Source organism: Crinia signifera, chromosome 8 (assembly GCF_055691185.1).
Source record: "Crinia signifera chromosome 8, ASM5569118v1, whole genome shotgun sequence".
NCBI classification, from domain to species: domain Eukaryota; kingdom Metazoa; phylum Chordata; class Amphibia; order Anura; family Myobatrachidae; genus Crinia; species Crinia signifera.
Window position 1 is genome coordinate 144,442,535 of NC_139224.1, and position 60,948 is coordinate 144,503,482.

At 44.5% G+C, this 60,948-nt stretch overlaps 1 protein-coding gene across 2 annotated transcripts; it reads left to right on the forward strand.

The window, feature by feature from the left end:
* The first annotated feature begins 9,767 nt into the window (after nt 1-9,767).
* Nucleotides 9,768-52,092, forward strand: SSBP3 (single stranded DNA binding protein 3). Of its 2 annotated transcripts, none has more exons than XM_083157328.1 (18): nt 9,768-10,187; nt 14,370-14,442; nt 14,569-14,630; nt 15,491-15,575; nt 40,399-40,488; nt 41,031-41,108; nt 41,523-41,582; nt 41,866-41,929; nt 42,018-42,094; nt 44,121-44,200; nt 44,299-44,347; nt 45,039-45,074; nt 45,843-45,897; nt 47,395-47,465; nt 48,226-48,304; nt 48,433-48,461; nt 49,059-49,160; nt 50,680-52,092. In XM_083157328.1, exons 1-18 carry the CDS (start codon nt 10,132-10,134, stop codon nt 50,707-50,709), a joined length of 1,176 nt encoding a protein of 391 aa, XP_083013454.1. In that variant the 5' UTR covers nt 9,768-10,131; the 3' UTR covers nt 50,710-52,092. The 2 variants fall into 2 exon arrangements, with proteins under 2 accessions (XP_083013454.1, XP_083013453.1); XM_083157327.1 differs by having other exon boundaries at nt 9,775-10,187; nt 41,028-41,108.
* Nucleotides 52,093-60,948: the final 8,856 nt, after the last annotated feature.

The window sequence follows — 60,948 nt, forward strand, 5'->3', positions numbered from 1 at the left end:
ATGCCCAGAACAGGACTGGAGCATGGAGAGAGACCAGTGAATAGCAGTTAAACTGGTGGTGGTGGCTTGAAACTGGTGTGGATATCTAGTGGCACATTTGAGAACAGCTTAAGGCACACTAGATGTAAAACACTGCTCTATATGAATATATAGAGGCGATAATATATTTTATATTTAGATTCAAAATAATAATCCATTACAGCTCGGATTTCTGCCATGATGGATGAAATCATTAAGGAACCAGTGGTGTTAGCAAGAACAAAAGGGTATATTGAAGTTCTCACTTAGGACTGTGTGGGCTTTTGCATTTGATGTTATGTATTGAAAGAGCGTCAAGACATTCCTCTTTGTTGGTATTTTGTGCGTATAAAGAGATCTGTATGAAAGTTGCTACTACAATGAGTGTGCCCTCGGAGTCTGTGATGACATTAGTAGGTGTAAAGGTGCCGATACACTAGTAAGATTTATCTTCAGATCTGGCTGGTTGGAACAAAAACATGGTTATGGATGAATGACAGTTTGTCAGTTTTCCAGCATTTCCAAGCAAATGGTCAACTGTCATTTGCTCTCATCCATAACCATGTTTTTGTTCCAACCAGACAGAGCTGCAGATACATCTGCGTGTGTATGGCCACCATAAGAGTGTGAATGGAACTCTAGGGGAGATGTATCAAGCGGTGAAGAGTTGAGAAGTAGACCAATTAGCTATTACCTATCATGTTATAGAACACAGATTTTCAAAGTCGGTTCTCAGGACCCCACACAGTGCATGTTTTGCAGGTCTCCTCATAGAATCAAGTGAAATAATTAGCTTCACCTGTGGATCTTTTAATATGTGTCAGTCAGTAATGAGTACACCTGTCGGGTGTCCTGGAAAACATGAACTGTGTGGAGTCCTAAGGACGGAGTTTGAGGTCCACTGTTATAGAATGTACTTGATAAATGCTACCTCAAAGCCGATTGGATGCCATGACACACTTTGGGCCACTTCTCCACTCTTTTCACTGCTTGATACATCAACTGCTCGCTTATGTTATAATATGCCAACTCCTGAAACTTAGAGGTGTTGTCATATTCTTTATTTGAAATCAGTTTGAGGCAATTATTTACGCTTGAGCTGTTTTTGCTTCTTGTGTGTTTTTATGTTTGTGTTTGTTGGGAGTCTATTCGTGGAGTGGCTGAGACAGGGATGGAGCAAGGAAAGTGTGGGTCCGATAGGCAAAGAACCTTGGACCCCCCAGTTAACAGGGGCCCATTTATACCCCTTTCACAGCTAATTACCGGGTACAAGCCGGTTTCTTGTCGGTTTGACCCGATAATTAGTGTGATGTGAAAGGGGTTACCGGTTACAGCTAACCGGTAGCAACACGGCAATCCAAATCAGGTAAAAAGCAGAGTTCTTGCCATGTTGCTGTGCTGTGTGAACGGATTAAACGGGTCGAGCGACCCATTTCCCGTTCACACTATGGAGGAGGCAGCACTTGGAGCAGCTGTAGTGTTTACGTGTTGCTCAGAATTCAAAGAAGGTAATAGCACTAACTCCCTGTCAAAATAGGGCCTCAATATTCCAGGATACACCCAAGCATGAACATATACTCAGTCACAGGTAGCAGAGAGCAGTACGGTCTGTCCCGATTCTGGCAGGACAGTCAAGAGGGATGTGCTGCTTCATTCTCACTCTAGCCAAGCTAGACAAGAGGTTAATGTAGTGATAGCTGGGGCTGTCAGAGAATGGAGGGATGTTTTTGAGGTGTCTGGGAATGGAGTGCTGCAGAGATGGTTGGTGGTGTCAGGTATGGGGTGTTGGAGAGATGTATGGTGATTTCAAGAGAATGGACCTATCACTTTTACAATCAGTAGGATCCTTCCATGCTTTAGAGATCATGATGAGTTGGTGTTCTACCATTTCCAACAGCAAGATGTTGGTTCATTAAACAGGGAAGCAAGATTTATTTATTTAGCTATCTGGACCAGGAGCTTTGTTTTTGAGAAGTTGAGAAATGACTGCTTTAACTTCTTCAAAGGATCAAGGGACATTTAAAGCAGACATTTGACCATATCAAGGGGAGGTCAATTAAGAGTATCAAGGAAAGCCATTATGGATTCCAGTGATGATTGCGGTGTAGGCTGGTCATATCCCAGTTTTTATATTGAGCATAAAACTTTGAAAAGGTATTGTCTTATCCAGCAGGTTGTATCAATTCCTACCATGGGAATCCATCAAGTATTAGAGCCTATTATAAGCCAGATAACCATGAATGCGCAGGGTAGTGAATGAACCAGAATAAGGTCCCAAGTGCAAAGTCATATGGAAACCCTCCCAAGGAGCTTCCGGGGGAGTTCAAGGGAAATCTGGTCTGACTCGTGCCTCCGACAAGTCGGACTTGTGTATGGGGGCCTTTACAGATTAACTGTATATAACATATTTGAACAAATGTTAGAGGTGTTCCCCCATCCTGAACCTTCTGTGAGGGGATTCTAACAACTGCCTGTCCTTAGTCTCCGGGATTTGATCAATAACCTGTGTTCCTTTACTGCTAGCAGGAGAATAATCAAATCGACACACACACACAGTGGAGTGTCAAAGAGATGTTCTGAAGTTTATTAGTCTGTGCTTACATTTATTCGTTTTCTTATCTATTACAGAATGGGTTTCACACATATAATTGCATTCCATAACTATACACAAAATCACTACTAATTGGCACACCCCAGCTTGTTCACATCACTACTGAGATTTGGTTCCCCCACATCTCTTGGGCATACAGCCAGAAACACAGATAAACTTTGTGCCCCTTATAAAAGATTTACGAGTCTCCTTCAAGGTAACAAAACTTTTATCCTAAACTAATTAATTATAATGAGAACACATTTCATTACATATGAGGCATACAAAATGGCGTATATGAAGCTACATAGAATAAACAGCAATCTGCCTCTCACAGTCCCTTCTATTGGTTCTATTTAGGGACAATATACGTCATTTGCCCTGAGCCTCTCCGCCAATCAGACCAGGCGATGCCCTGATTAAGTACGTTCTGTCCCCATGGGTCTATCCTGACCAGATGGAGGGCAACATGCCGTCCCGCACAGACAGAGAGTTCAGGTCGCTGTCATATGGACCACTAAACAGGTTCTTGATCTCTTTCCAGGTAGATTGCTTTCACAGCTTTATCCATGGCTTCAGCATCATCATACTGACAACGGATCAAACAAATGTTGTGATGATCATTGTCTTTGTCAGCTTTCTTTTTCTGTGTTCTCTTATTGGGCCTTATTCTGATCGGTGCGGCCGGATCCGAATATGCGGCCAGGACCGTGCGTGCGAAACCCCGCCTTCCGTACGGATCGCCAACTCCGTCCGTACGTGGTAAGAAGCTGGACGAACGGACCGCACGTGTATTTTTCATGGAATACGCCTCCTCCATCTCAGGAACCTCCCCCATCATTCGATGGTCGCAGATAATCGAATGCAGGACCGAATGGTCCACTAGCTCCCGCAACCTCAGACCACACGGACATTTTTCCGTGCAAAAGCAGGGATCTGGGCGGGCAGCTGACATCCGGCGATGTCATATGTCCGCCCCTACACGTGCGTCATGGCCGCATTACCATGCGTACGCCCAGCGTTTGCATGGGAACGCCCATGAAACGCGGGGCGTATGCATATGGTAATGAGCCCAAATAGCCTTTCACGCCCCTCTCCACCCCCTGTTCGGAGTGTTCACATTTCATGCGGGATTTGGCCGTACGCCCCGCTCGCACATGCGCAGAGATGCCTCTGCACATGCGCAGACACAAAACATCGGCGGCCCGAACGCACGCGGATATTACCGCACCAACCAGAATAAGGGCCATTGTGTTTTTTATTTTCTTGGCAGTACATGCAAAGCAATACAAACAAAGCTTGATTAATACATAGAAAAGCAGAATTACGCATTTAATTTTTGCTAACCATGAAAGTATTCCCATAAACCATCCTCCTATACCCTTATACCAATTGGATGGGTTTAACCAACTGAACAGCAATCTGCCTCTCACACATTAGAAAGTTAGTGCATTGGGAACCGGATATGAGATCATCTATTCTATTAGGGAAGGTGGCCACATGTATGGGTTTACCAAAATATTATTGTACAAGACAACACGAGTATATAAAATATAATTGTTGAAGATTATCAAAACATTCTAATATTTTTAGACTAATAATCAATCATTATATGCATGTGGTTTTGTATGTAATGTAGGGTTTGACAGAATTTGGTATACAGTTGGTGTATCAGCATTGCTGTTTAGGTATAGTACATTTACATATAATGTACCAGAGCCTGGGTAGTCTTTGACGAAGTGCCAGTATTTGTAGGAAACGCGTTAGTTGTTGGATGCCTATGTGGTAACCCTTTCAGCACCAACATCTCTGTGATAGATGTTCAAAATATTCATTAAAAATGCCAGCGTCGCTGACATTTGTTATATCAACTCAAATAAAATGTGTTGTGTAAAAAAGATGATATTTCCTATATAAGGTAAACATTACAGGTCATTATGATGAATAAAAATGTCATTTTTTACACCTATTTTGACATATTCACTTGGCACCCAAAGGGTTAAATATATTTTTTTTTAACCTATATACTGTATTTTCATACATACTGTATTTAGGGGGTGATTCAACACCGGTTGTTAGCAGCGGTTGCTTGCCCGCTACGAGTCATCCTGAATTGGCCCCTTAGTGTGCTGTTAAATATTAAGTAGAATCATTATATTGTTCATTGCTTAGCTCTGTTCATTTAAGGTACCATAATGTCAACAAATGACGAGACAGGAAAAAAAGTTGGGACTGTACAAATAAGCTTACAGTCTATGAGATGTGGTCATCATTTCATTTCTGAGAGCTTCACCTTGCAGCCCCATGGCATCCAAGGTGAAGTCCGTCTGCGGCCCTTGAGCACATGGGAATTCACTGCCAATTGAATACCTCTGGTATTGGCAACAAACCGTGGACTAATTGAATAGGCGCATGATGTTAGAAGTGTGTATTCAAACCCTTCCTATAGCATCCTCTTTTATGTACTTCATCGGGTAAATGTAACAACTGTAGTCCATTAGGTTGACAATGTCTAATTCAACACTAAAGCTTCAACAAGCACAAGGTTGACAATGAAAAAAGGTTGACACAGAAATATTGACACATAAAACGTTTGATGAGTTTTTCACTTTTTTTGGGTGTAAATTAGTGTCCCGCTTTGCTTGCCATGTTTTCAGCCAGGTGCTTATCTCCATGTGGCACACTTTTTTAGGTCCCACTCGGGTGACAAAGTTTTAAAAAATAAAAAAATCCCAAAAGAGACATGTCGACATTTCTTTTGGTCGTATGTCGAACAAATGGTGTCCACCTATTGGCTGTTGACTTTTCTATCTGCCAACCTGCATTGAAGGAGTAAAGCTAAAGCAGGGCACCCACTAGCCGATGTGTGCACATGGAGATATTGGCTGCGGTGGGGTACAATATACATTTGCCGATGCCGGCAGGGAAGGGGCGACGGCCGTGATGCAGCTGCAGCATGGGCTTTATTAATGAGATCCTCCCTCCTCTGAACATTTCAGATGAGGGAGGGGGAGCGATAACGGTGTGTGGGAGCGCGCATCATTAACGATGTTGAGTGTACACACTAGATGAGAAAAGGCCCTTCTGAGCAAGATCTTTTGCTTTCTCCTCTTGTGGCTTTAAAGCCCCCATACACTACTGTGATTTGACACCCCATCCGCCCCGAGGCGCGGTCCTGTGCACTTCGGGTTGGATCCTAGAGATTGAACCTCCTGCACATAGGATCTATCGGATCGGACCACATCCCGGGTGGTTTTGTTCTGGGTTCCATCCTGTGTGCAGCTAGTGGAGTGGGCGGCACCGAATTTTGCAGCATAGTGTGTGGATCAAAACAAGGTCCTAGGTCAGGGTTGCCTATTGGGCACTTCGGGGGGTGGCGTCATCAAGCCCTGCCCCCAGTACTGCAAATCCTACAATTTGCAGGTCTTTGAGGAGGGGCGGGGCTCAATTTAGCAGTTTGCATATTTAGCCCGCTCCCTCCCCTGAAAAGCCACGAATTGCAGAAAATGGGAAGGACCCAATTTTTGGGAGCCTCCTGGCCATTCTGGGAGGGTATCCAAACCTGTCCTAATGTACTGTATGGGGCCTTTACACCTGTGTGCTTGAGGACGCTAGTTTTCTGAAAAGGTCATAGATTCTAAAGTGTAAATATGTTGCTGTTGGGTAATTACTGGCAAACAGGTCATGTACACAGTAGTTTAGACAGCATCTACTAGATTTACCATCTTTCATGCTAGTCAACTCGCTTCTTCAATATTGTAAATACTCATCATTCTTGTATAGTTTGTAGAAAATAGGGATAGAGAGGATGTCAGGGATAGATAATGCATAGCTGCCTCCCCTCCTGCATTCTGCAGGAGACTCCCTGAAAAAAAAGTACTCTCCCTCTCTCCCTCATTAGTCTAGCAATCTCCCTCATTTCACCTAGCCCACATTACACTATTAAATTTTGGGAGAAAAAAGGAATAAGAGATAGATACATTTACATTGAATCATCAGCACCATTTCCCAGCACTTTACCAAGTATAGTATCTCTTACTAACTGCTTTGGGGCTCATCTACATTTGGATATAAGTAATTTTTTAAATATTCCTCTCAGATGTAGCAGTATACACCCTAATGGGCCCTACACACATAGCGATGTGTGCAGGGCGACCTAGCTATGCTAGGTCGGGCTGTGCTGTGCTGCTATCGCATAGCACACAGAGCTGACGGCCCACACACAGAGCGAGCTGTCAGCTCTGTGTGCTAAGCGAGCAGACAGCGCCAGTGTTCTCCAGTGGGAGAACCCTGCCGATGCCGAGATTGATGGACACTGTCCATCAATCTCGGGCAGAGATAAAGACGCGCGAGGACGCGCACTGCTGCCGATATAGCCCCCACACATACACCGATGTGAGGGCATTTGCTAAGCGACTTTGCCAAACTAAGCAAAATCGCTTAGAAAATGCCTTAGGGCGAGATTCTGTATCACAGAAATGCGGTAAAAACCCCGTTATCTGAGTTTTTACCGCATTTCTGTATTCTCTAACCTCCCTCCGCAGTGTCACTGCTGCGGAGGGAATCGCCAGCAAAAGCTGGCGGTTCCCTGCAGAAGCCTATGGGCTTCTTACCGCAGCGGTGTGTGAGGGATCCGTCACGGATCCCTCCCAGCATGCCCTGCGGCCGGCGCGTCAGTCTGCGCATGCGCAGACGGACTCCCGGGTCATAGACCCGGAAGTCCAGCAACGGCGCCTCATCGCAAGGGACAGCTCTTATCGCGAGGGGACGGTATTCTGTGTCCCCTCGCGGGGCTCGCTACGCTCGCCACGCTTCGGGCTCGGTGGCTCGCTACGCTCGCCACGCTTTATATCCAACTCCATGCCCACTTGGATAGTAGGGGTATGAAAAGGACCCCTTTTTCCCATTGAATTCCATGTTAAAATGGACTCAGTCCATTTTAACATTGATTCCTATGGAAAAATCGGGTCATCGCATCGCATCGCATCCGATGGTCGCATGCGATGCGATGTACCCGATTTAGAAATCGGCAGCCCAGATACTACATAAGTACCGAATCCCGCCCTTAATATCGGCATGTGTGTAGGCCGTATTACTCCTAGGTGCCACTTTCACAATCTCTTTTCACAATCTCTCGATATATGGAACTAGACACGCCCTTTGGGAGGAGCATGACATTGGGGCGCTGTGCAAAATTCTACTACCAACTACAGGCAAGTATGGATAACGTCAATGAAATTATAAATAAGAACATTTTCAAAAACAAATATTTGAAACCAGGGATTGTTCCATGGAATGAAGGGCAGTGCACAGCTATTCTCTGGTCCTGGGTTCGATTCCCACCACGGCCCTAACTGTGCAGAGTTTGTATATTCTCCCCATACTTGCGTGGGTTTCCTGGTAGGTTAATTGGCTCCAAACAAAATTAACCCTAGAATGTCTGTGTGTGCGTGTACATGTGATAGGGAATATAGATTGTAAGCTCCACTGGGCCACTGGGGCAGGGACTGATGTGAATGTTCAAATAATCTCTGTAAAGCGCTGCGGAATATGTATGCGCTATATAAGAAATTGTTAATAAATTATATTCTCTATATCTCTCTCTCTGCTCTTACGTCTTCCCTTTCTTTATCCTCACATTGGTTGGTGGCACCGCTGGGACTTGTAGTAGTAACACTGCAACTAGCCTAGAGAGCCACAGGTTGCAATGCCTAGCTATGGTTCTGTGCACATAGTAATGCAGTGTTTAAAGCAGTCTAATTAAAAGTCAGTCTCACTGACAGAATGATGTCTCTCACTACTATGAGTCTCTTTCCAGCAGGCAAGCCCTCCCCCCCCACCATCCTCCCTGGACAGTGCTGTAGCATTGTGGGGGGTAGAGTCTGTTCTTGGAACAGCAGCAGCACTCACAGTCGGGCCGGGCAGACAGTTTCAAGTCTCCCCTTGAGAAGCAACCAATCGGAGAACCCTGAGCCTCAGCCAATTTAAAGAGACAGGAAGCTGTAGCTTGCTTCACTTAAAGAGGCAGTACCACCATTAGCAGGAGAAAGGGGGATCGGTGCCTCAGAGGGAGGGAAATGATCACATAATACTGGATCTCATTTTAGTAACCCCAAGAGGCAAATCTGTGCTATAGTCAATAATCATGAACAAATAATATCTGGGCTTCTGTGTGAATCCCAGATTAGAGGGTGAGTGATCTTAGTATATACAGAGCGCTGCCAGACAGAAGTAACTATTGTGATCAGTCATGTAGCAGGCAGGCAGGCTCTTCTATAGCAGCCCTGCAGTATTAGATCAGTGCTTAACCCTCCCTGCATCTTCCTTGTGGCTGCAGCATATAGGGGCTTAACAATAGTGTGTATGTGTGAATAAATAAATATATATATATATATATATATATTATACACACACAGACAAGAAACCAAATCAGTGCTGTGTATACACAATCTGCAGTAACACTTGGAAACTCACACACTGGTTTGTGCGTGACTACTTTTATGTCACTATATATTATTTTATAGTATCCCAGCTGTATCCATCCCAATATACACAGTGCTGACAACACAGTATACACTACACAGAAAAATGTGTATTACACAATGCAGCACACAATGGGTGACAGTTATACATAGCAAAGATGTGTAATACATGACACACACATGGGTGACACACAGTATACAGCAGCACACCATAGGTGACACACAGTATACACAGCAGCACACCATGCGTGACACATAGTATACACAGCAGCAAACCATGGGTGACACACAGTATACACAGTGATATGTGAAGTGGCTTATAGCAGTGCACCATAAGTGACACACAGTATACACAGCAGATCGGTGACACACAGTATACACAGAAGATATGTGTAATAGTATACAGCAGGAAATCATGGGTGACAGTATGCTCAGCAGATATGGGAAGAGGTATACAGTAGCACACCATGGGTGACACACAGTATACACAGCCGATGACCGACACACCGTATACACAGCAGATATGTGTAGTGGTATACAGCGGTACACTATGGGTGACACACAGTATACACAGTGATATATGCACTATGAAGTAGTATACAGCAGCACACCATGGGTGACACACAACAGCACACAATGGGTGACACACACAGAATATCCCCAGCAGCAGCCGCAGCAGCAGCACAGTGACTGTGACTCCCCCTCCCATTGGCCGGCCGGGTGGGTGAGGGGCAGCGGAAGGTCCGGACTCCTCCTCCTCCAGGACACGTTCCCAGCACATACACACACAGCAGCCCGGGCACTGGGGGACATGGCTCAGGCCCCGGACACACGTTAGACACAGCAGCAGCATCAGCGGGAGATGGGGCCGGCAGCAGAGCGCGCAGTGTGAGGAGGACCCGGCAGCAGCACTGACCGCTCCCCGCACACACTGCACACGCCGACCGGGGACACACGCGCCGCCAGCCCTCCGCAGCACGGACCTAGCGCTCCGCTTCCCCGGACCGGGAGTCGCTGGCCCCTGCAGGCCGCCCGCTCGTCATGTTCGCGAAGGGGAAAGGCTCAGCGGTGCCGTCAGACGGGCAGGCCCGGGAGAAGTAAGCGGGGCCTGGGCTGGGGATGTGGGGGAGAGGTTATCCCTGTCTTCCGCTCTCCTTCGGCTGTCCCTTTGTGGTGTCTCCCTATCCCCCCCCCCCCCCCCCCCAGACACACACTCTTATCCCTGGTGTCACCCAACACCCCCCCCCCCCCCCTTTCCCCTCACTGATCTCTGGTGTATCCCTATCCCCCTCTTACTGATATCTGGTGTCTCCCTATCCCCCTCTTACTGATATCTGGTGTCTCCCTATCCCCCCTTAGTGATCTCTGGTGTCTCCCTATTCCCCCCCCCCCCCCTTAGTGATCTCTGGTGTCTCCCTATTCCCCCCCCCCCCCTTAGTGATCTCTGGTGTCTCCCTATTCCCCCCCCCCCCCCCCCCCCCCCTTAGTGATCTCTGGTGTCTCCCTATTCCCCCCCCCCCTTAGTGATCTCTGGTGTCTCCCTATCCCCCCCCCAGACACACACTCTTATCCCTGGTGTCACCCAACACCCCCCCCCCTTTCCCCTCACTGATCTCTGGTGTATCCCTATCCCCCTCTTACTGATATCTGGTGTCTCCCTATCCCCCTTTTACTGATATCTGGTGTCTCCCTATCCCCCCCTTAGTGATCTCTGGTGTCTCCCTATCCCCCCCCCCCCTAGTGATCTCTGGTGTCTCCCTATCCCCCCCCCCCCCCTAGTGATCTCTAGTGTCTCCCTATCCCCCCCCCCTAGTGATCTCTAGTGTCTCCCTATCCCCCCCCCCTAGTGATCTCTAGTGTCTCCCTATCCCCCCCCCCCCCCTAGTGATCTCTAGTGTCTCCCTATCCCCCCCCCCCCTAGTGATCTCTGGTGTCTCCCTATCCCCCCCCCCCCCTAGTGATCTCTGGTGTCTCCCTATCCCCCCCCCCCCCTAGTGATCTCTGGTGTCTCCCTATCCCCCCCCCCCTGTTAGTGATCTCTGGTGTCTCCCTATTCCCCCCCCCTGTTAGTGATCTCTGGTGTCTCCCTATTCCCCCCCCCCCCCCCCCGTTAGTGATCTCTGGTGTCTCTCTATCCCCCCCCCCCCCGTTAGTGATCTCTGGTGTCTCTCTATCCCCCCCCCCCGTTAGTGATCTCTGGTGTCTCCCTATCCCCCCCCCCCTGTTAGTGATCTCTGGTGTCTCCCTATCCCCCCCCCTGTTAGTGATCTCTGGTGTCTCTCTATCCCCCCCCCCCCTTAGTGATCTCTGGTGTCTCCCTATCTCTCCCCCCCCCCCCCCCCCCTTAGTGATCTCTGGCGTCTCCCTATCTCCCCCCCTCCCCCTTAGTGATCTCTGGTGGCTCCCTATTTCACCCCCCCCCCCCCTTAGTGATCTCTGGTGGCTCCCTATTTCACACCCCCCCCCCCCTTTGTGATCTTTGGTGGCTCCCTATTTCACCCCCCCCCCCCCCTTTGTGATCTCTGGTGGCTCCCTATTTCCCCCCCCCCCCCCTTTGTGATCTCTGGTGTCTCCCTATTCCCCCCCTCCCCCCTTAGTGATCTCTGGTGTCTCCCTATTCCCCCCTCCCCCCTTAGTGATCTCTGGTGTCTCCCTATTCCCCCCCTCCCCCCTTAGTGATCTCTGGTGTCTCCCTATCTCTCCCCCCTCCCCCCTTAGTGATCTCTGGTGTCTCCCTATCTCTCCCCCCTCCCCCCTTAGTGATCTCTGGTGTCTCCCTATCTCTCCCCCCTCCCCCCTTAGTGATCTCTGGTGTCTCCCTATCTCTCTCCCCCCCCCCCCCTTAGTGATCTCTGGTGTCTCTCTATCCCCCCCCCCCCCTTAGTGATCTCTGGCGTCTCCCTATCTCCCCCCCCCCTTAGTGATATCTGGTGTCTCCCTATTTCCCCCCCCCATAGTGATCTCTGGTGGCTCCCTATTTCACCCCCCTGCTCAAACATGCCTGTTTTGTAATTTCCCTCCCCTCTGGTGTCTGAGAAAATAGAAAGTGTCTCCCTATCCCTGCCCACACATTGCGGGGAGTTCAAGAGTTTTCCCCATGGCCGTCAAAGGTGGAGCAATTCAATTGTTGCTTCGTTGGGCATGCTGACCTGCAGGGGCACTCATTTTAGTTTTGGAGCCCCCTGTGTTGATGAGTTCAGTGTGTTTACACTTTGACCGGGTTTAACCATTTTATTCTGCTACATCTGTACTGTCTGGTTGTGACAAGCGGTACTAATTATTTTTTTTTTTTAAAACAACTAATTGCGTAGCACTCAGACCTTTAGATTTTGGGCGATAAACAATTGAATTGCTCCCATGCAGTTTACCATTTTCACCTGCATTGATAAACAGTATTGTATTAAGGTGCCCATACACTTATGCGATTTTGGCCGATTTCATCCGATTCTGATGCATTTGGATAATCTGCTATAAAGTGGCAAATCACATGCATTCTGGTGTGGATCGGAGCTTGTGATCGTACGGCCTCTACTATAGGTTTATTGCATATGAAGCCACTTTCACTGTGATGTGCTGTTTCCAAGATGTGGAGCATGTGGAGTGGTCTATCTGTCCAGTGTAACTTATTGGGTGTTATTCAATTGTTTTTCACCAGCATTTCAGCTCGTTATACCTGGGGTGGTGAGCTGAATTGCACAAATGCGTGGCTTAACCTGACCATGAGTGCCATATAAAAAAAAAAAAAATAGATCTTCTAGCACCTGTTATCTTTGAAAACCCATGCAGTTCCTGTTCCCTCCCTGGGATGTCGCTGTCTGGTTTACATATCAGTGCTGATATACAGACCACACTGTGCTAGAAGCACTGCAGCAGACAGCAACACACCAGGCAGGGAAGAGGAACTGTATGGGTTTTCAAAGATAGTGGGTGCTAGAATGAACATTATATTACATATTGCCTCACGTTCTCCTGTCACTTTAGTCGGGAGATCAGGCGTGATATAACAATTGAATACTACCGCCATGTACTGTAGTCACACTTATGCGGTCCTCCCCATCCAAACTAGAAGCTCCTTGGTTTCCCACCTATTACATGCCGTGCAATCTGGCAAAAAGAAATGTGTGCAAAGTGACATATTCGGGCACCACATGGCACGTATTGCCACCAGAACATGGCACTCCTTATCGCAATCAACACAGTTGACTGCCTCCTGATCTTCCATGACTTTGGACAGAAGATTGGATCATAGTCTTGTATACCCACATTTTTACTTTACAAGGGCACAGAGAGCCCACCCTAACCCATTACACTTGCCCACACTGTTGGCCATTGGTACCATTACTCTAGTGATTTCTTCAGAAACCAGATCAGTTCTGTATTTGTAAAGCTATTGACTTATGTATAGACTTGCCTAACTGTCCATTTAAAGTGGGATGCTTGAATTACACAGGTTCTGTGGCAGGCTGACTTTTTAGTCTGCATTTTAACTTGTTTTATTCAGGTACAGAACCTGCATAATTCTCGTTTGTCAATGTTTAAAGGGCTAGTATGGTAAGCCTGATTATAGGGGCAGTATGGATGGTGTAATGGTTAGCATTACTGCCTCACAGCACTGAGGTCCACGGTTCAATTTCACCATGGCCCTAACTGTGCAGAGTTTGTATATTCTCCCCTTACTTGCACGGGTTTCCTTCTTCGGGTACTCCGGTTTCCTCCCACAATCCAAAAATATACTGGTAGGCTAATTGGCTTCCAACAAATTAACCCTAGAATGTCTGTGTGTGTGCGTGTACATGTGTTAGGGAATGTAGATTGTGAGCTGCACTATGGCAGGGACTGATGTCAAAGTTCAAATATTCTCTTTAAAGCGCTGCGGAATATGTGTGCGATATATAAGAAACTGGTAATAAATAAATCCTGCATCTGGGCCAATATCAGACTTTCTGGCAAGAGATTGCATGTACTTCCACCATCAGTTTTTTCTAGTTTACCTTTTACTGTATTTAAAGGTCTTGTTCCTCTAGTCTGATCTGTGTCTTTAGTCCTGCCCTCTTTTCTGGTTTCCTTTCTGTTTATTTCAGATGACCTTCCCCCTTTTACATTTACCTCTGCCTTCCCTTCTTCAGCAAATCTGTCCTCATGACATGGCCCATTCTATGCTACCCTCTCTGTTTACATAGTGCTTTTTGTCCCACTCTGTTTCCACTATCCTAACTTAACCTGATTTTCTTGAAACAGTCTTCTGTTTTTCATGTTCTAACTCTTGGTACCTTTTGTAGGCTTGCGCTGTACGTATATGAATATCTGCTTCATGTCGGAGCCCAGAAATCTGCACAGACGTTCCTGTCTGAGGTGAGAACTAGATGTCTTTAGTACATATGCGGAGTGTTCTTAACACAATAGTTATGCTTGGGAAGGTCTTCCTTTTTGTCTTTTTCCTGGTTCTAGAGTGTTCTAATTTTCCGCTTTCTATTACAGATCAGGTGGGAGAAGAACATTACGTTGGGTGAACCTCCAGGTTTTTTACACTCGTGGTGGTGGTGAGTAGACATTCATCTGTAGCCTTCGATTTGTTAGTTATACATTTTGATTTATACATTTACACATTACAGTTCTTAAGCAAAATTTTTATATAGCTATTGCCTGGGGGGAAGAAATTCTTGGTGACGAGAGCCGGAGATTAGCCAAGGATTAACCCAGTAGGGGGGTTCAGGCGGTCGCCTCCTAGATTCCTGGGGAGACGAGGATTTGTCTCTCCTTAACACACAACAGGGTGTCCATATCTCTGTAATCTTTGTATCCTACCACACCAATTGAACTTTGCTCTACGTTTGGATCTAGACTAGGGGCTTCCGAAACCATTATTACTTTTTACTTCTCCAAAGCTTTGATGCAAAATGTAGTCATTCATACAGGCTGAATCATTATCAATGAGAATGTGGTATATTCTTAACCAATGCCGCAGTCCCATTTTTTTTATTTTTTTTTAATATAACTTGTTTAGGTTTGGCAAGTTGTTGGTATTTACTATTTGTTTTTGAATTGCTGCTCGGGGCCGTGGACTACTATGGCAACCACAGTTGCATAGCACATGATGCAATAATCAAAGATTCTTTGGAAAGTCCCTCTGACCCGTACTGTAGCATCTTCCCCCTCCCTCCAGTTGACATGGTATGAGCCTAGAAGCCATATTTTGTAACCTCCAGAGATATATTGAATATGAAAAAAAGGGTGCAGGTGTCAAGGCCATCACAATTGTGCAACTTGGAGGGATTGTTAAATCTATTACATGTGATAGCTGTATTATAGTATAATTAAAAACTTAATGTGGATTTTAGCAGATGAGATATAAAGGGTAGATACTGTAAGGACTGACTCTATCTCTCTCCCTTGTACACAGTGTGTTTTGGGACCTGTACTGCGCAGCACCAGAACGTAGAGACACCTGTGAACATTCAAGTGAAGCAAAAGCATTTCACGACTATGTGAGTAGCCAACGTATTTAGTGGTCTGTCCTTAAAGGACAGCAATAAAGTAATGCCGTGTGTATGGTGAAATGTTGCAGGGCTACTGTATATAATTGAGCAACTACAGTACCAAGACTTTAATGTTATCGTTGCGGGACCAAGCTGCGTATTGAGACCCAATTTCTGCAGGTTTCGTTGTGAATTTAATGTGATGAGTTAAATAGTGTCTCTGAAGAGTGTCTTTTAGTTTTCATTTATATTATGGAAATAGTTTGATTTAAAGAGGTGGATTTGTTACTCTTTTCAATTAGCTGTGCAGTAATTAATTGACAAAACGTGATGTGATATGACTTTTGTTATGTAACTATCTCTTCCACGCTGTCAGAGGCCTATTGCTTGTCTCCTTTCTAAATATCTCTGTAGAGAAGATGTTGGCTGTAAATGGGGGAGGAGTTAACCCCAGCATCATCGTTGGGTCACATGATTTGCATATTGGGTTTATGCGGAGTCTGTTTTGCGTCCATGTTTTCGCATTGGGATGGTGGGAGTTGCAATTGGGACAATCATCCCATTTAACACAGGTCTATTTTCCCAGCAGTGTAGTGTAGCCCTTGCCATGACAGTAGTGATGAAGCCATCGGCTGCTTTGGTTTCTTGCGGCTCTTGTGACCGATGGCTCCATCACTCCTACTTTGGCGCCGACCACAATATACTGTGGGGTAAATGGTTTGTACCCATTAATAAAGTAATGTGATTGCAGAATATTTCAAGGATACAGGAGTGATTTTAATTGTAGCACCTCTGAGCTTCTAACAATCTTATGTAGAGTACACACCAGAAGGATCGTGAGACGACCATACGATGGTCGCACGATCCGATTCCACTCTGTACCCAGTTGAAGTGGTCGGTTTCAAATATTGACTTCAGGAAGTCGGATCTGCAAAATGATCAAACGACCATCGCATCGGATCATAATCTGATCTAAAACATTCACATGCAGTCGGTTGAGATTGTATCGAAATTGGGGGGAATTGAGTCCAAATCGTTCTGGGGTGTACCTAGAATAATATTAAAGTAACCTAAAAGCATACCTCTGTGCGTGCATGAGCGTAAGATTTTATTCTGGTTATGCAGCTTGTACACTGTGAGCTCAGAGTAATCGGTGCTGGCAGTGTTCTAAATCTTGTTTTCTGGAAATAGTGTACAGACCCAGCCGCTAGTCTAGTGTAACACACACTGCAGTATTTCTTGGTTTTGATGTGATATAAGCATAGTCTGTACATACATCTGGCCTGATTCTCACGCGCAATGCCTGTTTTATTGTCTATCTCTTTTTTTGTAACTGCGAATGTGAACATTTCTTAAAAACCCTACAGTGTCCGTGTCACTACTTCCAAATTCTTCTGGAAAAGTGACACGTGCTAAAATGGTCCTTTCAGTGGGAGTGTCACCAGAATGTCATTGCATACAGATGCCTCCACAGACACACAAACAGGTGTAGGTGGCCGTCTTTGAATGCGGCAGCACCTGCCATGGAGCTAAGATCAGTGTGACCGATGGTACTGTATAAGAGTACATTCATTAGTGTGACCGTGTGTATGGATGATAAAAGTGGGCGCCCCAGGCCTGCTGTTTTTGAATATTCTTATGTAAGTCTGTTTTTTTTAGGGGGCGGCTGTTTGTGCTTCCTATTGGTGTCCCTGTTCATTACCAAACAAGCTGTGCTGTTACAGATTATAGAGAGACCTATTAAAGTACTATCTATGCAGAAGTTCTAGGCAGGTGTGGATAAAATGCTGCAAAGTATAAGAATGCTTTCAGAAATAGAAGCGTAAATTGTTTAAGTTTATCAGTTAGCAAAATGTAAAGTAAATGAACAGAAGAAACATCTAAATCAAATCAGCGTTTGATCTGACTATCCTTTTGCCTTCAAAACGGCATCGATTCATCTAGGTACACTTGCACAAAGGGGCCGATTCAGCCCTGTTCGTTCGGGTCAGAATTCGGCCCCTTGTCTGATGGTGGGGGTTTTGCGCATGAGGATTATGCGCAGAGGTGGGCAGATGGGGCTGGAGCAGGGGAACCCAGTTGTTTATGGGCTTACCCATGAAAACACTGCATTTCCCTGAGGTGCAGTTGCGCCAATGCATGCTCGGGGCGGGCGACCGACGCCGGCGCCCACCCCCTTTACGGTAACCTCCATGGCAAATAAGTAAATTTTTACTGACTTTATTTCCGGAGGGAAGAAAAATTTCTCTCCCCCGCGTCAAGTCTGAATCGGGCCCAAAGTCAGAGATTTTGTATCATAGTAATCCATTATTATTAACCAATCACACCAAACCGTTTTGAAGGATCTCGACAGGAATGTTGTTGCAAACCTCTTGGAGAACTAATTACAGATCTTCTATGGATGTCGCTTCTCAAACCCTTCTGCCACTTCATGTAATCCCAGACGGACTATGTTCAGATTAGGACTCTGTGGGGGCCATGTAATCACTTCCAGGACTCTCTTCTTTACCCTGAAGATGACACTTAAACTAACACTAGCTGTATGTTTGGGGTCGTTGTCTTGTTGCAGGATATAAATTTGAAGCCTCTCATGGTACTGCATGATGGATTAGTAGCTGCCTATATTTCTCAGCATTGAGGATGCCATTAATCCCAAACTTCATTTGCTGAAATGCAGGCTCAACATTGCCAGGAATCTCTACCATGCTTCATTGTTGTCTGCACATACAGCGATCAGACTGCCCTTCTATTAAAGCCAAATATTTCATACTTTTACTGATCAGTCCAGAGCAGCTGCTGCCATTGTTCTGCACCCCTGTTATTACCTATGTTTCAATGCATAGTTGAGTTGCTTGGCTTTATTTCCATGTCGAAGGTGTTGCGCTAGAACCACAATTCTTCCATGAAAACAACTTCTTCTTCTTGGTAGACTTGCCCAAACAGCCGATGGGTCTAATTGGGTTTTACCAGTCCCGAGCTGATGGCTCTGCTGGACTTCTTCCAATTTCGAAATAAACGAAGCATGATGTCTCACATCTGATCCGACACAGCCGTTTCAGTTTCAGTTAATGACTGTGTTTCAACCTACAAATGGAAATGATGTTCCGATCACCTGTTTGGTATAATTGGTTATTCATACTTGTCTTACAAAATCACTGGGTTTGTGCCAGTGTTCCTAGAAGAATTGATTGTTTTGAAGGCAAAAGATGGCTACACCGAATATTGATTTGTTCTTTCAGTTTGTATTTTGTTAAAATGATAAAAAGAAACAAACACTTTTATTGCTGAAAGCATTATTATTTTGTGGCCTTTTTTCCAGAACTGCGTAAAACGTTTGCACAGTATTTTGTGTGTGTGTGTGTTTATACTGATAAAAATAAATCAATTGACATGATAAATCGGAAACGTAACCATCAATTAATCAGCACGTTATACCCCTACTTGGGTGGAATTGAATAGGTTTATTTCTGGGTTGTAAGCTGCACAAGTGGTCTGTAAATTTAGTTCATATATATAAGAGATTTGGGCAAAAGGTAGTTGGCCCAAGGGCTGATTTGAGTCCATTGAGCCCAGTCCTGAGGAGGCCTTCCTGTGTTAAACGCTTGTTTTGTTTCCTAAGGGGTGTACACGGTGCGAGGCATGGGCGATTTTGACTAGGCCGATTTGGCCATCGCCCAAATACACGCCGTGCATGCGGCTTAGTCAAAATCGTCTTGCCTGCACGGTCGATTCTGCCGGGCGATGTTAGCAATAGCCACGCGCACTGCTATCGCTCACAGTGTACTGTATATGGTGTGCTTCTGGCTAACCTGTTGGGCAATGTTGACAATGTAGTCAACATTGCCTTGCACATCGCACCGTGTGTACACAGCTTTAGCCAAGTGACATTTGTCTCTTTCAGTAATATTGTCCACATTGAAATATTATTATGGCCTGGTCTGTATGATATTAAATAAACCTAGAAGGAATAACTCCAGGACACTGGAGGGGATTCAGTCCTAATCGCTGGAATGAGACTCCGGGAGCTTATACTTGGAGCTACATCCCAAGCCACCCAAACACAGTCCCATGGATAAATAAAATCCTAAGAATCGCATTTTTGTAGGTCCTGTCACATTGATCCTTACTACGAGCGGACAGCGTATGCAGCTGTCTGGAAGTAACCACCACCATCCAACTCTAGGGCTGGGTGATGTATTGCTACCTGTCCTGGTTGTGTTTGCAGTGATGTTGATGTTTGGCACTGCAAAGCTGGAATTGGTTCCATTGCAATGCGCTGTCCACCAGTGGCGGGCAAATGCCTGCAGTAACCATCCGCTGTGGGCTCTATACTCTGTGAGCTGAGTGCTTCGGTCACTCTGCAGCGTCACATGTAACTTATAGGCGTCCAATGGCATTGAGCAGTTTCTACATCAGGGTAAATACCTGTTACCCGGTTAAGAATGGGATTATGTGGCTCAAATGAAATTCTTTTTTACTGGCTTGAACACTTTATTGCTGAATCTGTGACATAGCCCATAAATCATGTTCTTCTGACTGAGAAAAGGTCTCTCTAACCTCTGGGCCTGGATTTGCTTTCACTTTAGGCCAGAACAGGCTTATGCAGATGCAGTGAGGGTGCGCAGATGCATTGGGAATGCTTGAGCGCAGGTGCGCAGATGCATTGGGAATGCTTGAGCGCGGGTGCGCAGATGCATTGGGAATGCTTGAGCGCGGGTGCGCAGATGCATTGGGAATGCTTGAGCGCGGGTGCGAAGATGCATTGGGAATGCTTGAGCGCGCGTGCGCAGATGCATTGGGAACGCTTGAGGTCTTGCATCTCCCCCATTTATAGCAATGTTTAGCTAATTTTTTGTCTGTTTCTCCTAAGGATTTCTTGGCATATGTTGCTGAAACCAATATGTTCCCTTCTCTAATTTGTGGCTTTTCATGTGTCCCAGCGACCAAAGGTTGTAGATCTGGCTCAGGGAGGGGACCCAGCTCATAAACCTGAGTTATCTGCATTTATTGTTCTTGGTCAAGGAAACAAAGGGGACCCACAGCCCTTCACATTTGCAATTCTGTGCCTCCACACTGCCAAGAACAAAAAGCCTCTTTTACATGGGAGGTAACTGACAGTAATAAATCAGTGAACCAGACTGGAACACCCCTGCCCTGCTATCATCCTCCTTTCACAAGGGGGCCAAGCCGTCTGCTAATTAACAGCTTTGTGTTGTCAGGAATGCTAGGCTTCCCAAAACCTGACACTCCTGGATTTTAGCTGTAATATTCTGCTGGTGGGTTTCACCTGGTTAGAAGTTGCAACTGTCCTGCTGGACACATTCTGACCATTTCCTGGATCCCTTCCATGCTGAATGGATTAATAAAATGTGTGTGTTCATTTGCACTGTGCATAGGACACTAGTATTTTGTGTGGGGACTGGATGGGATGGGGGAGGGGGGTGGGGGGGGATTAGCTAGTCTCTGCACACAGGTGTCCTCCTATATGGCAGATGTGGATTAAGTTGCTACCTTCAGTACAATGTGGCTGCCATTTCTGCCTCAACTGTTAGTTCCTTTTGCTTGAGGTTCGCTCATCCTGACTGAAGACCACTGAGTCTAGTGCACGCTGAGTAATGTCTATGGACAAAACCATGCTGCACTGCAGGTGGGGCAGATGTAACATGTGCATAGAGAGTTAGATTTGAGCGAGGTGTGTTCAAACTGAAATGTAAATTGCAATGCAAGTCTAAAACAGCCAATATTTACCCTGCACAGAAACCAAATAACTCAAATCTATCTCGCTCTCTTCTCTGCACATGTTACATCTGCCCACCTGCACTGCAGCATGGTTTTGCCCATTTGAGAAAAAATTGTCCTCTTTAAAATCAAGTCTCAATTAGAGACCATTAGGTCTTTGCAAGCAATGTTAACATAGCATTTTGTATTGGGTGCAGTTGCATGCGGAATATAGGTATGCCACATATCCTTTTAATCAGCAGTGTCTGCTTGTGCACCTTATTTACATAATGTTGGGTAGAAAATGCAGAAAAAGACCCCTGGATGTAATAACCAATTCGGTGCAATTAGAAGAACAGTCTACTGTGACTGCAGCAACGACGTAGGACGACACCTCTGTATGTCCCTCCCCATTATGACCTCTACTATAAATGAATGTATAAATGATCTAGTTCTCTTTGTGAAATTGGCTTTGTGGATAGCTGTGCAACTTTGCGTTGGCCAAAGGTGCAATTATTAAGGCTCTTGGACTGGATCTGCACAGCCTTATTGTGCATGCAGTGTGACCAGTACATGCAGAGGGAAGGCCCTGTCTTTCAGTTCCCACAGGACCTGTTGGGCAGGTGGGTGTGTGCACTCGCACTAATCCTCTCTGCTTTATAAAGCAAACAGCCAATACCTGCTGATGAGTGTTTGCTGGATTCCCTGTACACGCATGAATCACTTGTCCCTCCTTAGTGGAAACAATTGTGCAACTACTGGATACTTTGTAAGTGTAAACATTCCGTAGTAACTTACCCGGTGTCCCTGTTGTGCAGAAAAAAATCCGTTCTGCCTGACGTTGCATGGGCCATTGGGTCGACCCATTGTAGAGCGACATACATTGTGTCGGCAGGCCATAGGTCAACACCTATAAAAGGTTGACAAGGACTATGGGCTGAGGTGAAAAAAGTTGACATGGGTGTCTGTTGGCTTACTTCGACATGTACACCATATAACTGTGCCGCTCCCCTCGCACCATGCTTTGGGCACTATTTATTCTCCCTCCTCGCCTAGTGGATGGTAGGGTAAAAAAAAAAAAATCCTTTTAAAAACCATGTTGACCACTATAGTCCATGTCACCCTAAGGATTATTGATGATGGTGGTGTTTTTTTTTTTTATTGGTACCCCAAGAGCGTATCAGTCGACAGATTGATGATGTTTTTTGTTTTAACCGACTTGTACCACCCCAGTGAACATAAAGGTAGAATAAAATAGTGTGCCAAGCACAGCGAGGTGCCGTGCCCTATGCATGGTGGGTGCAGTGGTACACTCATAACAGTGTCCGTGTCGACATAGACACCAAAAAAACACGTGAAAAATCTGTCAGCCACGTTCCCGCCAACCATATTTAAGCGTTCGACCATTGGTGGTTCGTAGATCCGCTATATACTACAACTTGCCCTTAAGTCTGTCCAATTGCAGCAGTGACCATGGCGGACTCATGAGGTGCTGTGACTAGCTTGTGTCGCTAAGCAAATTATTATATCGATTATTATGTCAAATTGCAGGTTCCTCTCCCGTTCTGCTGCATGCAAACTTCACGTACATTTTGGAAACCTTGTTGCAATTTATTTGTTTTTATTACATAAGAACTTCTGACAAAGTGACATTTAGTCACTGATGCTATATACTGAGGTAAATGCACTAAGGGGAGTATTCAATCCCCCACCCCTATTTCCAACGAGGGAGATAGCGGCAAGTGCCTATTCAATGCTGTCTTTCCCGACTGCATTGAACAGGCATCTCAGCAGAACGGACCCAAGTTTAAAAGCAGTCGGGCCCCTTTTTTCCCGGGAACATCCGTCGGGTGTATCTCGACCATCCACAGCCATTTCTCGCAGCCACGCCCCCTTTCCGGCATACGGCATGTGGGACACTGAATCTCAGTATATAAGTTGGGTGGGCCAGGGTCACAACTGTCGTGACGTCCCGACAGTCGTGACCCGGAATTGAATTCTTCCCTAAAACTGAGATTCTAATTGTGATTTGTGTAGCACTAATCCTCCCAAACAACCCATCTAACAAGATATTAGTTAGCTGCGGTAATTACAAGTATTGTGGATTTTTATTTTGGAGTGGCATGTGAAGTATAATCACCTATACTTTTTGAATTTGAAATTGTTGGCAATTACGTATCGGACATGACCTTATGGGGGGGCACAAATGATGAAAGCACTTCTGTTAGCGCCTTATAAAGCACTCTAAATGGCTTTCTATGTTTTCGCCAGTGTATATACACATGATGATTAATGCTGTAAGTGGCTGTGTGTATATATGGATGGATGGCAATAACCATTCCGTGACCATACAAATGCCTCACTCTTAATTGCCTTTTTTTCCTTTAAAGGATTAGGGAGTGGGGTCTGTAGGAATTGATGGGAGAGGAAGGGACAATTCCCAAGGTAATTTCTAACAGGATGGACGTTCCTAGAAATACGGCAGTTTTGTCTATCCAGGGAATAGTAGCTCTTGTTTAGCCCCGTGCACCTTTTTTTTTTTTTTTTTTTTTTATTATTGGTTTTTGTTTTTCTGCTATATATAATAAAGGTGATTTTAGAATCAAAAAGACTGCAGCTAATCACTGGTGACATCACTGGCTAATGGTCTGAAATGTCATCTTGTGTGTACATAGGTCTTGGAATTTGGCCTATGATGTGTTTTGATTAAAGATACACATTATAAAATAAAAGAGTACATAAGAAGTATATATATATATATATATATATATCTCTCTATCTATCTATCTATCTATCTATCTATCTATCTATCTATATATATATATATATATATATATATATATATATATATATATATATATCAAAAAGAGAAAATATTATTGTACATTAGTAGAATGTTTTTAAATAATTGTTGGGTGGTATAATTAAGCAGAGCTGTCCCATATGCTGATAATTCCAGTATCTGGAGAAGATTGACTTCAACTAAAAACCGTATTTGTAGGCTAATTTGGCTGCAGACCGTTATAGAATTGTTGGTTTGTTACAGACTTTAACTTTCGATTGTCCAATGGGGCAGTGACTGATGTGCGTTATTAAATGTTCTCTACAGCGCAGTTTATATGGTAATGCTAGATAAATCATAATAATAAACCATTTGGCCATGTACTGGCAGATCTGGTATTTTATTGCGTTTTTTTTTTTCTATTTGTTTAAAGGACAGGGTGTTTTTTTTTTTTTTTTTTTTTTTTTTTTTATAAATCAAAAAACTTTTTCCTATTGATATAAAGGTCCTGTAAAGGTGCCCATACGATTTTGGGCCCTTTTCACCCGATTTTGACGCATCGGGCCTTATGTGCCAAACCTCTGATTCCCGGACCCGTGGCCATTGGGCGAGGGGGATCGCAAATGCTGCACCTAAGATTTTTAGGATATGGCACTACTTGCTGAGGGTTGTATATGATACATCATATGCTGAAGGACCGCATATACGAGGTACGTTGCGGATAAGTGTATGGAGGCCTTAAGTACCTTTCACAGCTGTTTGGGTCACTGTTTGATATACAGTACAAACGTGTTGGGGTACAGCTAGATCTCTCTAGCAGCTCACCGGCAAATGCAGTCATTATTCACCGTGATACCTTCAGGCCTGGCCAGCATTGGAATGAGACTAATAGGACGTTTTGGGCTGATGCAGCTAGTTGGCCGTCCTGGTCTCAACCTGAATATATGTACCATTTGTCGTCTACCTTGGACTGAGGACCGATGCCCTTACCATCCAAAAATATTGTGATCACATAATTGTATTAGAAGCGACGGGGCCTTTAGCAATAGTGAGAAATCCTAGCAATAAGTGAAGTTACGTTATGAAAGATGGTTGGAAGAATGACATGTTCAGCTTCTTTTTGGCTGCGGTAGTATAAAAATATGTTACTTTTGTTGGCAGTGACTACAGTGTGCAATTGAGTTGATACATATTATAATGTAAATTGTGTATGTGGAGGTGTGTGTGAAGTATGTTGGGACAAAGGTAGACATGAAATTCTTTTGTGCGGTGCAGATAAAAATGAGCCGGGTCTCCCCTCCCCCCTCCAGCAAGCATCTGGGGACAGAGAAGAATCCAGGAGATTAGGGTTATAGACTGAACTTCCCATCCTTCCTCCAGCGCGCACATCCTAGCTGTGCACAGGCTCGGGGGACATAAGGGCCAAATTGGAGCTTTCTATTTACTGTTTTGAAAGCACTCCTTGCTGTTTATTTAGTATGTATATGTTCTGCATCCATATAGCTATGCACCTCTGTGATTGAGACCTCCAGTCGTTGCACTCCAATATATTGCAATGTGTTGGGACCGCCTATGTACAGATCATTGTAATTACATTTGACTCTGTTTATATTTTTAGAGTGTATTGGTTGCATGTCTAAGAGGACTTCCCTATATCATTTATATAGCGTCATTGTGGTTAACCCTTTGAGTGCAAAGGCAATTTGTCAAAATAGGTGTGAAAATTGCCTAGCAAACCTTTTTCTTAAACCATTGGAGTGCCGTTGCTGTGAGAGAACCCCAAAATTTCTGTTACAAATATGGCAGCGTCACAGCGACTGTGACAGTTGCTGTGTAGTAAATTGTCCAGTACAGGCTGATTCAGAGGTGGTGGGGAAGGGCTGTGCAATCCTTATATAAGGGGAAATAACTTATTTTGTGTCTTAAATTCTGTGACTGACTTGCCATTGACTCAAATGGATGTTTTTACACTAAATGAATGCGCAAATATGAGAAGCTTGCACTAAACCGAGTATTAATGTAAAGACCTTTTAGTTTCATAGAATGAGAACTTTTTAGATCTGCATATTTGATGGGTTGCTTTGTAACATCAGTGTGATAATAATCAGCATTATAACTGATCATCCTCCTTATGTGTGGGTCTGTTGTGTAAGCGCTTCAGTTTACTATTGCTACATAAAGCTGTGGAGTGTAACACAGGATCTGTAGCACTGGTGGTGAACTACTCCTGAAAGTGCTTTTTGATGGTGTCCGCGTCCTGTCCACTGGGGTGTGAGGGTGTATAATGTGTTGCCATTGGAAGGAATGGATCTCTGTATATTAACAAGGATGCAGGGGTTTATGTCCATTCAGCCCTAAGAATTCAGGGATGTCGAGCACCAATGTTGGGTAATGAGACCTGGCTTTCAGGCTGGTCAACTTCAAGATTACCTTTACTGGGAGTAAGAAGCCCAGGCCACACCATACAATTGTCCCGATACCGTTCTTCCTCCATACCTTGGCTGCCTGGAAGTAGCGCCGTAGTTCTTAGCATAGAACGTGTTTGCACTACAATGTAGTCCAGTGTTGGTGTGCTTTAAACCACTCCTGCTGACCATTTGTTGGGATTGTGTGTAGTGTAGTCGCCCATGGAAACCCAATGTGTGACAACCCAAATGAACAGTTCTTGTGCTGATGTTGCTTCCAGAGGCAGTTCGGAACACTAGTGATGGATGCACCCAATACTATTATGGACGCTATGTGCTTCGACAGTTCTGTATTTGTGAGCTTGTGCGGTGTATTGGCTTGTGGTTGAGATGCTGTTGCTCCTGTACAAACTGTACGTGCTGAAAATCTGAGCTCTTCAGTATTGACCCATTCTCTGCTGCTTATGTTTCTCTATGTAGATTCTGTGCACTTGTCCGTAATGGGTGTGGTTAAAATGTGAGGTAATTGTCACCATCAAAGAGGGGGGGGGGGGGGGGGGATTCAATTTGTAAGTGGCCATTTATCAATTCAGTAAATTCCCAGGATGGCAACTGTTATGCACAATATAGTTGAAGACTAAGTGCCAGTTGCAATGCCCAACACACTCCACTATCCCTCAATCCCAATTCTGCTCTCACCTCTGGAGGGTGCGCACTGAAATCTGATGGGTACAGTCTCAGGTATACTTGTGGGAATTGAATCACCTGGGAGCTAAAATTTCCTGTGTAACAATTGAAACACTCCTGGTCAACAGTGTAACGTCAAACAGTACAGTGTCGGCAGGGGCTGATGGTGGGGATGGCCAAGGCAGATGGGAAGGATAAAGGCCTTGGTACTAAGTTATGCAGAAGGGTGTGCTTTGAGTAGGTGGGTTTTCACTGTCTAGTTTGAAGCTTTGCAAGGTCAGTGAGAGTAAGTTCCAGTGAAAGGGGGCAGCACGGGAAAAATGTTGGATATACACGTGCAATGCAGTGGCCATCATAGACGAGAGGTGACTGTCATTGGCCAGTCGGGGATGGTGGGAGGGAGAATATAGGGAGCACTTTTTACTCCGGCATTGACCAGTCAGGTGAAGGGGCAAACTGCTATCGACATTTAAAGGCTTAAATTATATACCCCCCCATCGCCACATAGTACCAACCAATCCACTCCTACAGTATCATGTCATTGTTCAATCTCGGCCTGTATTAAGGCAGTTAGGCGCTGATTGGCTGGCACTTGATCACTCTCCAGTGTTTAGTACCGAAGGCCTGTGATTGGCCACTATTATTTATTTATTTGCAGTTTCTTATATAGCGCAACAGATTCCGTTGCGCTTTACAATAGTAGACAGTGATAAAACAAACTGGGTAACAGACAGACTTGGAGGTAGGAGTGCCCTGCTGCAAGCTTACAATCTATAGTTCGCTCTGCGCCACACACACACACACACACACACACACACACACACACACACACACACCCCCCCCCCCCCCCCCCCACTAACACAATCATAAGCCCACTATCCATGTCATACCCCCATTATCCACGTGGACGTAGAGATACTTTTATAAAGTGTGGCGAGTGCAGCGAGCCACCGAGCCCGAAGTGTGGCGAGGGGACGCGGATCCACTTGCCACACTTTATAAAATTAACTCCACGCCCACGTGCATAATGGGGGTATGACGTGGATAGTAAGGATATGACCCATTATGTATTAGCAGAGCTCCAACTACGTACTTTACATAGCCAGCATAGTGGTGTTTTGGTATTCTCAATACACCACTATGCAAACTACGTAAAGGGCGCCCTTCTTTTTTTACTTTGTCAAATCTGTTTAAAAACAGTTTAATTGTGTTTGCAAAGCTGTTGTCCATACAGTTTGTGTTGGGGTCATATTCACTCCATGGGTGATGACTATTATTATTTTAGACCGCATATTGGCTACTGCCTCACAGCACGGAGGCCATGGGTTCAATTCCCACCATGGCCTCTCTGTGGAGTTTTTATGTTCTCCACTTGCTTGCGTGATTTTCCTCCGGGTACTCCGGTTTCCTCACACAATCTGAAAATACACTGATGGATTGATTGGCTCCCATCAAAAATGATTTTACTGTTTAAAATCTAAGGAGTGTCGCAGCTGCCTATTGCTGACGATTGAATCGTCCCAGTGTCTTACTGCTACAGGTTGCTGCAGTTTTACTAGAAGATCGCACAACCTTCATAGAAAATGCATGAGCTTTCTTCATCTGCTTCTGTGTCCTCATACTCTAATCCCCATACGTGCCAGCCCTGCTTTAGCTGTAGGACAGTGATCCCTATATATGTGACACAAGGTTCCGTTTATCCAACGGTGATCAGGGAGTAATGCATGGCTGCAACTGGTGTAAAGATGTTTGTGACAGAGACCTAAGTGCTCCTGGCTGCTAGCCAGCAGTCCATGCTGGCTCTGGAAGGGCCTGTGAGCCCCCAGACCATCTGCTACTGGTAATTTGAGGACTGGTTCTCTTGTGAATCAAATTCTGAAAACAGGATGCCCCAGCTCCTATTCATGTGCGTGAAATCAGATTTCAGCCTTGTGGTAGCCGTGCCCATTCTAGACTTCCCAGAAATCTTTTTAAGGAGATATTAGCAATTTTCAAGTGAGCCTTTTACCCACTTAATGAGAGTGAATCCATCTTTTAGGTGCCCTAATATGGTTCCTCTCAGAATGGGCCTCTTTTTAGAAGTGGTTTTCTAGTAGTTATTCCTAGCTCCTGTCTAGCACTGCTGCAGAAGTCCTTGGCTCCAGAGAGATGGAACATTGAAAACACGGTGAGGACAGTAGGGTTCCTAAAGTATCAGATTGTACAGGAGATGGCTGCCTCGCAGTCACTTTTTGGCCACTTGTGCTCTTGTGAGGTGTCTGATAAGCCCATAATATGGAACCAGCCACCTGTGTGAAAGGAGGAGGAACCGTAATCCTGAAGTTTCACGCACCTAGTTGCTTGACCACCCTTATTGGAACTTGTGTTATGCACCCAAGATGGCTGCCTTACCTGGTGTTATGGGCAAGAGGAACATGTGGAACTATTATCAGTGGGTGTCTTTTTTTTTTTTTTTTTTTTTTTTTTTTTTACCCGTATGTCTTTTTAAACCTGTATTTCTTATCTTGCCGTCAGTGTCCTTTATAACATGTCCAACATGGCTGCCTCACCTTGGGGGCGATTCAGTTATTTTGCGCTCCCAGTCTTCAAAACCAAAGTGCTGGTCACAACATCAACAGTGCTGTTGTGACACCCAAAAAGGTTCACGTCACACACATCCACTCACCACCTCTGAGGGCCGATAGCTGAAATGTCTCTCGGCAGTTCATCATGTCAAAGTGTAACAATAATTGTATTGCTATGTTGGGCGTCATCTAGTGGTGGCTGTGTTGGGAATCCAAAATTAGATCCCCCTCCATAGGTCTTATATCCATGTATTGCTTCTATTGCCATTTATATCCTATATAACCTACCCAAGATGTCTGCTTTGCCTGTTACTCCCGTCAGTATGATGACCAATGCATGGATCCTGATGGCTTATGTGTCCTGCTTAAAAATTATGTAGCTCCCACATTTTGTCATCTCGTCCAGGCATTGCCGTTTCTTCCAAGTGTAATCCTGTGCAGTGCATCCAAGATGGCTGCCTGGTCTGGTGCTTTTCTGCGTAGTAATCCTTGGAACCAAGGACGCAGAAGGGCTGTTAAATTCTTGTGTTCCTGGTTTCCGTAAAACACATTGGATATTATTGGAGAAAAGTGTTTAATAGATACAATTTATTATTTACAGTTGACTGCTGAAACTCTGGTATTGATTTGATAATGGCAGGATACCCTTTTTTTCCCCCTATGCACACCAGGCCTTTCTGCCTGGACTAACACCATTGATTGTCATTGTATTTTTGTGGTTAAAATTATATCCTAGAATGGTTTTGGGCGTGTAGGTCTTCATTTATTCAACGTCATTTGTGGGAAGTGTTGACCACATGGTGAGCACAGCTGGGATGTCATTAATCTCTCAGGTAAATCTGCTGCTACTATATGTTGACCCTTTTGTTACCCTCCATGCACCATGAGCGGCCCTTGGTCGTATTTTGGTACGTTGAGAATTCAGAAGTGTATGCCTGTGTGTGTGTTTGTATACAAGATCTCTTAAATGCTGGTATGTGTGGTCCCGCACAGTGCTGTGTATTTGGTGATTGGACCATTTGCTGAAATGGTTGGATGCAGTTGACTGTATTGGAGTAACCATATTGTCATACAAGATAAGATGGGGAATTGGCTTATAGCCATTGGTTGTATAGCAATATTTACAATGCCAGAAGCTGATTAGTTGCTATGAGCGAGTTCTCCACTCGAAGAAGATACCTCCTATTTATTTATTTATTTTATTAACTGTTTCTTATATAGCGCATACATATTCCGCAGCGCTTTACAGAGGATATTTGAACATTCACATCAGTCCCTGTCCCAGTGGAGCTTACAATCTATATTCCCTACCACATGTACATGCACACAGACATTCTAGGGTTAATTTTGTTGTGAGCCAATTGGCCTACCAGTATATTTTTGGATTGTGGGAGGAAACCGGAGTACCCAGAGGAAACCCACACAAGCACGGGGAGAATATACAAACTCCGCACAGTTAGGGCCATGGTGGGAATCAAATCCATGACCTCAGTGCTGTAAGGCAGTAATGCTAACCATTACACCATCCATACTGCCCAATCTATGCCGCTATCTGAGAACCATTGCATGTTGGGATGTCTGAACACATTGACAATAGTGAATTGACCCTACTAGAACAAGACTTGGTAACAGACAGACATAGAAGTCACAATCTTAAGGTTTGGTATGACTTGCCAACGGTCGTGACCTGTCTGCTGGTATGCCGACAGGGAGGGGAGCGCGTTGATGGGGGTCACTGGGCTCTGTGACATACTTCGATCACCATACGTTCTATTCTCCCTGTATGGTGGTTGTGGACCCCCACAAGGGATCCTGTCCCCTGTTGGTCGGGATCTCGACTGTCGGGCAGTTGAGTAGTCCATGTACTGACCGTCGGGATCCCAACTGTCAGCGAGTCATCTGGAACCCCAATCCTATTATCTATAGGGAAATGGGCACTGATACACAAGTATAGGTGCTAGCTGTTGTATATTGGTCCAACCAGATTGCAGAGGGTGTGGAGGGGGAGGGGGGGGGGGGGTTGTATGATATGGTCACACAGTAATGTAAATAGAATATGAAAGTAAAGGAAGGCAATATGTAATGTTATGTAGGGATGTAATTAGGTAGGAAGCCGATGATTGGGTGGTTTTGGCTCTTGTTGGAAGATGGTCATTTTTTTATCTTTATTTTTTTTTATTGTTGCTTCAGATTTTTTTGACGTGTGTGTGTGTGTGTGTATCTTCCTGAATAAACCTCCTGTGTTCCCATTGTAACGGAGATGCTGCCGCCGTGGTCCGTATGTGTATAGCTGCAGCTATAATGGCTGATGGGCTGGATTCCAGGTCATGGCTTTTTGTCTCTTGCTGTGTTGTTCTTGGTCCTTTTTTATAAATCTGTGTCAGTGCAGTAGTGCGGGGGTTAACGCCCTGTGGTTCAGGATAGGGCGAGCATCTCCTGGAGGACCCTGAGCAGATGCACTGGGAGGAGGAGGGGGGAAGGGCAGTATTTACATAACTGATTAAGGCCTTGAGGGGGGATTACCGACAAGGGGGGGGGGAGGGTTTGATGATCGCACAATAGATGCTACAAAGGGTGCAGATACTTTGCATTCCCCTAGAATGCCCTTTTATTGTAGGGAATTTTCATCCGGGGCTGACTTGAGAACCGGACTAATCACCAGTGGGTTTCTTCCAGTTAGAATCTCCCAAAAAATAAATCAATTGCACTAAACCATACTCCATCAGCACAATCCACTTCCGATTTACCACACACGTGCAATTGTTCATGCACACTGACCATTCCTAACAGTAAGGGGACGTTTGCTAATAAAAGGCTTGTATGGCTTTTTCACCATTTTTTTTATTCTGCTGTTGTATGAGCTGTGATTTACTTTGTGTCATCGGTTAATGATGGCGATACACATGGTCACTGTTGTGTAATACGCAGGTGACCCGCAATCCGAGAGAGGAGATTCCCCACTCTAGTTTTCTAGTCTAGCCTAATGTTTTATCCAGTAATATTTCTTTGTGTGTGTAGAGAATGGGTATCCCAATCTGCGCACTCTACTAAAGTGGAGCAGCGCCTCTGTAGGGACCTCTGTTCGATGGGTCCAGAGTTTTACAGATGCAAAAAGAGGTTCAGAGGGCGCTCTAAATAAATCTTTACATTTAAAAAAAAAAAATGTAAATTCAATAAAATATTGGTCAGCAAATAAAATCCCAATGGAACAATACAGTACAAAAGTACTCCACTGTATTGTTCTACTGGAATTTTATTTGCTGACCAATATTTTATTGAATTTTTATTTATTAAAAATTTAAAGATTTATTTAGAGCACCCTCTGAACCTCTTTTTGCATATTTATGCGTGTATCTATCAACATAGGACTGTCTTTTAACTTTCTGACTATTTTCTGCTGCTGGGTTTCATGGCAATATTTAGAATGTACCCATTTCTGTATTTCTAAAGAATCCAGTCTCTGAGTGCTCAGTGTCATATATTATAGGGTAAGTGATGATTCTAGCAGGAGTCTAGTGAAACGATCTCTATGCTGCCCCCTATATTGCTTGTGTCGGCAGAGGCAGGCATTGAGGTATTTACAAGAGCAAATCCATATATCCACAAACCTAGTAAATAACCGTGTACTTGCGGTATTACTGAAACGTGGATCGCAGTGATTTATCTACATGCGGATCTTGGTCATCAAAATGATTCAACATATTTTTAATGGGGGAAAAAAAGTTTATTTTGAACAAGACACAGTTTCGGTCAACGTGCTTTGGGTTGACCACTGGAGGTCGACTGTCCTTTGACCGACAACTGAAATAGGTAGACATGGGTATTCCATGGGTTGGCAGGTCGACACGAGCATTAGGTTGACAATGGGATGGTTGACCTGATGATTTCAGTTGTCGGGCCCCCCACGGAATGTCGACAGTCGACATGGACACATCTAAATGAACCGCCTCACCTATACAGCCCGTCGGCTAAAATAATAGGTGTGAAAAACTCATGTCAACCTTTTGACTGTCTACCTAATGTTTGTCGACCCTTACAATTTGGTCAACCTATTTCAGATGTCGACCCAATGCGTGTTGACCCTAATAGGGCCCTTTCATAGAGCTATTTGGACTTGGGTAATGGCTGAGTAAACCCAGGTCCAAAGTCTGTGTGAATGGGTCCACCCGGGTAACACTTGCAGGGCTTGACTGTACCAGGGTTATTCTCATGTGTGATCTGGGTAGCCTCCGGTGTCAAAGGCGTGACCAAGGTCATTCCTAGAAGGAGCTATTGGCGGGCTCAGTAGAGTTCGGAGTTAACTTCTTGCCCTAGTGTCCACTGTTATACTGAAGACCTGGTTCACTGGAAGACCTGGGTTCAGTGTGAATGAGGACAACCTGGGAATAACCCGGATCCATCTGCTGGAGTGAAAGGGGGGTAATTGAAATAAAACTAGTCTCCAACCCATGCTCAGTGTCCCGGGTCAGATCTGGGTTTTGGGTCTAAAAGTGGTGGTGGGCTCTTGTGATTTAATGCCAGCTGGGACCGCCCACTGCGTGCCATTATGGTATCGTATTTCTGTGCGCTGAGAGACTTGACCCACAAAGTCACCGGAAGTATTTTCTGGCAGCATTTGCGTTTAGGTACAACTTTAGCACAAAGCAATTCTGACCAATCGGAGGTTGTTTTAATAATACACTAGCGCTAGACAGATCAAAGCTAATTGATGGTTGGTTTTTGAGGTCCAGTTTACATCTTGCTTAGGCCAGAGTAGATCAGATTTTATTAAATCTATTGCATGTCCTGGTGATTGTTAACCTTAGCTGGCTGGAACAGATGCCCTTCCACCCTGGGACACCCTGTGGTCCATAATAATAGAGGATGTTTGAACAAAGAAATGGGCGGGGCTGTTAGTCTGGTGTCTGCACTGCTTACACCTGCCTTGTTTATTTGCTTGTCCCGAGGAAGGTTCACAGATTGCAGACCAGGTTCATAGGCTAGGCTCCCTGAGAGGCAAATGACTTGTGTCCAATCATTCCCTGTCCCATTGTGGAAAATGTTTTACAATGATTCACATGACGCAGCAGATGTATAAAAACAATTGCAATGGTTGGTACCTGCCTTTTATATCCACAGTACTACATTTCTGGTGTAGGCCAATTCTGTAGGCATTACTATGGACATAATTTGCACTGTCCCCCCTTTCTTGTTATACCCCCTTGTCGTATATGTCCTGCGAAAGGGAGGTTACCATTACAGGTTTCAATTACAACTCTGAAACTATTGGATACCTATGGTGATATAACATTTATTATATTCTTTATATGGTTATACACCGAGCGCTTCTTTGTTCATTATACCACTTTGTACCACTTTTTTTTTTTTAGAGAACACAGAAACCCGATAACTGGGTTTTTACCGCATTTCTGGTTTAGAGCATCCCGCCCTATATCCGGTTGGACATTTAGGGGCATATTATTCAATCCCGGCTGATACTTACAATCCTCTATTCAATGGTTTTGTTTTTTGTTTTACGACACTGGGAAAGAGGTGGATTGGCGAACTTCATGACTTTTTCCATAGACATGGCTGACGTTTCCGCGATAGCAGATTTGGCTTTTCAAAGAGCCAAATCTACAGCGGTGAGTACCGGGAAAAGGTCCCGACCGATAACTCAGAGTATCGGAATTATTGGCCAGCTTTGAATACCGCCATTTGTCTCTGTTGTATTTTTTGCTTTAAAACTTTACTGTGACAGGTCTCCGACTTCAGACTAGAATCAACCTAAAGAACTTGAAATGTACCGATCATCTACACACATCATACCTTTTTATTCAGTCGGTATTTGGATATACTAATGTAGGGCAGCATGTTAGCACCGTGGTAAGCTTTCTGCCTCACCACAATGAGGTCTTGGGTTTTGATTCCTACCAAAGCCCTATATGTGTGGAGTTTGTGTGTACTCTCCGTATTTGCCTGTGTTCGCACCAGGTACTCCAGTTTCCTCCCACAATCCAAAAACGTACTCGTGGATTCTGACCCCTTATATATATGTTTGTGCATGTGTGGTAGGAATGATAGACTGTGAGCTGCACTGGAGCAGGGATGACTAATATCTGTAGCGGAAGATGTGTGCACTATATAAACCGTACATTAATAACCTGGTGCCATTTGCACAATGCCGATATCACCAGTTCCTATGGAATTGATGGGCAGAGTATTCATTTGCGGTCTCTATTTGTAAGTGATGGGGTCCACATTCAGTTTGAGGATTTGAAAGCGATTAGAATGTTTAATATTAGGCTGGTTCCGCTAGCGACGGATAGTCGTGGCACAAGTTCCTTTTCCTTATATGCTACAGGGAGCCGAATGCTATTTGTGTGTAGTATATCTGATGCTAAAAACAAATTGTTTAATACGGTCCTCTATTCCTGGTCTTGGGGTTACAAGGTCACCGAAATATGTTGGGGGAAGAAAATCCTATGGTTATCTGTTCCAGGATTACAGTACAAGCGCTGTTTCAAATTATGGGCGCAATTGAATTGTTTTGTCAGCGGTGTTAGTTGTTGGGGGGGGGGGGGGGGGGCGCAACAACAGAGCAATTCAGTTACTGCTCTGTTTGGGGCAGGAATACCGCTGGCATTTCTGCTGGCAGCCTTCTGAGATGGATAGTATCCCATATAGACACCCAAACGGCACTTTTTGCTTTGCATACTTTAAGTCTGGTATCGCTGCTTCACACGACAAAACATCTACTTGAGCACGACAAGTGCAGTAATGGGTGCTTAGAAAAATGCACTAGTTCCGTTGAGAAGCCATTATCACTACTAGGAAAATCATTGAGGGAGAATTCAATTGTTTAAGAAGTGCCAACATTTTCTTCTGGCAGTCCCATGTGGCGGCAAGAAGAAATGTGCATATAGTGACCGGGTTAGGAGTCCAAATTTACATTTTTTAACATGCCCAAAACTTAAGTTGGATTTAGCTGTTTTATACCACTAAAACGACAACGTCTAGGTCAGGTAGGAAAGAAAAAGTTGACTAGCACCCCACAATAACTTTTTATATGGGAGAATTGAATTTCCATGTCTACAGGGGACCCTAGATTTACAGGGAAGTGTATGGATTTTGGGAGGGCTGGGTGCTGGCAGATGTACTTAGGGCACAACCACGACATTTGAGCACAGAAACAGAACTGTTATGTACAAGGATGTGAATCTTTCAATGCAGGGTATGGTTTGCGATGCACAAAAGCCGTCCATGGCAATGAAACTCTCCAGCCTTGCCGCCCCATGTCACCCCAGATTTGTGGATCTTTGTACACAGCCCAGTGGTAACGGTTTTGTTGTAAAATGAATTGCATTACACTTGCCAGTTTGTATTTGTACCGTCCTTTCCATGTGATCACGCTTTTTCATTATGGGAAAAAAAAAAGTTAAGGTTTGGCTGAAAACAGACATGCGAAATGTATAGCCGTATTGCAAAAAAAGAAAGTTGCTTTTGATTGTTAGCGAGCGCTGTTGTGGAGCGAGGGCATGTGTATGCCTTTTGTGGCCAGTTGTTGGTTTGTCTGCACTAATATCAGGTGACTCCGAGTCCGCCGCCGTCTGCTTTGACAACAGCAGGTGTGACAGTTCCCACTGACTGAAGATGAAGTGATTACTTTAATTAGATAAAAGACTTAGCTGGATTCCAATTAAACTTACCTGACTGTTCGCTAAACTGCTCAGCCGCCTTTGGTCACTTTAAGGCTGGATGTAGCGACAGAAAGTACCCCCTGTAGCCTGCGTATTAGTGAATCCTCCTATAAGCTTTGTCTCTTCATCCCGATCGGCTGACTCGAGTTGGCCACAAACCAAAGCAGTTCTAGACTCCCCAACCTCACTGAGCAGAGTAGCAATCGGTAGAACAGTAAATGTATGTCACCCACACGTTTTAGGGGCTGTAGTTAACGCTTGCTATAATGAAAGGCGATGTCTAGTTGCAGTTTGTTTCATTGACTTTAAGGGTTGTAAATATTGCTGTAAAGGTGCCCACATATGATGTTCTGATGAACTTTTTTTAGTTCAAAATGTATTGCATGCGGTTCACATTGTGTTTCTTTTGGCTTGCACTCGTCTCATATCACAAGTCAAACAAGTATTTGCATGTAGTACTAGATGGCATCGCATCTTGTACAAATCGTTAGCTGTTTTAGCGTATCGCATGCGATTTGAACTAGATGCAATGCGATCTAGTACAAAACGCTTCGAGGACAAAGTGTACAGTGTGTGGGCACCTTAAGAATAGATTTTCTGTAGATTTTGGTAGGGTAATGAAGTGACTAGTGGCAGTTTCCCCTTCTTGCTTAATTAAGCATACTATGGCTTTGTGAAGGTTTATTTGGAACCGTTATGGAGGCCTACACACTCAGGGATTTTTGCCTGTTTTCTAAGCGATCTGACTAGATTGCTTAGAAATTAAGCACAAATTGCTGTGCGTCGGGCCCGTAGCGATGTGCGGCCCGCGTGAGTCGCTATCACCAGGCTAGCAATTGCCTGTCTCGTAGGCACAGATCGCTCAGCACACATTGCTGGTGCAGCGCTGTGTGCTGAGCAATGCTAGATCGCTCAGCACAAAGCTCCCATCGCCTCGCGTGGTGGCCCCATTACAGTTTGGATGTTTGAACATTTTTTAAGCCCCCCCTTTCCCGGGTTTATTAGCATTGTCCAGCTGTTATGGGGATACTTGAGGTTGTATTGGGCCCATTGCTTTGATCGCTGTATAGCTATATAGAGGTCTTTCTGTGTGTCCCTGGTGTAATAGTGATGGGCTGTCACCAGTATGATGAATTTGCCCAATTTATACCCTGTTGGTGTTTATGTGGTCAGCTAAGACTGCAGGATATGATGGAGATCGTAATGGTTTTGTGTGTGTGTGTGTATAGTCAGACAACTGACCCCCCCACACGATTGGTGTGTTCGCCCATCCGCAAACTGGAATCTGGTTTGGTCATCTCTTAACATCCTGAAATCTCAGTTGAGCATTTGTGAAGCTTCCTATCCTCACCTTGTATTGTGTAGATAACATCAGGCAGTGTATTGTGCTTGTACAAGGAAAATCTGGGTCTATATCCTTTATGATCACTTGACAAATACAGGTTACTTTCCTTGGCAAATCTTCTTTTGTTTTGCAGGACAATTTAAGATCTATCTTGTTATTGCTCTCATTTGTTGTTATGCTGAGTGGGTGCCCTTTGATGGTATTGTAACACTGGTGCTGCTGCTAACCTGCTGATCTCAAGATGAGTGTGGTCTACAGTTCAACAATTGGTGCAAGAGCTCCTCCTGCTGGTGGACCTGCGCGTTTATTTAATGTCTATCATTTGTTTGCATGAAAGAAATGCATTAAAAATCTTCTATCCCCCAGGTTAAATGGTGTGGATATTGGGATAATTGGCGGGTGCTTGGGTTTGATGCATTATAGATAATTTGCGGGTGGGTTTTTTTTTTTTTCTCTAGCAAGATTAGAAGCTGTATGTTGATGGCTGTACAGTTACTGGGAGGTTTATATGTTGGTTTGTTCAAATTATTTATGTGATAGGCAGAACCAGTGCTGGTGGCGGCCAATCACAAAATGACAAACAAAAAGTGAATACTGTCCCTCACCACATAATTAAATCTAAAGCACCCCATACGTTACGCCAAGGTATAGCATGCAGCCTGACATGTGATATCTCTGCAGGGAGCTGCTGGACTCCCCTAAAGCTAGGATCGCATATGATATACATTATACGTTCCTTTTGCATATGATGTATCGTAAGTGATCCCAGTGGCGGCCTCTGGATCAGACAAATCCTTGCGGTAGCCATTTCGGAGATAAAGCACCTACGATATGGCATTTTTTTTTCATGCTTTATTGGCCCGATGGGTCAAAATTCGAGTGAAATAGGGCGATTATCACTTAAGTGTATGATCACCTTTTAAGAATCACAATTCACTTTATTTTTATTTTTTTCTAAATTTCTTAATCAGAAACCTTTTGGCCTAGCGGGTGCTATAGTAATACTGTGCGGTACAGTGATTCAAAAAGGTTTGGGAACCACTGAGCTATAGTATACCTGATGAACTGGAAGTCCCAGTGGGAATGTATCAAACCCTGTTAGCCACTGACTGATATGGTCTCTCCTTTTTAGGGGACATTTATTAAAGCTTGGAGAGAAAGTGTAGAGAGATAAAGGTGTCCATCTACTGAGCCTTGGGGAGAGATAAAGTATCAACCAGCTCTTAACTTTCATTTTTCAAACACAGCCTGTGACATGACAGGACTTAGATGATTGGTACTTTATATTCCTCCAAGGCTTAAATCAGGGATGGGGAACCTTTGGCCCTCCAGCATTTGTTAAACTACACATCCCATAATGCCCTGCAACAGTTTTAGCATGGCCAAATAGCAAAACTGTTGCAGGGCATGTTGGGATGAGTAGCTCAACAGCTGGAGGGCCAAAGGTTCCCCATCCCTGGCTTAAATACTCCTCTAAATTGCAACCAATCCTAACTGGAATGCTGCAGGCTGTGTTTGAAAAAAAAAAAAAATGACAGTAGCTGATTGGCTAGAACTTTCGTCTCTGTGGTATTCTATCACTTGCAGTTCCAGATCAGCTTGGGAACCTACCTCCTGCTTGTAGTTCATGAAGTGTCCTCTTCTCCCCACAGAGTGCAGCAGCAGCACCAAGCCCCGTGCTCGGCAACATTCCACCCAACGATACAATGCCAGGAGGGCCGATTCCCCCTGGGTTCTTCCAGGTAAGACCTCTTGTTCTCCTTGCACATAGCAGACTGGACAGGAGCCCACGTTTCACTGCTTACTCTGCAGCAGACGCTTCTAGCCAGCGATGAAGCAGGTGGTTATCTGCGTGGCAGCCAGATCTCTGATTAGTGGGCGTACAGGTGCAGAGTCTTCCTCCCTCTGTTACTCAGCTGCTAATTATGGGACCTGCTAATCAGCAGGAATTATCAGTGGCATTAATATTTAGCAAAGCTGTTAAACAAATGCTTGCAAAATGGCTAATTAATTTCTCTTAATTAAGACAACTGCTCATGCTAACTAGCCGTGCAGTCTCTGGCAAGTGGGTTCATAGGACACGCTTCTCGCAGGGTTGGAGGGGCGCAGCTGCAAAGGCTGGCCTGCAGAGAGTGTAATGCACTGCTGGTGTGCATGTGTCTGCAGAGAGGGGGTTCTGTCATTGTTAGCTTATATCCAGGGGTACTAAAGGAACAGACTATCTGGGGGACTTCCCGTGTCATATTGTCTACTTTACTAATGTTTTGTATGTCTTTTCTAGCAGGGTCCACCCGGATCTCAGCCGTCCCCACACTCACAGCCACCTACACACAACCCCAACATGATGGGTCCCCACGGTCAGGTAAGTCCTTTATTACGTGTCACATGGGGAGAAATGGTGGAAGAGATCATCTAGGTCAGTGGTTCCCAACCCTGGCCCTCAAGTACCCACAGCAGTGCATGTTTTGCAGGTCTCCACACAGAATCACAAGTGCTATAATTAGCTCCACCTGTGGATCTTTTCAAATGTGCCTGAATAATGAGTGCACCTGCCGGGTGACCTGGAAAACGTGCACTGGTGGTGGTACTTGAGGACCAGGGTTGGGAACCACTGATCTAGGAGATGTATTCTGTCTGCCGACTCTACACCTAAGGTCAAACTGCTTGTTGCCGTATGGGGCTCGTGGCTTTATTCATAGAGGTGCAGGAGTTTAAGAGGGGGGTGGGGGGATTACTGTTGTATTTCGCCATATTTAATTCTTTCTTTATATTACAGCCTTTTATGTCCCCTCGATATGGTGGTGGGCCCAGGCCACACTTAAGAATGGGAAGCCAGGTGAGTTGTAATTTTTAAATGTACAAAACAAAATTGGTTTTCATCTCCTTAATACATTGACTTTCACTAATCTTAGATGCTTTACCTCCCCTCTGCCTATTTCATCTTTTATCTCCCTCTGAGGGTATTATTGCTCTGCTTTACCTCTTTTGATATAATGGCATCTGTTGTCTTTGACCTCCCCCCTGAGGGCGTCGGTGCTCTGAAATCCGTGTCTGTCTTGTACCTTCCAACTGCTGCCACTGCTGTGTTTGTACCTCCCCTCTGATATCTGTTATTTTAGCCACCAGGTGGCGACCCAGGATCGCAGCGTTTGTTACCGAACTCCATGGACCCAACTCGACAAGGTAAGCTGCTTGCAAGGCTGCAGTGCCATGTTGTCACCATTCATTCAGAGTATCGCTTATACAGGAGATTTGTCTTTTCTTCCCTAAGGACACCCCGGTATGGGAGGACCCATGCAACGGATGAACCCCCCTAGACAAATAGGCCCTATGGGTCCTGGACCTCAGGTGAGGACCGTGTTTTGGTAATTAATCACATCACCTTTTCTTGTCCTCTCCTTAATTAACAGAATTGCTTAGAGTTTTGTTTATCAGAGGCTCTGTATTAATAAACTATATAATCCACTGACTCCTATACCCCAGTGAAGCAGAGGAGACTCGGAGATAGATGTATGAAGCAGTGATAATGGAGAAGTGTCCCATGGCCACCAATCAGCACTGAAGTAACATCTGTAATTTGCATAATATAAACTTATAAAGAGCAGCTGATTGGTTGCCATGGGCCACTTCTCTGGCTCACTTCTCCTCCTCCCTTGTCACTGCTTCATACATCCACCCCCTAGTCTGCTACCTGCTTGTAGTGTAAATGACTGATTTGGTGTAAAATGGAATTAAAGGTATGATTAATGTCCCTTTCATCTGCTAACTTGCCTATTTTATGGCTAGAAATAAACTGACCGTCCTCATCTGTCAGATGGTGGGAACAGGGTGGTTCTTTATGAACCTGAGGTTTCATGCCGGTGTCCTGTTTCAGATATCAAGCGTTAATCCATCAAATTCCAGTACGCAGCACTATTTTAAGCTGGCACAATACATTTTCGATTGATGTTACCGGTTCTAGGTCTCCATGCCACATTAGTACAGAAGAGCCCTTGTAAAAAAATTGTGCTGAAGTTATGCCAGTCGGCCTCTCTTGGCACGCCAGCTCGCAAGAGAATCTTCTAGCGTCTGTCATTTTTGTTTTGCTGAAAATGCACCTTATTCGCAACACAATGCAAATAGGAGGCAGGAGTCTGCTATTCCATCATCCATTATGCAATGCAGCGGCCAAATCCAAATGTCTGATTTGGGCCGCTCAGTGATGCTCACCAAGCCGGCGCGGAGACCAGGTGATCTGCTCTCACCCGGCCCAGCGTTGGGACAGGTGGGAGGGTACAGGAGGACGGTGCCACGTAAGTTGCTGCTGCTCACTCAGCGCCGTCCTCCCTGCCTCTTTTCATGTCTGAGATTGCCGGAAACCTCGCCTTTCGGTTTTGGCTGTGTTTCTGTCAAAAGCAGGTGGATTAGCGGTTATTTGGTCAATCCACCTGGAACAATCCTAAAAAAAATCTGCATTGAATAGATCGGAACCCTTTCCGACCTATTCATGTCAAACTGCTGCCTTTTGGCAAGATGGCAGTATTGACATCAATTGAATACCCCCCATAGTCTCCTCATGAGTCCTAGTCACATTGTGTTGTCAATAAGAGGCATTTGTAGCGAATAAGAAGCTCCACGTCATTAGTGTTGCATGGGACCTCACAGCCTACTCATGCCGGCCATATCCCTCTTCAGGCGCATCCGTATAATGGATTCTATTGCAGCGGTTCCCATCCTTGAATTTTGGAGACTTTAAAAGCCTGCTAAATTCCTGGGATAGGACACAAGCGTGTGACGGTTGTGTCATGGAGAACTAGTTACCAGCCTGTCATAAAGACACATAACCTGAGAACTAGTTACCAGCCTGTCATAAAGACACATAACCTAACAGCAATATCTGCTCCAGTGGCTGTGTACACCCAAAAGGAGCAACACTTCATTTGGTAATACGGCCCCCTTTGAAGTGGCTGCGCTGACACTCCCACTTGAATTCCCCCCCCCCCCCCCCCCCCCCCCCCCCTTCCCCCAATAGAGGTGAGGATCAGCAGATTAGCCTTTTATTCTATTCTACAGACTTTGCTACCTATAACCTTACGGTTGACCAGTGACCACCTGAAATAACATGGATAGTAATGGCGCACCCTCTTGGGGTTTAGCAGCCTGATTTGCTAATTCCGAAATGCTTGATGTTGTTTAGTCATCTGAAATGGTCAAAATGTTGAGCAGTTCAGGCATCAATCCGTTCTACACCGAATTACTTCAATCAAACTGCTGTTTAGTTAACAAGCATTAGCAGTCAGTAATCCTGCTGTTACTGGGTGGCGTCTTATACTGTATCACTAACCCTCTGGTTTTCTTCTCTTCCATTCCTGTCCGGATGTCCTCATTACCGTAGTCTGATCCTTGGTTATCGTTGCAGAATTATGGAAGTGGCATGAGACCACCGCCCAATTCCTTAGGGCCTGGCATGAACATGTAAGAAAATCTGTCCTAGAACCCTGGATGGTGGGGGTGGTGGGATTGATGTGTATATTTTTAGGATTATTTTTTATGCCCTTTTATGTTTGTTTTAGGGGTCCCGGAGCTGGCAGGCCGTGGCCAAACCCCAATAGTGCGAATTCGGTAAGTGGGTGAATGGTGCTAGAATTACCATTCATGTTGAGCCTCCTACGTACTGATGCTAAAAAGAAAAAAATTGGTTTTCACAATATTTATATACAAATAGCACCTGATTGGACGGCCGTATAAACTATCCACATCACCCTAATTTGATTTGACATTAGCTGCACAAATAGAATGCTTTATTTTACCCTGTGGTGCTTTTATTCTGTGGAGTTCTGAAATCATCAGTGTAGCGGTATGAAAATTATATATCTGGATGCTAGATGAGGGCTAGCTGCCTTTCTAAGGGGGTGGAAGGAGGTAGCCGTCTCTCTGAAGGGGTAGGGATTTAGGCATTTTACTAGTAAATTTAAAGTAGCAAATAAAGTGTTGCATTTTTTTAAATGTAATAATCTTACTAGTTACGTTTCAAGTAAAGTATTGGAAGGCATTATTTAGCTGGGTGAATGTGTTGCATTCAAAAATATATAATTGTTAATTGTTCATTCAGTGGAAGGGGGGGGGGGGGGGGTTAAATCCCTGAAATTATCATTGTCTGCCTTTATCATAAAGTGTGCACAGGGCTGAATGGTTTGCCCAGTCTGATGGAGTGCGGTTTCTAAGAGGACTTGATAAATGCTCACTGTGATTTGTTACCCTTAGTTGTTATAAAGAAAACATCTTAAATGTAATCTGTTTATATTGTTCTCAGATTTCATATTCGTCGTCTTCACCCGGCACTTACGTGGTAAGTTTGGTAGCAGAGATAACTGTGGGGTTCTAGAATCGGGCATGCTAATGACTTAAAGGACTGTACCGAAGTGGGTTAATCTAATTTAAGCTTGGCACCTATTCATTAATTCTGTATTTTAGGATACCAAAACCTTTTTATTTTATTTTTTTCGTTTTAGAGATATTAGAATTTAATCTTACTCACAATTTTAAATTCATTTGGAAAAGTATTAACTCTACTATGCTACTAATAACTGTTATTGCAGAAGGGGTTTTAGGAAAAGGCTTCATAGGGGGTTTCTCAATGAACTTCGTACTTAAGCCGTGACCAACACCTACTGTGCCTCCGTGCTGCTTTATTTTTTTATTATATTGACACACATCAGTCTGATATGCGAAGTCGTCAAGCATGTCTGTCCGTTGCAGTACATCGGGCAGTGTATGCCCTGCCGTGGCTGACCAGTCGATCTGGTTCTGTAGCCATAGGCTGCAGGATTTTCATATCATCTGATGGTTGTAAGACTGTCTGACAGGCATTTTATCTTGCCGTTTATGTCCAGCGTATAAGGGGATTTCTATATAGTCCACAAACAAATGTATCTTTTTGGCAACAGGCAATGTAACGTTTCTTTATTATAGTTAAACAATAAGTGTGGTTTACATGGGGGAATGTTGGCTTTCTGGGACATAGGAGATGACCAAATATACAGTATATGTACACATAGATGTCTATGAAACAGATTGTCGCACCATTCAGAAACCAATTCTTGTTCTGTGTTTACAGGGGCCCCCTGGTGGCGGAGGACCTCCAGGAACACCGATCATGCCCAGTCCTGCAGGTATGTACATTTGGGACACTTACATGTGTTATTTGTATCAACTATTAATATGCCGACTACACAATGTGCTAAACTGGGCATCCTCTTCCTCTGTGATGATAGTCACTAAGATCCAATTGTAAAGCGCAACGGAATATGCTGCACCATATAATACCGTGTTTCCCCGATAATTAGACCTACCCCGATAATAAGCCCTACCCCAGATTTTGGACGCTGGTCCAAAATAAGCCCTCCCCCGAAATTAAGCCCTATCAAATTTCCCATGTATTTTTTGGTATTTTGTAAGTGTAGCCCCCGCTCAGCCCCGCTGACCCCCGCTGACCTCCGCTCACCTCCTCTCACGCCCGCTCACCTCGCCTGCAACACCGCGGCTCCCGTTCCCAGGGATGCATTGCGGTAGGCGCGGCGTGACGTCACGCCGCGCACATCACCGCTCAGCTCAACGCCGCTCAGCACACACAGCGCCGGCAGGTGCAACAATACCGTTACTGGTACAGTACAGTAATCCCTTTAAAGAGATCCGTTACACAAACAGGTGGGGGTATGTACCATACGGTAGAATATGGATGACTGGGATGGTAATTGTTGACTGGGGCATTTTTTTAAAGGCGCAGTGGGGCTGTCAAGGTCTATTAAAATAAGCCCTCCCCCGAAAATAAGACCTATGGTCTTTTTTGAGCAAAAAATAAAAAATAAGACAGTGTCTTATTATCGTGGAAACACGGTAAATAAGATGGGTTCCGGATGACCTTCCGACAGTCGGAATTCCGACACTGAGAAGTGCTAAAAGCACGACATTCGTGATCCCAACTTAAGGGGCCATTCTCCCTCGTTGGAGGATACATGACCCCCATAGAGGGAGAATAGAACCTGCAGCGAGCCACCAAGCCCACAAGGGGCTTCGTAGTTCTTGCCCCCCTGTCTCAGCCCCTGCAGTTGGGACTCCAAAATTGGGCTAATGGCTGCCGCAATCCCACCTGTCGCCAGCTCATACCACACCGCACTAAGATATTACCCAAAATACTTAAGTCTCTCTGTTCCATTATACGATCCTGTATTTTGTAGGGAAACGTAATATTATTCAGCGTGTCTGATTTGAGCAAATCCATTTATAGATGTAACGATTGTGAGCGTTTGTTCTGGCTAAGTTGCCCTAAAAGTGGTGGCATTATGTTAATGTGTCAGCCAGCTGCAAGTACAGTGGTTTATGTGCAGCTAAACGTTCTATGGTCAGAAGTGTGACACAATGTCGATCAGTCCTGAAAGTCAACATAGACAGTAAGTCGGCAAGCGATATGTTGACGTTCAGAAATGTGAACGTGTTTAAAACGTTGATCCTATATTTTTGTTATTTTTAGAGTTAGGGTAAAACATGCAAAAAAAAAATAAACACTTATTCGACACATTGCTTGATGATCGAATGTCAACATTCTGAATGTAGACTTTTAATGCTACACCCAGTTAAATGGCTAATATTTGATATCTCTTATTTTACAGAGTCAACAAATTCAAGCGACAATATTTACACAATGATAAATCCCGGTCCTCCTACAGGGAACCGTTCAAATGTGAGTGGATGCTTGATGCGACACCTGACCGCTTATTGTATAGGCCTCTCCTGTGGTCTAAAGTTATAAAAGCCAGACTGAACCCTGTGTTGAGGCCACCTATTCTGTCCAATCACTTCACATCTGGGTTGGACAAAGACCATATTGTAATCCTTCTGTGATCAGTGTCCAGTAACCTTTTTTTTGGTATAGCTGTCATTATCCCTCCTGTAAGTTCAGGAGGTCACATTGCTCACGGGTAACGTAGCTCAGAAGCCACATAGCTATGTTTGAGAGAAATGTTAGGCTGTTAGCCAGTCCCAGCTGACGATTGAACTGGCAGCCTGTGATATGAACAGAAGCATGAGCAGTGATGATGCTGGCAGAAGCCCAAGAAGAGGGCTCTAGAACAGTGTATTGGCCAATCAGAGTTGGGAGTAACAGTCTATAAAGCTGGCCATACATCAGGACCACCAGCATCCGATCCAGATTGTGTCATGATTTCCCATGAACTTCCCAGCAGCTTCCAGGACACATAGTTGATCTTGTTAATCGTTGTTAACGTGGGAGAGGTGGTGTTGCCGCATGTTATGCTGCATGTGAGCGTAGTGAGATCTGGTACCAGCTGGGCAGGGAGAAAGTATAGTGCGTGAGCACTAAGCTGGTGTGCTGTGTGCTCTAGCAGGGATCGTTGGTGGGAGGAGTTTCACTCCTCCAGTACGGCAGTCAAGATGTTTCACAAAGACATTGTTACTGATATCTGGATTTTTGTGTGCTCTAGTTCCCAATGGGACCTGGTTCAGATGGGCCTATGGGAGGAATGGGCGGAATGGAACCTCATCATATGAACGGGTCGTTAGGTAAGTGGCAGAAAGTCTTAACATTGTTTGGTCTGCATTAACCATTCATCAATTAATTTATACAAAATGTAATGTGTGTGTGTGTGTTTTTTTCTTACTAACATCAGAAATGTTTTCCCCCTCGTTAGGGTCTGGCGACATGGACGGACTCCCTAAGGTAAGGCTCTGACCCTTTTTATCCTTTTGTACTGACCGTGCCCATAATTTAAGTAGAGTCCTTAAGTAGAATGCTGCTGTAACTAGTCCTGAGGAACCCGCTCCTGATAGTGGCCAGTATAGCTGCCTTTAGATTGGATTCATGAGCATTGCTTCCCCGGGATGCAGTCAAAATCCCGACATATAGAATGTACAAATGAAACAGACCTTTCAGTCGACAGGTGCGAGGTCGACATGGGTTTTTTCACAGTTTTTTTAACCATGTGCCGACAGGCGGTATTTCATGCCCTACCATCCACTACGGCGTGGTGGGAGAATAAAATAGTGTGCCGAGCGTAGCGAGGCACCGTGCCCGAAGCATCGCGTGCGGCTGCGGTTTACTTTGGACGCATTTGTGTCCATGTCGACTGTGTCGAAATTCGGGTCAAAACACAGTGAAAAAAACCATGTCGACCTCACACCTGTCGACCGAAAGGCATGTAGACTGTTTCACCTGTACATTCTATATCTCGTGATTTTGTCCATGTCGGGATTTCATACCGAATTACTTATAACATTAACTATGAGTCTAATGATAAGTGTTTGTTCTTCTTCTTAGAATTCCCCAAATAACATAAGTGGCATTAGTAACCCTCCAGGAACACCCCGAGACGACGGAGAGCTAGGAGGAAACTTTCTTCATTCCTTCCAAAATGACAATGTGAGTGTTCTCTTCCCGCTCTGACTCGTACCGGTCAGTATTTGTTGTTCTTAACATTATATAAGTTGTAACCATATCAGTATGTTTGTCCTACATTTCCAATATTACATTTTTTTTTTTAGTGCTCATTCTAGCACCCTGCACATGTCACTGTGTGTGCAGTTCCACGTTCCTGTCTGGGTTTTGCTCTCTGCTCTGGTGCTTTTAGCTCATGCTGGTCTGTATCACTGCTGAAATAGACCATTGTGTGCTAGAAGCACCAGTGACACCCCGGGCAGAAAAGAGGAACTGCACAGGTTGTGTTCTGCAGGGTGTCCTTAAAGTCTGGACACATAAGCAAAAATGCATATCTTCAATATGATTTCTTTTGACAGCTATATTTTATCTTTAGGAGGCTTAAAAAAAAAGTTACTGAGATTTCCTGTGTGTCTGGACTATAGGGACAGCCTGTAGAATAAACTCGCAGGGGTAAATTTACTAAAGCTTCGAAAAATGAAGAGGTGATGTTGTCAATAGCAAACCATTTGATTCTGGCTATCTGTGCTTATCACCACCCCCCCTAGCAATGCTGTGTGCACAAGATCCATCCCAAACAAGCACCCATGTGCGTCTGTGTGCTCTAAAAGAGCACATATGTCACCCTACACTACTAATGACATATCCACAAGACTGCATCAATATGATAATGGGCCTGTTATATGGCCAGCGATCTCATTTGCTCCATCCACACTTCTAGCTCCATCCGAATGCATATGGAGCATGCGCAGTCTGAAGTTGCTTTCTTATGGCTCATGCATGGTTTGCGTATCTCTATAGGCTCCATCAACAGAATTGGGGCCCATACTCTCTGCAGACTGTCATATAGAAAGTTTGAAATGCAAATAAGTCTCCCATAACCTCTGCAACCTGTGAAATAAACAGCATTTGTGATGCCCCCCCTGTGTAGCATTTGTGATGCCCCTCCCCTGTGTAGCATTTGTGATGCCCCTCCCCCTGTAGCATTTGTGATGCCCCCTCCCCCTGTAGCATTTGTGATGCCCCCTCCCCCTGTAGCGTTTGTGATGCCCCCTCCCCCCTGTAGCATTTGTGATGCCCCCTCCCCCCTGTAGCATTTGTGATGCCCCCTCCCCCCTGTAGCATTTGTGATGCCCCCTCCCCCCTGTAGCATTTGTGATGCCCCCTCCCCCCTGTAGCATTTGTGATGCCCCCTCCCCCCTGTAGCATTTGTGATGCCCCCTCCCCCTGTAGCATTTGTGATGCCCCCTCCCCCCTGTAGCATTTGTGATGCCCCCTCCCCCTGTAGCATTTGTGATGCCCCCTCCCGCCTGTAGCATTTGTGATGCCCCCTCCCCCCTGTAGCATTTGTGATGCCCCCTCCCCCTGTAGCATTTGTGATGCCCCCTCCCCCTGTAGCATTTGTGATGCCCCACCCCCCCTGTAGCTTAATAAGATCACATCAGCCCAAATATGCGACAACAAAATTATATCTGCCGTTTTTTCTTTTCCCTTTCCATTCCAGTACTCTCCCAGCATGACTATGAGTGTGTGACAACAGGGGAGAAGACTCCTCTCAGCTGCTGCTAGGATGGTCACGGTGATGGGAGAAGGGAGCTGTGGCAATGAATGGAACAGCTCTACCCCTCAGTTCAGTTTCATGCAATAAAAAGCACCAAACTTTTTATTCCATCAAACACAGTACAGAAACTGTCAAGACAAGAAAATCCTTCTCAGAGGATGTGTAACTGTACAGAAACCTTTTTTTGTTTTTTGGTTTATTTTGCAAGAGAAGGAAACTTCAAATAATGAATCTGATTGCTATTTTATTTTTATTTTTAAATCCCCCTCCTCCCCCAGCGTTCTATGTCTGTGACGTGATATTCAAGGAGAATAGCTGAAATAGGAATTTTCGTGTCTTTCTTTTTTAGTTTTTAGCTTTTTTTTTTTATTTTTTTCAAATGAACTGAGTTTTTCATTTGCCCACCTCCCTACCAAAGGGTTTTGTTTTTCATACAATCCAAAACCACCTCCAAAAAAAGACATTCATTTTCGTTTTTTCTCCTCAATGTTCTCCACTGTGCAGAATCTCTGGTCGGAACTGCACCCTTCTCTTTACCTCATACAATACAACACTTGATATTTGTTTAAACACCTAAGACTATATATATGATATATTTTTTCTTTTTACCTCTACAAGAGTGATAATTAACTAGGAACTCCCAGAATCAAGAGGAAGCACTGACTGCAGAAAGGGATGGGGTTATAAGACTATGCAGCCTGCAGTTTTGAAGTGTGTGGCAACGTCTTATATAAACTGGTTTCTAACGACGGACTTTGGTTGCGTAAGAATATTACTAAAAGGTGTTGCGGTGGGAATCGGACCAGCAGGCACCCCGAAAAACACTCCTTCAACACCGCCATCTCCTGACTTGCCGCTGCTTGATCTGGTGTTTTTTTTATTTTATTTTATTGTATCAATGTCAGCCCAGAACAATGTCAGCTGATATTAAACACTGTATTTTTTATTTTATGTTTATTTTATTTTTTAATTGTAATTTTTATTTTTTCCCTCCGTCTTGAGTCTAACTGAAAATGCGAAGCCTTCTTAGCACCTACACTTAGTTTTGCTCAACATTTGCTTATTAAAAGGGACAGTTGTGTAGGATGTTGGTTGAGTTTCTGATCAAAAAAATTGTCAATCGTTCCAGGTGTTTTTTTCTTTTCCCTTTTTTTTTTTTTCTTTTTTGTCCTTTCATTTGTCAGGGGCGACTGAAGGAGGGAAACACAGCAGCTCCTCTCAGGACATTGTTACAAGAGAAATTCCTTGTGTATTTTAAAAGGGATAGCTAAATTATTGTCTCTTGGTATGGAACAGCTTGGAATGATATGGTTAATTTTTCCGCCTCCATGCTGTAATAAATTTAATAAATTCAAACCTAAGCGACCGTTCCTTTTTTTTATTTTTTAATTCTTTGTTTTTCTACAGTAAAGACCTAAGTCTATGTACTTGTTCATAATGAAATGCCGGGTAACCATAATTAAACTTCCACAAGCCATCCTTAGTGTCACGTAACAATCAAATCCGAATGTCACTGTTTTTTCATGTTGCACCGCTCTTATTGTCAAATGTTTGCGCCAGTCTGTGCTGAGCATTTTCGATTGCGATGTGTTGGCGATGTATGCTGAACGATCTGTCAGGGCCAGTGTTCTCCGCGTGAGAACACTTGGCCTTGACTGGCGATCTAGCTAGATGTATTCTGCATGCAGGACATTAATCACCAGGTGATAGCTCCGCACATCGTTATCTTTATGGTCCCTACACACGGAGCAATGTGGGTAATTTTAGTAAATGGGCTGAAATTGCCCCTTGTGTAGGCCTCATTAGTTTAACTATGGCCACACTTTACATAGACGGAGTTCATTGCTTTAGTCCCCTTTAGTGATGGTCCTAAGAGATTATTCAGAACAGCTCTCTTTACACATAAAATGGTTGAGATATTGAATCGTGCTTACTGCCATATTTCTATAAAAGTCTGTCCTACACCCAAAGTCGATGGCTTTAATCAATAAATATGATGTATTAGGGATCAGGTGTATGCTACATTGGATTGTTTTTATTGACCTTTTACAGTTTATTGAAATACTTACAAATTATTTGAGGAATGCTTTGCTGTTAATGTTATCTATATAAAAGTGGTATTTTATTTTCATTTGCTTAGCCGCTTCCCTGTAGTGATTGTAGCACAGCTTGCAAAGTCTTGGGAGTTTTGCAGGGCATTGAAGAGGCCAATTCAAGGTCCGGATGCATTGAGTTGTGAGGGATGTAGTCCAGTTAATAGGCTTGGTTTTGCTGTGTAAAATGACTTCCCCCTCAGCCAATATTCCTCACCTCATTACATCCGGGCCACAGGTTTTTTTTTTGTGTGTGTTTTTAAAAGCAAGCGAAACCAAGTTATAATGAGCATTTAATCATATTTTAACTGGACTGTTCATTCTAAAAATGTATTTTCTGTTTAAACTCCGCGGGAGTCCTAAGAATGGGATACGGTCGGTTGGTCGACCTAAAGATGGTTGACAGTCATTAGGTTGATACCACTAGGTCAACATACTGCAAGGTCGACATGGTCTTGGTCAGGGGTAGCCAACTCCAGTCCACGAGAGCTTACCAACCGTTTATATTTTCCAGCTCACCTTGCAACTATGGTGGGAGAATAAAATAGTGTGCCGAGCGCAGTGAGTCATTGTGCCCGAAGAATGGCGAGTGGACGTGGTGCACTTAATCCTGTCTTCAGGTCGACTGTCAACATTTGGGGGAAAAAAAAACCTGAGAAAAACCTGTCGACCAACCAATTTTTACCCCTAAGAAAGGGGTTGTTAATTGCTTATGCTGGCCATATGTAGTAGCTAGTCCAGCTTTCATCCAACTAATTGTTTTGGATGGAATAAAAACTCATTGGAAGCAAATGTAATTTGTTATTCAGAAATTTGCTCCCGAATCCTGGAAATTTCTAAAATTGTCGCTCAGACAAGGTATTTAGATGTTTGATTTTAAACAATTTGACAATGTTTTTGTCCATTTTCCTGGATTTGTAAACAAATTCTTGATTGTCCTTTGCTCTCATACAGTATCATATTATCCAACCGACCAACCAGCTAGTTCGATGAAAGTTGGTGTAGTGCTGAGGTAGCCAACTCCAGTGCTCAAGAGCTACCAACAGTTAATGTTTTCCAGATCTCCTCACAGAATCACAAGTGAAGTAATTAGCTCCACCTGTGGAGCTTTTAAAATGTGTCAGTGAGTAATGAGTGTACCTGTGCAGCAGCTAGGTTGTCTGGAAAGTGAACTGTTGGTAGCTCTCTAGGACTGGGGTTGGCTACCACTGGTCTAATGTATGGCCAACATTAGACAGCTCAATGGAGAATTGAATGCGAAACACCCCTTTTCCAGTCTAGTGCGTCTAGTTATTAAGTAGGGTTTGTTACTTTGAGCAAAGTGAATTACTGGTTTCTATCTAGTCCGGATGGTTCTTTGACTACAAAGAAAAGTATTCCTCCAAAAGATGAAGGTCCACTGTACAATGCTATGTAAGAGAAAATGGGAAATTGCTTAAATAAACTTCATGTTGCTGAAGATATCTCTATGGGAACTGGACCTGGATTAAAAAAGTCACTGGAGATAAATTCTATGGTTTGCATCAAGAAAATTATACGGGCACGGTTTTTGCTACACAAGGAACAAGTATCCTCAACACATGCCGCCAATGAGCTCATTATTCCATCAACTAAGGTTACAAGACATAATCCCACCCTAAACCCAGAAGTGGAACTATTGCAGAACATGTTTGGAAAGCAGGTGTAATATCTTGTGTCTATGACCCAGCTGGGCTTTGAATAATATTTTAAGATGTTTCTGCTATTTAAAAAAAAAAAAAAAAGTATGGTTTACAAACCGTTAAATCACTTCATAAATGCAGGAACGCATCCGTACAAATTGTTCTCTAGAGAAAAGCCAATTCAATGTGCAGGATCTGGTTCTACTCTTCCCTATGATGATGTGTTTTTTTGTCTATGGTCTCTACATTCTATTCACCAGTCTCCCAAGTGGACTGTGTTGTCCAGGAACTTTTACCAAGGTTCAGGTAACACCTATGACCTCTCTTGGTAAGCTCTGTGGCAGGAGGATGGCTCCAGGATGAGAAATAACCACAGGCAAACAACATTCTGGCAATGAGCAGTATATTGTGGGCTTCAGTATATTCAACCTCTTAAGACGCACACATAAATAGTTCCAGGAAATGCTAAGACTGCACAAGCAGCAGAGCCGTGATGGTGGAAGTGTCCACGATTAATGAGCAAAAATACTTTTGATATTTGTCAGGACATGTAGCAGGCACAGATGACGGGAGCATATTGCAGTTATTTCCTTCTAGGACAATGAGGGTTTTCAACTAGAGCGAAATTTATCAAACCTTGGAGAGATATATAGGGGTCTGGCTTACTCCTAATTCTAATGATTTTGTCTCACAAAATATTGATCCTGTACCACAGGAGTTTAAATCCAAGATACATTTCTGGAAGAAGCTACCCTATCAGTTATGGGTTGTATCAATTTAATTAAGATGGTTATCCAGGCTAAATATTTATATCTATTACAACATTCACCTGTGTATATAACTAAAAGAGTGGGTACTTGTGAGTTATCTGGGCGCCCGATTTTTTGATTGTATGCCTTAAGTTAAGGCATACAATCAGATGCGATGCGATATCGCATCGCATGCGACCATCGGATGCGATGACCCGATTTTTCCATAGGAATCAATGTTAAAATGATTCCTATGGAAAAAGGGGTCCTTTTCATACCCCTACTATCCAAGTGGGCATGGAGTTGGATATAAACCTGTGGCGAGCGTAGAGAGCCACCGAGCCCGAAGCGTGGCGAGCGTAGCGAGCCCCGCGGGGCTCGCTACGCTCGCCACGCTTCGGGCTCGGTGGCTCGCTACGCTCGCCACAGGTTTATATCCAACTCCATGCCCACTTGGATAGTAGGGGTATGAAAAGAACCCCTTTTTCCCATTGAATTCCATGTTAAAATGGACTCAGTCCATTTTAACATTGATTCCTATGGAAAAATCGGGTCATCGCATCGCATCCGATGGTCGCATGCGATGCGATGTGCCCGATCCGACCCGATTTCGAAATCGGGCGCCCAGATAACTCACAAGTACCAAAGAGTGTTTACAAATATCGATAGTGTAATATCCTCCTTTATTTTGGGGGGGGGGGGGGGGGGGGATGGAACTCCAACAGTGGCTATATGGGCTTTGGTCAAATCCAAGAAGGGTGGGGGCTTAGGTCTCTCAAACATACGTGTCTATGACATGGCTGCCCAACTCCTACATATTTCTAATTGGCTTAAGGGAAGGAACATTACAACTTTCTCTGGATTTTTGGCTCAATGGGAGGAATATGCTCAGATACCTATACAATGCTTGCTTTCTGGTATTACGGTTTCTGCTGCTCCTCATAAAAGCTGTGCTTGTATGGTGAATGACCCATAAGATTTATGAATGGCGAGACTTGGAGGAGGACTCACCATTGTGGTATAATCCTTCATTTAAGGAGTTTTTGATCCCATCTCACGATGCCTTTTGGATAAAAGCTGGAGTCCGTGGTGCAGCAGCAGTATATATAGGGAATTTTTAAAACATTTGATCAATTGAAATCCGAGTTTGATATTCATAATAAGGCGCTTTACAGGTATTTACAGCTGCCACTCAGACTCCGTTTGGAAGAGCGTCCTTGGATATCTCTATCTCTGGTAAAAACGCTTCTTCTTTAATTGGGATCCAGGGGACAAATCTCCAGAATTTATGGTGAACATAATAGTCGAAATAATGTATATATATTTGACTCGCTTAAATGGGAATCAAATTTGGGGGATTTTTCCAATGAGCAATGGATGATATCAGCAGATTCATTTCTATGTTACACAGAGGGTCTATCGTACTCCTCTATCTCTTCATAGAACAAACCTGAGATCTCACTCAGTCCAAAATGTGGATTGGAAGGAGCTGATTTTTGGCATATGTTATGGTCCTGTCCACCGATATATGATTTTGGGGTAAAGGTATGAGGAGATGTAGTATATAATGAACCGACCCTCCCTGTTTTTTTCAGCTCATCTATGTATATTTGGCCTAGATCTTGAAGAGATGCACGCCTCGACAATTTATCAATATATTTTCTGTCTTACTACCTTGGTCAAAGTCCTGATTGCTAGAAAATGGTTGGCTCCAGAATCACCTAATATACATTTTTTGAGGGCACTGGTCAGCAGAGTATCTGGGCATGAAAAGGCTAATTTCAGAAATATTTATAAAAATGGGATAGAATACATCGAGGCTGGGAACAGCTGTCCCTCCTTTTGGATCATATTATCGGCATATTTTTAGGGATACAAGACTTTATTTTAGTTCCTTGAATACGAGGCAATCTAGTAAAATAGGTACTAGTTTCCTAGCACGGCGCCCATCGCATCGCATACCATAAGCCATACAATGGTATGAGATGCGATGGTAGCCGATGTTATACAATTTTAAATCGTGTACCATCGCATTGTATGCCATATACAATGGTATATGATTTAAAATTGTATAAGCACCCTAATGGGTGTTTTCAAAGTTAAATGGCCCCCTATAAGATTATTAATTGTCTGGGTAATGGGTGCTTACAATGTTAAAAGCACCCCCAGCCACCCCCACTATCAACGCCAACCCGAAGTGTGGCGAGCCCGCGAGGGGCGACGGTACGCGTCCTCCAACCTTTCATAACCCCACCATCCACGTCGGCGTGGAGTTGACTTTAGATAGTGTGGCGAGCCACCGAGCCTGAAGCGTGGCGAGCACACGAGGAATACATGTAAAGTAATATGCGTCCGCTCGCCACACTATGTAAAATCAACTCCACGCCGACGTGGATAGTGGGGGTATGAAAAGATCGGAGGACGCGTACCGCCGCCGATCGCCACGCTTTGGGTTGGTGTTGATAGTGAGGGTGGCCTGGGGGTGCATTTAACATTGTTTTTATACAATTAAAAATCATATTGGGGGCCCATTTACCATTGAAAAAACCCATTAGGGTGCTTATACAATTTAAAATCGCATTGCATGCGGATATATGGCATGCGATGCGATACTATGCATAAGATGCCATACGACTGACCGTAAAATATAATGACCCAGTAAGTGATTTAATATTTTTTTAAGGGGAAGGGAGGAGGATAGAGAAGGGAATAAGGGAAAAATATAGTCTTCAGAGCTAGGTATTCAAATAGTTGATATAGATGTTCTCTCTTTCTGGTAGGTGCTATCGATATGTCTAAGGCTCACACATAGGAAAACCTCATGAGAAGCTCAGGTATCTACAAGACTGAGGGCACATAAATAAATGAGAGTAAAAGAAAATTTATGCTCAAAAATATTCTTGGTTAAATATGTATATATAAATTGGGTGGTGATATCTTCAAACACTGAAGTAAGTTGTGGGATTTCTTTCTACCCCTTCTGTTCCAGGAACACCAAAAGAAATGTAAAGCAGTGTTCTATAACATTCATAGAACTTTAAACTAGGTAGCAGTAACCTGTGGTTCTCCTGTTGAATTAATATCCCAGCATGCCATGCCACAGTTTTAGCATGTATTAACGGTAAAACTAGGGCAAGGCACACTAGGATTTTTAGACCAATTTGAGTCTCCAATTTTAATTTAGTTAGTAAATGAAATCTGTGTCCACAAACCTAGATGATGATGAAACACATTTACATATGCTGGATCTCTATAGGGCCATGTTGGTATATACTTGTCTGATAACCAGATACATTTTTGCTTCTCCGGTAGACCCTGGAAAATAACTTTCTCCACACAAATACTCTTGCAAGATGCATCAAGGATGTGTTTGTGCAGGCCTAGGATGTGAGATGAGATACCATCTATATAAAAATTTCAGAAGATCTGTCCCGTCTCCTCGTTACGTATGCGATGGTACCCTGGCTGTGTTTCCCAAAGGAGAGGGAGACTGGACATAACTAAGAGAGGAGAACTACCGGCCAGGATAGGGGTATGTATGGGAGGGAGGGGGGGTTCCCTGGAATATGCCAGGCCAGTATACAACAAAGTACTACTATCATCATACAAGGGTGGTACCAACCTCCTGAGCATGGGCGCGTTCTTTAGTAACCAATCTCATCATACATTTACTGGATATTATATTCTGAATGAGATCTTCAGAATGGATTAACTTTTAAAAGCAAATTCAATAAGTTTGTTTTATTTAGATGCGCCTTGTGTATGTATGTTGCTTGGTTGTCTCATTTCTTATGGCTTGAAAAGAAAATTGTTGAAATTAATATCTTTACTCTTAATTAACTTGTAATAATCCATAGAAGCAGCATATTCCCAGCTATGTTGTCTGTTTTGCCTAGCAATTCTTCCCTGGGTGTTTTTCCTGGCACTACCCAGGGATTGGGCCCTCTAGCTGTTGTTGAACTACACATCCCAGCGTGCCCTGCAACAGTTTTAGCATGGGAAAATAGCAAAACTGTATGCTGGGATGTGTAGTTTAACAACAGCTGGAGGGCCGAAAGTTCCCCATCCATGATCTACACGGATGAGCGAGGAGATAGAACATACCTACTTTCTGGCAGAGGGCAACCAGCTCAGGGGGGGGAAGGGCTGCTGGGAGTGAAAAGGGGTGGAGTGGGAGTGGAGCCACATGACTCCATCACTCTGTCCCCATTCAGTGTATTTCCCACAGCCTGCTCCCCCCTTCTACGCATGTCCCCCACTCGGCTCCCATTCAGTGTATTTCCCCCAGCCTGCTCCCCCCTTCCCTGTATGTCCACCACTCTGCCCCATTCAGTGTATTTCCCCCAGCCTGCTCCCCCCTTCTCTGTGTGTCCCCCACTCTGCCCCCATTCAGTGTATTTCCCCCAGCCTGCTCCCCCCTTCTCTGTATGTCCACCACTCTGCCCCCATTCAGTGTATTTCCCCCAGCCTGCTCCCCCCTTCTCTGTATGTCCCCCCACTCTGCCCCCATTCAGTGTATTTCCCCCAGCCTGCTCCCCCCTTCTCTGTATGTCTCCCACTCTGCCCCCATTAAGTGTATTTCCCCCAGCCTGCTCCCCCCTTCCCTGTATGTCCCCCACTCTTCCCCCATTCAGTGCATTTCCCCCAGCCTGCTCCGCCTTCTCTGTATGTCCCCCACTCTGCCCCCATTCAATGTATTTCCTCCAGCCTGCTCCCCCCCTTCTCTGTATGTCACCCACTCTGCCCCATTCAGTGTATTTCCCCAAACCTGCTTCCCCCTTCCCTGTATGTCCCCCACTCTGCCCCATTCAGTGTATTTTCCCCAGCCTGGCTGCCGACGCTCTCTCACCGCTGCACAGTCAAACAAAGTAATGTGCGCTCGCCGGAGGCTTCACCTCTACAGTCCCACTCTGTGCATCCTACTTCTAATGCTCCGTCTGGAGGATGCGGGCCACTTAAAGTGACATCACGGGCTGCAATAGCTGGGGTAGCCAACTCCAGTCCTCGAGAGCTATCAACAGTTAATGTTTTCCAGATCTCACAGAATCACGTTAAGTAATTAGGCCCACCTGTGGATCTTTTAAAATGTGTTAGTGAGTAATGAGTGCACCTGTGCAGCAGCTAAGTTGTCTGGAAAATGTGAACTGTTGGTAGCTCTCGAGGACTGGGGTTGGCTACCACTATCATATAGTATCAGTGTTCACTGGCAGGTCCTATCTCACAGTCCAGCTGCAGCAGGGTGTTATCAATATAGAGCCAGTTAACTATGCAATAGAAGCAGGTGCGCTGCAGAGCTCCGTTGGAAGAGCAATGGTTACATTTAAGCTGTATACACACGGAGCAATATATTGCTCAGTGTCCCATTTTCATCAGCGACCAGAGATGGTCGATTATGAAAAGGTCACACTGCCGGGAGAAGAGGCAGTGGAAGTCGCTGGTCGGACGAGCATGCTCCCCTGACCAGCAACCATTAGGGGGCTGAAAACGGGAGCGTGCACCTGGCGATTTATCGCCGGTACACACTCCAATCGCTGGCAATATGGTCGCACCTTTAGGTCCCGCTGTGAGACATGAATGTGCTGCTGTACATGCAAGTGCCCCTCCAGAGCTTGGAGCCCTGCACCTCCATACGCCAATGATTCCAGCGCAAAAGTGTGACTGAACTGCGCTTTCGAGTATATTCCCCCTTTCCCTAGTGTCTAATCCTAC

What these genes read in the sequence shown, in the direction of transcription:
- SSBP3 (XM_083157327.1), top strand. Translation starts at nt 10,132, where the DNA reads ATGTTCGCGAAGGGGAAAGGCTCAGCGGTGCCGTCAGACGGGCAGGCC. An exon ending in GACGGGCAGGCCCGGGAGAA is followed by an intron (nt 10,188 to 14,369) that starts GTAAGCGGGGCC and finishes TACCTTTTGTAG; the next exon opens with GCTTGCGCTGTACGTATATG. An exon ending in TTTTTACACTCGTGGTGGTG is followed by an intron (nt 14,631 to 15,490) that starts GTGAGTAGACAT and finishes CCTTGTACACAG; the next exon opens with TGTGTTTTGGGACCTGTACT.